Source organism: Ochotona curzoniae, unplaced genomic scaffold (assembly GCF_017591425.1).
Source record: "Ochotona curzoniae isolate NIBS_2020 unplaced genomic scaffold, NIBS_Ocur_1.0 scaffold_3208, whole genome shotgun sequence".
Lineage (NCBI taxonomy): Eukaryota > Metazoa > Chordata > Mammalia > Lagomorpha > Ochotonidae > Ochotona > Ochotona curzoniae.
Window position 1 is genome coordinate 29,202,691 of NW_024467106.1, and position 72,089 is coordinate 29,274,779.

At 47.2% G+C, this 72,089-nt stretch overlaps 1 long non-coding RNA gene across 1 annotated transcript; it reads left to right on the plus strand.

The window, feature by feature from the left end:
* Positions 1-15,054: 15,054 nt before the first annotated feature.
* Positions 15,055-41,487, plus strand: LOC121144912. The gene is made up of 5 exons (XR_005881929.1): positions 15,055-15,122; positions 20,512-20,516; positions 27,251-27,257; positions 36,472-36,476; positions 41,475-41,487. It is a non-coding gene; the product is annotated as an uncharacterized LOC121144912 (long non-coding RNA).
* The last annotated feature ends 30,602 nt before the right edge of the window (positions 41,488-72,089 follow it).

The following is a 72,089-nucleotide window of genomic DNA, read 5'->3' on the forward strand; positions in this document are numbered from 1 at the left end:
GCCTGTGCAGGCCCTGGCAGCGAGCTTGCTCCATTTGGGTGCAAAACTGCTGATGGAGAGTGTGAAAATGAGGTTCAGAAGAACCTTGTGCCCTGGATGGCTCCTCTGCTCCAAATGATGGCCCCTCCTAGCCATGGGCAGTCGCGCTCCTAGAGTACAATCCTGTATGTGTGCCAGGCCCCCCAGCCCACCTCCCAGATTCCAGGCTGCAGCTGGTAGGGGATCACACTGGAACAGCAAGGGCCTGAAGCCCAAAGCAGGGGCTCAGGAAGATGTGGGGGAGGTGGGAATGGAAGCTGTATCAGCTGTGTGGAGTCTTCATTTGGAGTTTGATGGGAAGATAGGTGGGGAGCTGCTGTTCCAGGGAGAGAAACGGCTCCAGAGTAGTGCCTTGGCCGGAAAGGGCTGCTGCATCTGGGAGCTAAGTCAGGCTTGGCTTGACAGCATGCTCGCACCCACAGGTTCTCTCCCGGCAGCCCAGAGAGGCAGCAACTCTGTACACAGACCTGTCTGGTGCCTGGTGCTGTGAGGACCCAGCAGTAACCCCTGGAAGCAGGCATGAGAAGGGAATCGAATTGGGTCTTTCCCTGTGTCCATGGGACTCTGCCTCCCTCCATCTGACCAAGGTGCCATCTGAGGGTGTTGGAGGTGGTGTGCCACTCTGGTCCCCCCAGGAGACTTCCCTGCCCTGCCCCCTTTTGCTAGGGAGTTTGGCCATGGACTCACTCTCTTCTCACTTCTGCAGTGTGGCAGCCAGGATGATGGAGCTTCCCTCTCAACTCTGGGCCCCAGGCAAGGCGACCCGGTGGCGGGGAGGTGGGGGGTGAGGGGTTAGGGGTGGGAGTGGTAGAGGGCAGCTTCCCTCTTCTTGATCAATGCCTGGAGTTTATGCACAAATTCTTTTTCTGGGAACCACCGAGTTTGGGCTCTCAAAGTGCTCCAACACAATACTCCTGCTCCAAAGGGGGGTGGGGGAAACTGAGGCTCAGCCAGGGCAGCAGCTTGCCTGAAGTCCTATAGCGAATGAGGGTGGAGCTGTGGCCAGAATGCCCGCCTCCTCAATCCCGGTCAGATTCTGCCCCTGCCTGTCACTTCCCCACCTTGGCAGATAACAGACCTACCCCACCAAGTATGGGAATGAGGTCACCCAAGCTGTAAAGTCTGCCAGAGCAGCAGTTTCCTTGCTGGTCAGAGGGGAAGAAAAAGCCATCCTGTAGAGTCATGCACATGGAGGAGCTTGGTAAATAGGGGCTGGCCTGGTGCTCAGCAGGCTAAGTCAGCATCTGCAAAGCTTGCATCCAATATTGGAGCACTAGTTCGAGCCCTGGCTGCTCTACTTCCTACTGTGTGTCCTTCTAGTGTACCTGGGAAGGCAGTGGCAGATGATGGCTCAAGTATTGGACCCCTGTCACCCACATGGGAGACCATAGTGAAGGTCCTGGCTTCTGACTTCGGCTTGGCTCAGCTCCCAACTGTTGTAGCTGTTGGAGTAATAAAAATAAATTTATTTTTAAAAAGCAAAATGTAGGGCCTGGCTTGGTAGCCTAGTGGCCAAAGTCCTTACCTTGCATGCCCCAGGATCCCCAGGATCCCAAATGGTTGCCAGTTCTAATCGCAGTAGCCCCACTTCCCCTCAGCTCTCTGCTTGTGCTCTGGGAAAGCAGAAGAGGACAGCCCAAAGCCTTGGGACCCTACATCCACATGGGAGACCCAGAGAAGGTTCCAGGTTCCTAGCTTCAGATCAGCTCAGCTTGGGGAGTGACTCAATGGACGAAAGTTCTTCCTCTCTCTTTCTTCCTCTCTGAATATCTGACTTTCCAATTAAAAAAAAAAAAAAAAGAACATCATAGGTGGCTGGGCCCTGTGTGTCCTTTTGCCTGCCCATTGTAAGGGTGAAGGGAAGTTATGGAGAAAGCCCAGGTCTTGGGTCCTGCTCATTGCTGCCAAAAGAAATGACTGCAGAGGGACTTACAGCACAAACTGCTTAGCAGACAGTTCTGCAGCCAGAAGTGCAAGCTGGGTTTTGCTGGGGTAAAATCAAAGCTGGGCCTCTTTCCTGAGGCTCTAGGGTGACACTGTTCTCATGCTTTTTCTAGCTGCTAAACCTGGACTTGTAACCCTTTCTACCTACAAAACCTGCTCTAGTCAAACAAGCCTTTCTAATGTTGCTAGTAGTGCAGCCTGGCTCCACCACACCAGACCCTCATGTGAACTGGTGGAAGCTGCAGCCCAACCTGGCCTGACTTGCATCCTGGCAGGTCAGGTGGCTCTCATACCAGCCAACGAGTGCTGTAAGCTGGTCCAGCCCAGCCGGCCCCCAGACAAAGCCCACATGTATGCTGACAGGTATTGTAGCCTGGCCTGGCTTAACAGGGCATTTCCTCAAATTCCCCTACCAGACCAGCTCCCAGCCCTAGATCTCATGTGTTAGTGGATGCTCATCCCATCCTGACATGGCCCGTCTCCAGTCCCGGCACTCACCATCAGGTACTACAGTTCTGTCCGACTGACCTATACCAGCTCTCACTGGTGAGTATTACAGCTCCAGTCCCACCCAGCCCCCTCCCAGACCCAGCTTTCACGTGGACTGGCAGGTGCCTATAACCTAGTCCAACCTGTCTCATACCCATTCTGGCTCTTGTTTTAGTAATTGCTGAGGCCTGGCTCAGTCTGGCTTGTTCCCAGCCTCTCTCCCACCCCCTCCTTCCAGGTCTTCTTGGCCATGTCTTTACCTTGCATTGAAAGCATCTGTTTCTGTCTGCGGTGCTCCCAATCAGAGCTGCTGTGCCTTGGGGGCTGAGGATGGAAAGCTGAGGTGCCTGCTGCTTGCTCTCCAAGCCACACTGCTGGGAGCATACCATTGCCCTCAGCCAGGCAGGAGGGCAGGGAGGAGAGGGAGCAGGTGTGGAGGGACCTGGGGTCAACAGGTGATAGTTCATGACTGTCGAGACTGCCAGAAACTGTGTTGCCTTCTTAAAAGATCACGGAGCACTGATGTCTTTAATGGGAAAGGTGAGGCCCTGACCACGCCCTGACTAATCATAGGGATCCTGTCTAGCTGCTGGCATCCCAGCTAGTGCTTCTCCCTCACTAGCATCTCAAAGTGACCGAAGCAAGGAGGTATTTGGGGAACCTGTGAAGGCTACATAAGCAGTTACTGAGATGACTAACTCCTTCCCAACATTTATCACAAATATAGCATTCTTAGACAACAAAGTCACATTCCCCAGTCATGCCAAATCTCCATTTTCCTGCTTCTCCTCCAGTTCCACTGGAGCCCTGGCAGCCCTCACTAATAGCAGGGCCTTCCCAGCGGTTGGGCACAGCAGCTGAAATACGTGTCACCATCTGCCACAATTCATACTGCTCTCAAATCCTCCTACTCCTGGGTCTAGACAGCAGGTGTATGGCGCGTGATAGGCAGTCTGTACATTAGCAACCACATGGATGTTGGACAGAGAGCGCCAAGTCGTATGTTCATGAAAGAATTTAATAAAAGTTGTTTCACCGTGTATTTTTAGGAGATTTATTCATTCATTTATTTGAAAGGCAAAATAACAGAGAGAAGAGAGAGACCTTCCATCCACTGATTTACTCCCCAAGTGCCTTCAGCAAGCAGAGCTCAGCAAGGCCAAACCTGAGAGCTGTTAACTCCATTCAGGTCTCCCACCTGTACCATCATCATAGGAGATCTGGAAGAGACTTCTGACTTCCGATCGGCTCAGCTCTGGTTGTTGTGACCATCTAGGGAGTGAACCAATCACCAGGAGAGCTCCGTCTCCTTCTCTTGAGTCTGACTTTCAAATAAAAAATAGACCTTTTTTTTTTTCCAAATCAGATAAAATGTAGCCTACTTAACTAATGTTGATATGCTTGAATTATAGTTTTCATTTCCTTTTAATTTGCTGAATAATCATGACTTCTATGAAAGAAAATAGCTTCTCTAAAAATGAGTGTGAAAATAATTTTTATTAATTGAAATCCATGCTTAATGTGTCTTTCTTGATAAGATATCTTACAACTCCATACATTGACATTTACGTTTTTTTTAAGATTTATTTTTATTGAAAAGTCAGTTTTGCAGAGAGGAGGAGAGACATAGAGGAATATCTTCCATCCATTGATTTACTTCCCAAGTGGCCACAATGACTAGAGCTGAGCTGATCCTGAGCCAGGAACCAGGAGCCTCTTCCAGGTCTCCCATGCGGGTGCAGGGTCCCAAGGCTTTGAGCTGTCCTCTGCTGCTTTTCCAGGCCACAGGCAGGGAGTTGGATGGGAAGTGGAGCTGTTCGGATTAGAACCATCACCCACATGGGATCCTGGTGCTTGCAAGGTAAAGACTTTAGCCACTAGGCTACCGTGCTGGGCCCTTACACTTGTTCTTTTAATCCTTTTGATTTTTTTTTCCCCATAAAAAGTCAGAGAGTAAATATTTTCAAGTTTTGTTGGGCACGCGGTCTTCATCTTGACCACTCATCCTCACCACAGTAACATAAAAGCAGGTGTGGGAAAAGTGTACGACCATAGGCATGGCCATGATTCAATCAAGCTTTATTTATTTATTTATTCTAAAAGACTTACTAATTTTATTGGAAAGGCGAATTTGCAGAGAGGAGGAGAGACAGAGAGAAAGATCTTCCATCTGATGATTCACTCCCCAAATGGCGACAACGGCTGAAACTGAGCTGATCTGAAGCCAGGAGCCAGGAGCCCTTTTTGTGTCTCCCACGTGGATACAGGAACCTAAGGCTTTGGGCCATCCTCTACTGCTTTCCCAGGACACAGGCAGGGAGCTGAATGGGAAGTGGAGCAGCTGAGACACAAACCAGCACCCATGAGGGATCCTGGCACTTGCAAGGGTAGGGTTAGCCAATTGAGCCATCGTGCCAGGCCCAATACAGTTCTTTTTGCAAAAGCAGGCAACTGGACTGCAGACTGTAGCTTGCCGCACACAGATTCGTGAGGAGCATGATAACATGGCTATTAAATTGTGCTGAGATGATGGAAAGAAATTGCATTGTAGGGGATAAATAATGACATAAAAAATGATATATATACCTTGGTTTTATTACTCAGACTGCCAGCTCACACTGACAGACTGCCCAGATACAGTTGGTCATAATTAAATGTAATTATCATGTATCCATTGATTCATTTTTAATCATAACAATTACAGTTGGCCATGTATTTTTGCCATTGTCATTTGGCAGGTGTGTTTGTCCAGGCTGGAAGATGAACATGGTGATTTAGTAGTCTGAGAGCATGAAGGATCACCTGTAGCCACATAAACAAAAGGTTGCTGGGCGTACCGCGTGGGCAATGGGGTGTGGGCACAGGGGATCCCTGTGGCAATTAGGCTTTCCTGCTTCTTCCTGTCTCCTCCCTTGAACTTGGACATGATGGTTGGGGCTGAGACCATAAGGAGGAGATTGGTGAATGGCAGAGATGCAGACCTATCACCTCTGGCCCCTCAAATCCAATCCAGCCAGAACCCCTCCCCGGCCAAGCCCAGCCCTGATCCCACAAACAAAATGAATCTGCTGGGCTGAAGTCACTGCGATTTGGGATTTCCATTACACATGGATGAACACAGATTCCTGCACATTAATTCCAAGGGAGGGAGGCGTTGAAGCTCTCATGCCACAGTTTTTCTCTCCCAGCTCCCATCACTCTCATGGATGGACTCATTCCATTCATTCATTCATTCATTCATCTGCCCAAGGAACACTCACAAGGAACCCGATCTGCGCCAGGGCCCAGGAGAGGGCTGCCCACTGGCTGGCTCTGGAGCCTGGCTCAGCAAAGTGGCTGCCCAACTCAGATTCCAATCTGTGGCACCTCGGGTCTTCAGAAGGAGAGGAGGCTGTGTGTGCTGTGTCTGAGAATGCCACATGCATTCGGAGGAGGCTATTTTCATTCAAAGGATATAGTCCTGTGGTACTTTTATGGCATCGTTTTTGGGCTGTAGCAAAACGCCCAGGCTGTTTTTTGCCTTGAATCCCCTCCTGCTTCTCAGCCTCGACCCACTGCTGGCTCTCCTGCCTCCTCACTGTTGTTACTCAACCGCAAAATTTATGGCCAAGGCAAATTGCCCATAATAAATGGACCCCTGAAAAAGATCTGTAAATCCGCCACTCTTTTCCCAGGAGAGATTTAATACAACTGAACTCAGATTAAAAACCCTCATTAAGAATTGAAACGAAAATTGATAGACGGTGTCTAATTCATAAAGAATACATGAGAAGCGATGATTCCTTTCTCTAGGGTATTTGGAAATATTTTTTACATGCATACTATTTGACCAACATCAAGTTGGTCTGCTGGATCTCAGGTTTACACCTCGTCTTTGTCCATGGCAATCACATCTGTGCATTTTGGGGGTTGGTTCCTGCACTTGGCAGATTTCCAAACGGCTTTGCCGGGGGTTGACATTCTTGGTCATTACCTTTCATTATCCTCTCACCACTGACCTGACGTGGCCGGAAATAATGAGGTTTGGTGGGGTTTCTTTTTGACAACTCTAGTGGCTTCAAATAAGCCTCTTTGACCCAATTTGAGAATGGTTGCAGACTTAAAGTGTGTTATCTCCTAGAGCATCAAATGGAAGCTCCGCTTCATTAGTTGCCACAAACAGAATCATTTATGCTGCAAGTGGGATAATCCAAACCACTTTAACGGTGCCTTTAACTCTTGCTTGGCTTATGTCTTTTTCAGTCTTTTGCTTCTTCACTAAGTGGGGAAAAAATAATAATACTCAGAAAGACCAAATAACTGACTTGTCACGTGTCCTGCTCAAAGCTTGCCTTCGCACATCACTCAGTATCCCTGTCTGGAAAAGGGAATCGCAGTCTCTAAGTCAGAAAGGCTTGAGGATTTCACTGAGACACATAAAGTGCTTACTACACCTGTTGGATGCTTCGACAAAACACGTGAGGCAACAAGAGAAGATGAGCATTTAGCTCACAGTTTTGGAGGTTTCACTCTGAGGCCTGCAGCCCCATGGTCTGACCTTTTGCAAGTACAACAGCAATAACCCCTGTATTCTGAAACGTGTCACCAATTCTCTCATCAGCCTGAAGTTAGCAGGGTATAAAGGTAAAATAATTTCCTTATCCAATCAATTGACCTCAAACGGATTCCATCAAATCTCTCTGGCCCATAATGACACATGGACCATTCACATGCCTCTTGGTCCACTTTCAGTTATTAAGCAGTACAGATCAACCTACTGCCAATGTAAACTTCACGTACAGCGTCTGCAGCACCAAGTCCAAGTCAAGTGTCAAGTATGTTTCCTTACCCGAAGCTGCCAAGAGAAGTTTAGTGATCACCCTCTTGCCCCTGCCCTGGGAGAGATTCAGAGACACATAGGTACCTGCGCAGGCCTAGCATCCTTTCCAGGGGCAGTGGCAGCAGTCAGAGGATAGCCAAATCACATGCAGACAGCAGTTGTCTAGAATAAGATGATACTGACCTTGGGCCAATCTGGCTAACATGTGTGCACATGTACACACCAGGCAGGCCATTCTAGGGAAGAAGCCGATCTCTAGTCCATGGAACCTGTAATTGGGAAGTGAATGGAATCTTCTGAAGCCTGGTTGCAAGCCTTGGCTGGACACGGCAGTGTTCATCACGTGCCTGGACTCGGGAGGACTGGAGAGACACTCCCTCCACTCCATGGGGCCACATTGGACCCACTTACCCTTATCAGGAAATGCATGGAAGGCGTGAGCTACTGACACACGCTATGTCTTGCGTGACCCCCTGATTCTACCCACAGGAAAGTCCAGAATGGGCAAATCAATAGCAACAAGAAGAAAATTCGTGGCTGTTTAGAGCAGAGGGAAGGAGAAAGGAGCATAGAAGGCCATAGCTACAGGTTGCAGGCTTTCTTTTCAGGGGAAGGATGTGGCATGTGAATTATATATCAAGGAAATTTTTTTTAAATAGGAGAGAAAGAGATGTGGCTTTGTCTAAATTACAGAATGTGTGAGAAAGGCCCAGTGCTGGACTCTATTGACCCTGTACCCAGCAGACCTGTAAGGACATGCGTGCATTCAGACGACCCATCTGTTTCATGATTCATGCAGCAGGTGCATGCAGGAGGCAGGAGGCACGTCCTGGTCTTTAGAAGAGAGAGGAAAGTTCTGGAGCACTGCGGGGGGCTGGGGCCTGAGGTATCCCCACTTCTCTTTGCCCCTCCAACAGGTCACTGCATGCTGCCTTCCCTTGGGAAACACTTCCTTATTTTGTTCAGCTCTGTTTCTATTTTTAAAAAAATAACTAAAACCCAAGCCTGTGAGTTTTTGTTTGACTACCCCGTGGGCAGCAAAATGAGTTTTCCCTAGAAGACTCTTTGAAATTGTACTCTCACTTGGATTTCTAATGTGCTGTGCTGCCACAGGGTCTCGGGACCACCAGGGCAGCTTGTGCTGCCCTCCCAGTGAACCCCAGAGACCCTCAGGGCTGGCATTGCTTTCTTGCCTGTGCTCCTGACTGGGACAAGGTCATGGTAAGCTGAACGAGCTGCCTAGTCCCACTTCCCTAGGGCTGGACACCTCTGTCCTAACTGAGCATTCACCATTGTGAATGTCCATTTGAAAAGAGGACCCTGTCACCCAGCAGGTGGAAGGCTGCTGCTGGAGGGAGGCTGTGAGGTGTTCATCTGCTCCTTAATGGGCTGGCGTTCATATCTATGGGTTCTATATCCATGAATTCAACAGACCATGGCTGGAAAATATTCAGACGAAAAAACCTTGCACCTGTACTGAGCATATATAGAGCATCCCTCTTGCCCTGATCCTCTAAGTGATACTGCAGGGTAACCATTTCCATGGCTTTCCATTGTATTAATTACCATGAGGAATCCAGGAATGCTTTTAAAGCATACAGGGGAGGCGTGTGTGTGGGTTGTATGCAAATGCAGCACCATTTGATGCCAGTGATTTAAGCACCAGCAGACCAAATCCCAAATTAGCTATGGAGGTAGGATAGCTTACTCTCACCCTACAAGGGGGTTGCCATGGAAGAAGCAGCTCCAGCAGCTGACTGGATATGGAAGGAGAGAAGGAAGAAGTGGCAAAAAAAAAAAAAAAAGAAAAAAGAAAAAGAAAGAGAAGAAGCATGGGATGTCTTGAGACACAGATCGCCAGGTCAGAGATCTATAGTATGGACTTCACAGGGGATTCCACTCAGGACCTCCTCCCCCACTGCTGTGTGGGATCTGTTACCAGAAGTGGCTGGAATCACTGAGGTTCGTTGGATGTATAAATACTGGGCTATTTCCAAGCTCACTGTTGAGGCTCCTGTGCTCCTTCCCACACACAGGAGCATGTCTCTCTAAGATAACAAGGAGCCTGCTGTGCATTCTGAAGGCCCCAGCCAAGTGGGAGAGTCCCTGCCTGCTCTTCTGGCACCTGCTATCAGCAGTTCCCATCCCTTGGGAGCCCTCAGAGGAAGCAGGCACTGTTCTGCCTGTTTCCCTCTTAGGTGGGCTGCATGCTGTCCCTTATTTGCCTGTGTTGAGTTCTTAACCCCTAGTGCTGCAGGAGATGACTATACTAGGAAGAAGGGAGCTTTTGAGAGCTTGGTGGTGAGTAAGCTCAACTCCAGTCTGATTTGTGTCCGTGTAATAAGAGATGACCAGGACAGACTGCTGGGCACGGTCATGGAAGGCAGCCATCTGTCTCCCAGCCACAGAGAGAGGACCCATAGGAATGCAATCCCACCATGACCTTGATCCAGGATGTGCAGCCCTCCAAGATGGGAAAATCCATTTCTAATGTTGCAGCTGTTGTGGCAAGAGGCCTCAGCAAAGCAGGGCAGCAGTCAGCCCTAATTGTGCTTTGAACTTCACCATCTTGCCAAGGTCTGGGACCCCCTGTTCTCACATTCAGGCCCCAAGAGTTGCAGCTTTGCCAACATCCAGTCAAGAAATGGGATCTAATCCTCCCCCTTCCCCATGTCCCCAGGCCTCTAGGAAGGATCCTTGGAACCCAACCTCCCTCCACAGCTACAGTTCCTGATTTAAAGCTCTGTCAGTTGCTCTCTGTCTCCTAGTGCCCTGGCCGAAGGTGCAGATGGGGGTGTGGGAAGGGGCTGGGATTCCATTCAGAAAGCTCTTGGTCAACCCAGAAATGGGTGCCCAGACCTCTCATCCTTTCTGGTTTGCGTTACCAAGTGGCTTTGATGATTAGTTTCATTTTTGGTTAACACTAGCCAACTTGGGCTGGCCCATAGTAACCAGATATCTGGCCAAATGCTGTAGATTCCAAAAAACAGGAGTGTCTTTTTGGAATGAGATTTACATTTAAGTCAGTGTACTTGTGGTAAAATCGATGATGATGGGAGGGTCCTGGTATAATCAGAAGGTGTGACTGTTCTGGAGACTGTGCCCTGAGTGCCAAGCCTGACAGCAGACAGCCAGGGGGTACCCAGCACTGCAACTCTGCCTGCCAGACTTGGGCTTGCCCAGCCTCCAAAAGCCTTGGAGCCAATCCCTTAAAATCTCTGTCTCTCTCTCTCTCTTTCTTACTCTTGCTCTCTCTCTCTCCCTTCCTCCATCCCCATCTAATTGATTCTGTTTCTCTGGAGAATCCCAACTAATCCAGGGGCTACAGCTCTCTGGCTTTGGGCCCCCATTTCTCACTCCAAGGCAATCAGAAAAGACCCACTCCATTCATGTCACAACTGAAACTGGATTCTAGTTTTTGGTATAAAGTTGGGCTAGTTTCAAAAATACACTTGTAAGCATTTCAGGACTTCTTCCAAAAAGTTACCTATTTCCTAAGGATTTAAAATAATCCGTCCATAAAACCCAATTACACTTCTGAATGCAGTTCTTTAATAACTTTCTCAATTTCTTGAGATCTAATATGCTTTGGGCACATTTGGCCAATTTGTATTTTCTTGTATTATCCATTCTAACCAGTTTTTTTTTTTTTCCATTTCTAATGCATTCTTTTCTCATTAAAAAATCTTACATGTCTTTATCCTAATTTTTCTTTTCTTTTTTCCTTTAGTTTTAAGTATCTATTTGAAAGACAGAGACAGAGATCTGTCAGCTACTGGCTACTGTCCAAGTATCCATAACAGCCAGGGCTGGGCTGGACTGAAGCCAGCAGCTTCACCAGGTCTCCCCCATGGATAGCAGGGACCCCATAGCCTGGGCCAGCATCTGCTGCCTTCCTGAGTTCATTAACAAGAAGACGGATTGGAAGTGAAGCAGCCAGGACTTAAACTGGTGCTCTGCTGTGGGATGCAGATATCCTAAGTGGCGGTAACTCTATCATTCCACAACACCTTCCCCTTTCTGCTTTCTTTATGTTTACATGTATCTTGGTATATAACTTACTCGCATCTATTTTTTAATGTTTATTGTATCACTTTAACCATCTTTTAGAATTTATTTTTTATTGGAAAGGCAGATTTACAGAAAAAAGGAAAGACAAAGAGAAAGATCTTATATCTGATGGTTCACTCGCCAAATGTCCACACAACTGGAGCTGAGCTAATCTGAAGCCAGGAGCCAGAAGCTTCTTCCTGGTCTCCCACATGGGTACAGAATTCCAAGGCTTTGGGCCATCCTCAACTGTATTCCCAGGCCACAAGCAGGAAGCTGGATGGAAAGTGAAACAGCCAGGGCACAAACTACCACCCATGTGAGATGCTGGTGCTTGTAAATAGAGAATTAGCCAGTTAAGCTATCACACCAGCCCCAGGTTTTAATTGTTTTTTAAGTGTATATTTATTTTAGTGGTGTTAATGACACTCTGTTGAGCAAGCATCACCATTGACACCTTTAAGCAGTCCCTCCTTATTCTCCCTCCTTCTAGCCCTCCTTCTGGAAACCTCTAGTCTAGCAGGTGAATTTCAATTTTTTTGATACCAAAATAAACTTTTCATTTTCCACTCACTTTTTGAAGTCCCCTTTTTACACCACATCTATCCTATTCAACTATCCCTACATGGACATTTAGGCATTTAGGCCACTTCTACCTTTAGGCCATTGTGAAGAACACAGTGGCCAATGCTGACATACACATGTAAGTCTCTGCTTGTGTTGCTTTGTATATTGCTCCGTGAGGGTGCTTGGCCAAGTTTATGAAAGATGGAATTAAAATGATGCACACTTTTCAGGAATATCCTTTGCTAGGAATAGAATTGCTGGCTCTCATTTGCTCTTTGCATTGCTATTTCACTTTCTTTGAATGTGTCTATTTGGGCGAAGTGCAAAATCTAAGAATTTTTGTCAGGAAGTAAAAGAATTCAGCCTATTTGCATTCACTGTAGCAAGATTTATTTGGTGTTATATGCATCATGTAACAATCGTCCGAGTGCTTGCTTGCTTCTGCCCGTGTTTGCTGATTGGTATGTGAACCATGAGCTCTTTTTGTTCTATCATCTGTAGGCTATATGTATATGTGCATACATATAGCACACATGCTATGTAATTCTATTCCACACATTATACATTTATATGTATATTTGCATATGATAAACACTGTCTAAAATTTCACAAGCGGCTCTTTTCATTTTTTTTCTCTACCCATGTTTTTAATGAATATTAGTTCAAAGGAAATCAGTACTTCCCAAGTCTTTTTTTTGCCACTTTTTGGTGACCTTTTAAAAAAAGATTCATTTATTTTTATTTGAAAGGCAAATTTACAGAGGAGAGATAAAGAGAAGATCTTCCATCCACTGATTCATTCCCTAAATGGCTGCTACAGCTAGAGCTGAGCTGATCCGAAGCTGGGAGCCAGGGGCTTCTTCCTGATCTCGCAAGTTGGTACAGGGTCCAAAGGACTTGGGTCATCCTTGACTGCTTTCCCAGGCCACAAGCAGGGAGCTGGGTGGGAAGGGGAGTAGCTGGGATACAAGCCAGTACCCATATGGGGTGCTGGCACCATGGGATGTAAGCAGGATTAGCCAGCCGAGCCAATGCATTGGTCCCATGGTAAATATTTCATCTTTTAAAGTTCTGTACAATTTTTACAATTTCCCCGATTTTTCTGTTTAATTGCATGTTCTCACTGTCCTTTCATATCATGTGTTCCCCAGGCCTTGTTTTGTGCCGGAGTCCAGCTCTAGCCGAGTTCAGAGCTCGGGAAGGGTACGTGAAGTCGGCGATAAAGAAAGACACAGACGGGCCCAGCGCGGTGGTGCAGTGGTTAAGGTCCTCGCTTTGCACGCCCGGGATCCCATATGGGTGCCGGTTCTAAGGTTCTAATCCTGGCAGCCCCGCTTCCCATCCAGCTCCCTGCCTGTGGCCCGGGAAAGCAGTCGAGGACGGCCCAAAGCTTTGGGACCCTGCACCTGCGTGGGAGACCCGGAAGAGGCTCCTGGCTTCGGATTGGCATGGCATCGACCGTTGCGCTCACTTGGGGAGTGAATCATTGGGTGGAAGATCTTCCTCTCTGTCTCTCCTCTCTGTATATCCGCCTTTCCAATACAAATAAAATAAAATAAAATAAATCTTTAAAAAAAAATAACATTAAAAAAAGACACAGACACAGACACTTGGTGTGTTCTCACAACAGCGCAAGAAAAAGCTGTCCTTTTTATTTACTCAAAACCCCTCTCAAGCTTCTACACAAGCAACTAATTGTTCTAGTTTTTACTTCAAGACTAGGGAGGCATGTACAGACATTTGGTCACTCCGTCTGCACTTCAGGTGCTAAGCAGGTGCCCCTTTCTTGGAACTTCAAATACTATTTGTAGCTTGGTTGGACATCAAATGATTGAATCCTAACTTTTTATTCTTCTGAACATGCAGACATCCTACAGAAGGCTCAAGGGCAGCAAGAGGTTGGAGCCAGGGCAGGTGTGGTGGCACCGTGGCCTAAACCACCATTTGGGGATGCTGGCATCCTGAGTGCCCACACCAACTTCTGATCCAGCTCTCTACCAAGGTACGTGCGAAGCAGCAGAGGATGGTGCAGATTTTGAGTTCCTGCCACCTGTGTGAGAGACCAGGATGGAGTGCTGGCTCCTGGCTTTGGCCTGGCCCATCCTCTGCCTATTGTGGTCCTCTGACGAGTAAGCTGACAGATGAAGGATAACTTCATTTCTCTCTCTCTCATCATTCTACTTTTTCAAATAAATAAATCTTAAAATTAAGGAAAAAAAAAAAAAGCAGGCTGCAGCCAGTCTGATTTCTCTTCCTTTGAAGGTTCCTTCTTTATTCTGTGCCTTTCCTTGAGGGACTTGAACACTCCTTATTCTTCAAACGTTGCAGGGAGGTGTCAGGGAGAGGTCTGACTGCCTGGCCCACACCATGCTGTGTGCTCAGGAGCAGGCGGGTACCCTCTGATGTCTGCCAGGATGGCCTCTCTGGTCTCCCACTCAGAAATGCTGAGTGTCGTAGGCATAGATGGGAAAATCCACAACATAATTAAAGCAATTTATGAAAAACCCAACGCCAGTATCATACGATTGGGAGAAAAGCTAAGACCCTTCCCTGAGATTCTGGAAAGACAAGGGTGACGCTGTTCACATGTATTCAACTTAGTCTAGAGGTACTGAGAGGCATAAGACAAGAAAAGAAATCAAAAGGCATAGTATAGGAAACGAAGAAGTCAAGCTTTCATAATATGCGATGGACATAAACGATACATAGGAAAAAAGGAGTAATACAGAAATGTAGAAATTATACGAGAGTTTGGAGAGTGGCAGGGTACAAAATTAACAAACGAAAACTTTAACACCCATAGTGTATGCAAATAACACAAGATGGAAGAAGAAGATTAACACCAGGATAATTAAAATTGCAGGAGAAAAGTAAGAAGTATTCTGTGAATAATTAACCAAAAGCGTAGGAGACTATTCGAAGAAAACTACAAACTATTAAAAAAAGGAAATGAAAAGACCTCAAAAGATGGAAAAATCCCGTGTCTGGAAGGCAAAATCAATATCATTAAAATGTTATATTCAACAAGCAATATACTTTTCAACGCAATTCCATTTCAAATTGCCCAAAAATTTTCAGGAATGGATACAAATGATTAAAAAAGTTCATTGGAAAACAAAAACCACGAATAGCTGAAATCTGAAAAAAATAAGAGGTTAGAGGGGGAATCACAATCCGGACCTCTGACATACTATAGAGCAAGTGTTATCAAAACGTGTATGCACAAGACAGAAAGGAAGATCAAAGGAATAGATTAGAAGCACAAAAGGGACCCACAAATTACGCCAATTAATTCTTTGAAAAAGAACAATGATAGCTAAGAAGGGGAGGTCTTTAGTAAATGTTGTTGGGCAATGGTGATGCCTGTAGAAAAAAAGGATGACAACATCTATATCATAGAATCCCAATTACATGGATAAAAGACCAAACCTAATAGGAAACCTTAAATCTTGAAAGATATGTAGGAAATACACTGCAAGATAGGAGTAGGGAGCAAGGGATTCCGAATTTTAAGAAGGACACAAAGCAATAGCGTTGAGAAAACAGAATAAAAAATGGGGAATATCAAATGAAGAAGTTCTGTACAGAAGGGAACAATCAACAAAGTAAAAGAAACCCACGTGTGGGAGAAGTTCTTTGCACACGATATAGGGATAGGGGGCTAATTCAGGAGATACTAAGAACTAAAAAAAAAAACCAAAACAACAAAGCCAACTCAAGAATGGGAAAGGAAATGGGCAAAATATCACAAAGGAACAAGTCCAAATGGAAAACAAACATATGAAATATGTTTTCAGTCAAGCAATAAGGGAAAAGAATCCAAATTAAAAAACGATGAGGTACCACTAACCCTAGTAGATTGGCCTTAAAACAAGAACACAACGAGTTGTGGCGAGGATTGAGGGGCAAAGGGAACTATCCACTGATGGTGGAGCTAGCTGCAAATTGGTACAGCTTTTTGGATATCAGTCTGGGAGACCACTCAAACAATCGAATCTGCAAGCATATGACAGCAATAGCAATCTAGGAATATATCAAAAACACTGATACGGACAAACACATGCATCTATGTTATGCAGCACAATCAGTATTGCAAAAACATGGGGAAGGCTACGAATGCCCATCAATAGAAGTGGATAAGGAACGTTTTGTTTATTTTCCATGGAATTATCAGTATTAAAAAAAAACAAAATTTGCAGTTCTTTGTGGTACTAAATGGGCAACTGGAAACTAAAATGCTAAGGGAATTGGCGCGAATCCAAAAGTTAGATAACATGTTTGCCTTGATTTAACCTGTAATTTATTGTTTGGTTGTTGTTATTTTTTGAACGTGTCATGATGCTGTTCAACCAGATGTTTCGAAAGAATGGAATTGCATTTATTGTTAAATATTGTTTACCTATTACTATGTCAATTATTTCCTAAATTGTATATTGATATGAGGCCTTGTTGGGGCTTTTAACCGACGGAACTTTATTGTTAGACTATCTTCAGACCTAGAAGGTTCAGGAGGCCACTGAACTATTGGACAATAAGACGCTGAAACCTTTTGGTAGGCATGTTGTTTGCAAAGAATGATCTCACTGAATTGAACTATGGTTATGCAGCAAGGTGGAGAATACTGGGGGTAGGGATATGGGAGGGGTGGGGGGAATCCCCAGGCTATAAAACTGGTAAACATAATACAGTGTAAAGGCACAATAAAAAAAAAAAAAAAAAGAAATGCTGAGTGTCGGCTTGGCGCCGCTTTGTTCTCTGGTCTCTGTCAACCTTCCTCCTGCCTTTTTAATTTCTTTATCTTCTTCTCTGCATTTTTGATGAGATTTCTCAACCTTGACCTCTCCTGATTGAATATTTTCCAGCGCCAATTTTGTGCTTTTAATCTTGCCAAGGGATTAATGGTGGATTTCCATTCAGTGATTACATTTTTAGTTTCTCTTACGCTGTTTCCTTTTCTCATCAACTCCCTTTTCATTTCATCTCTCTTTAAGAAATCTCACATGGTAGTTTTATGGAGACTGCCCGTCCCTCTTCTCCCTGCAGCATCCTACTCATGTGTCCTTGGAGCCCCGTCCCCTGACATAAGGAGCGGGATGTGGAGTAGGACTTCCACTCCAGACCCAAAATGGATGCAAAGACCCATAAAATGCAGAGGAGGAAATATGCACCCATGTTCTAGTTCAAGGGACACGGCACATGAGGCTCCCTGGTTGGTCCTGGGAAGCCCACTTCTTAGGGGTTTTGGGCCACCCGGGTGGGGGAATGTGAGAAGGCAGTTGAGTCTGCCACCCAATAGAGGAGGGGCAAGACGCAGTCCCCAGCTTGTTGAGTCACCCAGAAACAGCTAGAGGCAGATCTTGGAGCCAAGAAATCTTCTCTGGGAGCAAAACAAAAAACAAAAAGAAAAAACAAAAACTATTGGGCTTAACCTGAGCAACATCTTCCCCCAAGGGTACGCCACCTTTTCACCCGCAGCAGAGCCCTCCCCCAGTTAGTTACCTGCTCCAGACAGCTTCCTAGGAACAAAGACAAGTGAATAAGTCCCCCCGGATCAGCCTAATTGGCAAACAACTCAGGCTCCTGTGCCTCAAGGGGGTCACAGGCCTGGTGGGCACTGCCAGGAGCAGAGGGGGAAAAAAACTGAACAGTTCAGCCATGGCAACAGCTCCCGGATGGTAAAGGATTCAAAGGTGTCGCCTGTGGGAGTGTGCAGACCCTCCAGGGTACAGCAAGTCCTGATTTCTTCTAATTGCTGAACCAGACACCCAAATAGAATTCTGAGTTTGAGCCTCCCATAGGCAGATGAGTTCTTTCTAGTTCCGGGGCCTATCGAGCACCCCCTTCGCCTTTGCTGCCCTGTGCCAGGGTCTCCCAAAGTGACTTTCTCAAGATGTTATTTCTGTAAAATTGTAATAGGTGTTTCTGAAAACAGGGTTCCAGTTCAAAGAAATGTAAGATGTACACAGTAAACAGAGCGGCAGGTTTCCCTCCTGCAGGACGCCTGGGCACATTGCTCGCTAACTGCCAATTATTCAGCCAATCATTCTGTCTTGCCCAAGTGTCTGTGGTATGTCGTGTCTCGTGGAAACAACGCTGTGTCTGCTAGAAGCTCACAGAGGAGCGGCTTACATCTTAGCTCTCAGCAGCTGCAGCACCTACCATTGGACGGGAAACTGGTCAGGAAAGCAAGCTCTGCAGCCAGGCTTCCAGACTTGCTGAATCAAAGTCTGCAGCTTAACATGCTCCACAGGTGAAGCTTGTGTACCTTGAAGACTTACATCCTTGGCGGGTGGCGTGATGTGTTCCCAGGGGGATCCAAAGCAAACAGGGAGCAGGGTGGTCCTGGAAATCTGGGCCCTTTGGTTGTGAGAGCCAACTGTAACACAGCTGAGTGGCAGGGATGGAGAAAGACCTACCATACTCTCTTCAGCGTGGACATACGAAAGCTCTAGCCACAAGGACAGGAGAACACAGCTTTATTCCATCATCATTTGTTGAGGCAGGGTTTAACTTTAAAAATATATATCATTTATTTCTTGTTTGAGAGGCAGAGTTACAGAGAGAGAGAGAGAGAGAGAGAGAGAGAGAAAGAGAGATATCTTGATATCTTCAGTCCACTGACTTGTTTCCCCCAGATAACTGCTGGATGGGGCCACGCTGAAGCAATGAGCCAGGAACTCTATCCAGGTCTCCCCACATGGGTGGCAGGGACTTGAATCATCACCTACTGCCTCCAAGGATGCCCATTAGGAGGAAACTCTGAAGTGGAGTAGCTGGGATTCGAACCAGCACCCTGGTATGGGATGAGACTGTCCCAAACAGCTCCTGCTTCCACCCCATCTCACACAGATGGGGTTGCAGAACCTTCCTCCTTAGTTGCAAGGTGTCCTAGTATCACCCCTTCTTTTTAATTATTTGTTTCTTTTATTGGAAAAGTAAACTTACAAAGAAAAGGAGAGACAGAGAGAAATATCTTTGTCTTCTGGCCAACTCCCCAAGTGACCACAGTGGCCAGAGCTGAGCCTATCCAAGCCAGGAGCTTCTTCTGAGTCTCCCATGCAGGTGCAGGATCCCAAGGCTTTGGGCCATTCTCTACTGCTTTCCCAGGACACAAGCAGGGAGCAGGACAGGAAGTGGAGCAGCAAGGACAGGAACCAGTGCCCATATGGAATTATGGCACATGCAAGGCAAGGATTCAGCCACTGAGTCACTGCTCTGGATCGAGAAACCACCCCTTCTAGCCTCCTCAGTATTCAGAAGCAGAGATTGAAGCTCAGAGAGGGATAGAAATTTGCCCAAGTCCATCCAGCAAGCCAGAGGCCAAGCTGAACTTGAACTCTAACACTAAAGCCAGAGCTCCTTCTGGACCCTAAAAGATGGTCTAATTCTCCACTGAGGCTACTGTGGAACCTTTCAGGCAAAGCCAGCACAGGGACCCCATGAGACAGTGCTACAAAAGTCCGTGAGTCCAATAAGATGCTAGACTCTATGCTTGGTATATGCTTGCAATGAAAGAATCTCAACTAAACTTGAACTGTGGCAACACAGCAAGGTGTAGGAATCCACCATGGGGGGAGAGTTGGGGGAGGGGTGAGGGGAATCCTAGTGCCTAAAAAACTGTGTCACATAATACAATGTAATAGAAAAAAAAAGTCCGTGAGTCCCCAGTGACATGCTGATGTAGACAGGAGAGACCAGAGGGTGTGCTGTGCAGCATGGAATAATCCCCGACCCCAACAAACTTCCCCTCCCCAAGCAGCCACTGCCCCAGATGCTGGGAAGCTCAAAGCAGATGGAACCAGGCCAGGAAGTCAGAATGCCAGTACCTCCTTTTGTTAAAAAAAAAAAAAAAATGAAGTTCCTCTCAGTCATCCCAGAAAATATCATCTCATTCTCTATTCCTGTTTGGCCCCTCACCAGATCTGTTCTCTTTGTCTGGGGTCCAGATCCATAGCAGGCACTAGGATACCAAGTGAAGTTAGAGTTGGGGCAGCCCCCTCCATCCTTCCCAAGCCTACCATGGCTCCCCAATGTGGGAGAGGCAGAGGGCACTCAGGAGGGAGGACTTAGGCCCTGGCCAGCAGAATTTCCTGGGCGAGAGGCTAGCATGTGGCATAGTAGGTTGAGCCTTCACTTGTGATACCAGCATCCCATAGGGATACCAGTTGTGTCCCAGATGCTACACTTCCAATCCAGTTCCCTTTGTATGGCCTGGGAAAGCAGCAGAGGATGGCCCACATGCTAGGGCCCCTGCACTCACATGGGAGACCTGAAAGAAGATGTTGGCTTTGGATCAGCTCAGCTCTAATTTTCATAGCCGTTTGGGAAGTGAACCAACAGATAAAAGACTTCTCTCTCTGGTGCCCTTTGTAACTTTGTCTTTCAAAGAAAAAATTTTTTAAATTCCTGGACAAGCCAGAAAGGTTGAAGTGGCTAATCCTGTGTAGATGGGAGAGAAGCATTCCAAGTGGGAAGGCAATTGCATAGGCCTGGGGTGGGAGGCAAGTGCGATCTGATCAGGAACTGCTGGGCCAGGCGTACTCTGAGCACAGCTGAGCGTGGCCTCAAGTCAGCTGCATCCCAAGCTGCCAGACACACAGCAGAACCTGTCATATCTCAGTACCAGAGACCCAGGGAGAAGCTGCTGCAGCTCTCCAGAGTCACTGCGCCAGCAAAGCCATGTGAGTACTAAAGTTTCGGGGCCCCTAACTCAGTATTGGGCTGAGATCAAGTCCTACCTCCTGGCTTGCGAAGTTGCCTGTTTCATCCCGAATAGGAGAGAAGTGTGTTGCTAAGGACACAGAACTGGAGGTGGGGGGCGGGAGTGGGCAGCTCCATAGTTGCAACTCCAGGAGGATACCTTTAGAGCCTACCTGTCTGCGCAATGAGGAGCAGGATAGGGCACTGCCACCGAGATCTGGAACATGCAGCTGCAGCTCCTGTGTAATTGCAAGTGTGTACTTGGCCAGAAGAGAGGAGGTGGTATTCACTGCCCCATGCATGCTTCAGTTGACAAAGAATGTCACCTTTGCTGTAAAAATCAATGCTGATAAGAAAAAGGCTCCAGCGTGTGACACAAGTCTTAGCTTAGGGATATACAAGCATCAATGAATAGTACTATAGTTCCGTCTTTCCATCATCCCCAATCCTAAGCCAACAGGAGGCCAGTCGAAGCATTGCTGTGCTGCTTGTGCTATAAGGAGGGTGTCAGCCCTTGGATCTGTGATGCTTGTGACTCTATAGCCGAAATCTGGCCTGGCAAACTACCTGCAGTTTGCACACCAAGTTGGACCCATGGCTGGTCCTGCATGGCTCATTAGCTAAGAGATGCTTTTGCATTTTCAGAGAGCTGTAAGTAAAGAGGGGTAGAGGAAGGAAAGAAAGCCATGCGGGAAGCCCGTGATGTGGGCTGGATGCACCTGTGTGGTCTAGGAGACCAGAAAGCCTGTTGCAGGAGAAGGTGGTCAGACCCTGCTCTAGATCACTCTGGCTGAGTACCTGCCCCATGCCAGTTCATAGAACTTTCTGGGACTGTTTGTGATAAATAAGATTTTCCAGCACTGTATAATAGTTGTCAAATTCTTTCTCCTCTGCTATACTCCATGCTCCAGGAAGCCACGCTTAGCAATGCATCCCTAGGCTCCCTCCGCCCATGCATGGCAGGTCTTCAGGAACCTATTTGCTGTATAAGGGAGGGATGCCTGAGCTCCTCATGTCTTCCAATCCCTGTGCAGGGCCCCTTGAACTGAATACCACTTAGGCCCCACGTAGACCGTGCCAGATGCTTATTTCATCCATGAGCTGACACAGAGTACTTCACTCAGACTCTCATGTTAGAGGGAGCCCCAGTCTGGCCCTGCCCACCCACAAGGAACTCATGGCCCAGTAAGAAAGATCAACCCCAGACATGACACAGGCACAATTCCCTTAGGGAAGGCATAGCAAGGGTACTGCAGACACAAAAGGAAAGGGGCATGCTGCATGTACAGGATTCACACTGGCCTGACAGATAGGCACCGCTGCGTAGGACAAGCCACAGAAGGGAACACGCTCTCATACATCTAACAGACAGGAACTAGCAACCGGCAAGCTGTTAATGAAAGCTACGTGATATCTTTTTGCCACTATTCAGTGAAATCAACTTGACAATAAATGCAAACATCATACAAATTGTGCAAACATTATGATGCAGTCATGCCACTGCTAAGCACTGGTCCAAAAGAAAATGGCTCAAAATGAGGGAAGGGTCATAGGCTAGAGGACTCAGAAGTTAGAGGTCATAGAGAGGGTGGCCATGATGGGGATTGCTAAGAGGCAAGCTCTAAAACCTGGCTGTGGACTTATCTCCCTGGAGTCCTTTCCCACCCATTTGAAAGCACAGCAGCCCTGAGGGAGTGTCACTTCACCTCCACCAGAGGAGCCCACATCTAAGGGAGAAGAGTCGGCCTCTGTTTGGATGGCTGCTTTGGAAAGCTTGGGGACATCAGTGGGAGCTTTCTGCCATGCAGACAGGAAATGCAGAGGATGCTGATGGGAACAGGAAATGATGACCTAAAACTATGATTTTGTTTTCGAGGTGCCTGGGCTGGGGCCAGCCATACCCTCAGTCTTGGTGCTGTGGGATGACCCGGTATCCTCTGCACAAATTCTCCTTTCCACTGGAGCCTTGCAGGGTGGGTTGCTGCCCCCACAGTCATTGCTGTTATAGGCACTCCCCAACTTACAATGTCCTGACTGGCATTTCTTCTTTTGATGTAAGAGTGATACACAACAGTGATATACAATTGATACAATTCACATTTTGGATTTTTTTCGCCCAGTATTTATTTTATTTATTTGAAATGCAGAGTTACAAAAAGAAAAAGAGAGTTTCCTTTTTTTTGGTTCACTCCCTAAATGGCTACAACAATTAGATCTGGGCCAGGCCAAAAAATAGAATTTTATGCAAGAACTTGGGCCATCTTCCACTGCTTTCTCAGGCACAGTAGCATGGAGCTGGATCAGAAGTGGAACAGTGAGGACATAAACCAGCACCCATCTGGAAAGCCTGTGTTGCAGAAGGTGGTTTAATCCATTATGTTACAACGCAGGCTCAGACTTGGAATTATGATGTTTTTCCAAGCTAACAACCACTGGTGCAGGAGAACCTGCAGCTCCCAGCAGCCCAGTGAGCACAAGGAAAAACACCAAATTCTCTATCGCAGACTGTGTTGCTTATATGACATGATCCATAGGCTGAGCATATTACACACATTTTCAACTTAACAATGTTTTCAAATTACAATGGGTTTATCAAGATGTAACTCCAGGGCTGGCATTGGGACATGGCAGGTGAAGCTGTTACTTCTGATACTAGCATCTCACACTGGAGCACCTGTTCAAGGCTTGACTACTCTGTTTCCAATCCAGCTTCCAATTTCTCTGAGAGGTGGCAGCAGATATCCACTGCCACTCATGTGGTAGACCAGGATGGAGTTCCAGGCCACTAAGTTTGGCCTGGCTCAGACTGGGCTGTTGTTGCCATTTGGGTAATAAACCATTGAATAGAAGGTCTCTCTCCGTCTCTCTTTTTCTCCCTATCATTCAGCCTTTCAAATAAATAAATCAATATTTCTAGCTGTATTGTGAGTCAAGAATATCTGTATATGATATAATTCTGTTTCCACTGCTTGACCTGGGCCTCATTCTCTTTGTCTTTCCCTCTCTTTCTCAGCCATTGCCAATATCCAATATGCCAAAGGTGGCAGAGTAAGCTAACCATATCACAGGTGAAAGCATTTATTGGTTTTAACACCCAGGTTTCCATAGCCACCCATCATGTGATACAACAATTCCACTGCTAGTTGTCTTTAAGAAACCCTCCCACATGCCCGTGGAGACATATCTGAGAGTGTTCATAGCAGCATTATTCATGAGAACAAAATGCCAGAAGCAAACTAAATGCCCCACAGCAAGAGAATAGATAAATAATATGTGGCTGCTCACACATGAAACATTATACAGCAGGAAAAATGAATGCATTAAGCTCCAGGCAAGGATGTTGGGTGAATTTTGGAAGCAATGCTGAGTGGAAAATGATTCAAGGAGGCAGAGGGGCTTTGTGCAAGTACAAGTACACAGCAGGTGGCCTTAGGAATGTGTATAATCTTTGAAGCTATCAACATAGGAGGAAGTGACAAGCAGCAAAGTCCGAGCTGCGCCTTCCTTCATGGCAGGCAAGGGGATGGAACAGGGACGATGAACCCAACCCAGGGAAGATCTGATGCCAACAAAGTGCTGGGCTTGCACGTGCTGATTTTACTGGCTTGCATAAATATGAACTGTGGGAAATAGGAAGAATAGTTGAGATGGAACATTTTTCATGATTTCTGCATTATGACTCCCCCTGCTTCCCTGTCAATTCACCTTCCCATAATGCACGTGGATTCATTCAGGACCAAGAAAGAGGAGACATCATAGCATTCACGTGGAAGTTCAGTTCCACGTGGAGGTGCCATGAAATTCCCAGAAAACCTTACACATTAATCCCCACCTTATTTGCATATTCAATGAGGGGACCACTCCCCATTTCATAGAACGAACTGGGAATGAGGGAGCAAGCAGTCCCTTTTGCTTTCTGGGCTTCTGACTCACGCTTAGGATCTTTCTCGGGCCTCCTGCCAGCATGTCTCCTCTGGCCCACTCAGGACAGGAATCTCTCCATGTGGGTGGCCCAGATCCACATGTGAATGCATGCTCACACTCTTATAAATCAGTCCTGCTCTCACTGGCACACTGTGTTTATGCCTCTGAGTTGAATACTTATCCCTGTGGGGGCAAGAGCTTGGAATAAAGAGCGAGACACTTAGGCTGCAGCAAATGTACTACTCTTATTTTATTTAGATAAAATATTTCACAGTATCTTGAAATATCCAATCAAAAACTAGTTTATGCAAAGAAATGATCTTCTCAGGAGGTCCCTGTGGGACAGCAGCTGAGGGCTGGTAGAGGGTGGAAGATGCCTCACTGGTCCCTTCCTTGCTGCTGCCCCATGCAGGTCTCCCACCTGTGCGCTGGCCACTCCTGCCAGAAGCATGGCCTGTGAGTCTGAATCAGTCTCTACTTCTCTCCTAACCTCCTGTGTGTCCTTGGTCCAGCCCCTGGCCTCAGTATCCCTGTTGTATGGCAGCAGAGCAGGAAGCAGGTGGTCAGAGCCAGTGATCTCTGACAGCCTTAGTTTGAGTGACATTATTGAGTAGGGTCTTGACAGGCAGGGTCGGCTAGGAGCTCTATGGTCCTGCTGGCCGCAGTCAGAGGACTTCAAGGGCCTTGCCCTGGCTCAACCCCTCAGAGCACAGAGCCCCATGCCTCCCCCTCCCTTGACCACACACAATCCCCTTGTCTCAAAACACCCCTGCCAGGAATGTCCTCAGTTACCTCCTGGCTGTCAAATCCCCATGTCATCCTTGAGATGCCAGAGAGTTGTCTTATTCCCCAGTGGAAGATTAAAGATCGGAAGGCCAGACTTGAGCCCCACAGGCTGGGTCCTCGTTGGCTCCCCTGAAGCTTTGGTGTAGGGGTGCTGTAGTCCCCCTTGACAGCCGGGAGAATCAGCCAAGCAGGACACCAGGCTGTTCCACAGGACTTCTGTGCCTGAACATCTTAGTTGTTCTATCATTGAACTCTTCTTCACCACTGTGGCACCAGCATCCTATATGGGCACTGGTTTGAGACCTAGCTGCTCCACTTCCCATCCAGCTGCCTGCTAATGCACCTGGAAAAGCAGCAGAGGATGGCCCCCAGTGCTTAGATCCCTGTACCCACATGGGAGACTACCACGGAATCCCATGCTCCTGGAATTGGTCTGGCTCAGCCCTGATCATTGCAGCCCTTTGGGGGAGTGAATCAGCAAATGGAAAATCTTTCTGACTCTGACTCTCCCCAACTCTACCTTTTCTTTCTGTAACTCTGCCTTTCAAATGATAATTCACAAGCAAAAAGGGTGGCAGAGGGACACTACCACAGACAGAGGAGAAGACTGTGGGACCCCTGGGGCAGGGGTGGGAAGGATATAGCCAGAGATCTGCAAATGCTAGAGCCACCAGAGCTGAGAGATGATACAGCCATACCCTGCATGTTGTGGGACCTGCTGGGGCACCCTGCAGGATCATGATGGAGTTATTTGAACTTCTGGCTTCCCAAACTGCACAAGAGTCTCTTTCAGTCACTCTAAGCCACTCAGTTTCAGGCCAGCTGTCGGGGACAGCCATAGGAGCTGAATAAACCCAGACGACTGAGAACCCACAAGCTCTGACAGCCTTCTGAGCCCACTAAGAGGGCTGAGCAATTAGGTCCTCCTTGTTTTAGTTGCAGAGTAAGAAAAATAAATTAGGAAAATGAATGAGCAACTGAATCAACGCTAGGTCATGAAAAGAGCACGGGTGACTAGCTAAAGACCTTGGCCGTCACCCTGCTGATCCTAGGACACAGTAGAAGGGGTCAATGAGGGAAGTGACTTGAACAGTTTTGTGTGTGTAATACAACTTAGATCTGTAAAGAAAATGTGAGAGCCTACAATATCCTATGGCAGGAGACAGCAAGAAGTTGTTGCCATCATTCCAGAAAGAGGTGTGGGCAGATGAGAGCCTGGCAACCCAAGCAAAGAGACCCCTGCAGACACCACTAAGTGCTGGTAGAGAACAGAGAGGAACAGAGCTCTCATAGGATGCAGGAGGAAGGTGAGCAGGTGATGTTCCAAAGAAGCATTCAGGCTCCCACCTGTTGGGATGGAATTTACCATAAGGAAAGAGAGACATTGGAGCACACCTCCTTGGGTATAGACTGAAACAGCCAAACCACCCACTTGAAGAAGGAACACTGGAATCTCAATAGGAACAGCACAACTGTGGTTATTACAGTGATCCATGAGAGTTGCTCACACACTCATCCTGGGCTCTCCTTTGTCAAACGGGCAGCTGTCCTCCACAGAGATCCTTGGGGGATCCCTGCAGGTGACATGCATGCATCTGTGTGACTTTTCCAGAAGAAGTGACCTGGACAAGAGAAAGGAGCCTCAATCTAGACAGCAGTCCTGGCTCGGACCCAGGCGGTTGGCTGAGATTTTGAGATTTTGAGCAACCACAAGCAACAGAACTCCATCCTCCCATTTCCTGTGCAATGGGAGATAGGCAAGATACTCCAGGGGAAAATGAGCTAGAAGATTCTCTCTGGTATGCCCACCTTCCCATGATGCAGTGTATCTCTGGTGTAAGCTGAGCTCACTGTACAAGTGAAATGAGGCTCTAGAAAACCTCATGTGCAATACACCTCGCCCAAACTCCACCTGTCTGTGGATCCGATTAGGGTAGTGGTACCTGCCCTATAAAGTGTTGGCTAGGGGAGCTGTCCCTCAAGCTCATTCCTTCTGCCTTCTCCTCACTCACTCACTCAGGGCTCTCTGGCCCTCTCATAGCAGGTGTCTCTCTTCAAGGAGATGCCCACACTCACACGTGGATGGATTCTCACTCTCACTTTAAATAAATCCTGGAATCATCCATGTACCTTACTTATGTAGAAAATTCTTATCACATGCGGGGACAAGGACTTGGAATAAAAAACTGGAAAACACATTCCTGCCACATTTGGGCTCGTGTGGGCTCTGACCACAGTCCACACATGCACACAGGTAGATGCTGCTTTCCAAACAGAGACACATGATCTGGGCTGCTCGACCCCAGGGGTGAGAAGCACAGCTGTTCCTCCTGGAGTCAGTGGCCTTTGAGAACAAGCCCAATCCTGGCCTCCTTGGTGGTGCTGGCTGACACTGGGAGGGATCAGCAGAGGGCTGGGCACACTGAGGAGTCCACACAAAGACAAAGTACCTTCTGCATCTTGCATCAGTTAGAGTCCTGAGTCTTGCACGTATGTGGAGGCTCTTGGCCCTCCCACTCCTGGAAGTAATGTGTGCAGTAAGCAGAAGCAAGGGCCTGGGACACTGAGAGGAGGTGCTTGCTACCCCTGACCTTCTCACCTGTGGAATAGGCACACTTGTTGGAAGGGAGGACTGAGTCAAATTGTGCATGTCAGGTTCTGAGCCATACCCTGCATGTTGTGGGAACTAAGGAATGCTAGCTGCCAGGAACAGTGATGGTAGCTGGAGCCCCACAGTGTCAGGACAGCAGGGTGGGCTGGAAGGACAGTGGCCACATATCCCACCTTGGCCCTCAGAATCCCTCTGGGCTTAGGGGTTGGTGGGCAGGCCTAGTGGAATCCCTCAGGGCTGACCCTGGAAGGCAGCAAAGCCCGGGGTCATTCAGCTCATGCATGGACCAACCCATCACATATGTAACCTGAGTGTCAGAGAAGCAAAGCAGGAGCCCAGTGGGTCAACCAGGTCAGGAATGCCCTGTGGCACCCTGAACCCCTCCCCGGACAAAGGGTTGGGCTTAGGGAAGTCTCAGATACCTTGTTCATCTGTTCTCCTCAGTGCCTGGCACAGTGCCACCCCCAGCGCCAGACCCAGCATCATTTCTGCTGTGTAAAGACAGACACAGGCACTCTAGCCAAGGTTCTCTGCTCACCTCTGCACGTAACAGCTTCTCAGGTTTCAAAAATGTTAACAGTGAAATCCAATGACCCTGGTAGAAAAATTGAAACTGAGGCACAAACCTGAAGAGGGCCCAGCCAAAGGCCCGGGGTTGTATGGTTTCCTTAGATCCAGGCTTCCTGCTCTGCTCTGCTGGGACAGCTTGACCTGCTGAGGCTGCAAGGCTACGGCCAAAGCCTGGGCCAGGTGCTGCTGGGTGGCCTGAGCTGGAGGTCAGGGTATAAAAGAAGAGATAGGAGGGGGTTAGGAGGAGAGCACGGCGAGGGTGAAGAGCAGGTAGGGTCAGGATTTTCAGACCCCACCCCTACAGGGAACAGAGTACAAATGCACAGCCAAGCTGCCCCCAAGATTTATGCACCTGGACATTCATCATAGTGTTATTTATAATATTGAAAAATCGGAAACTGCCTAGAAAACACCTAGAAACAGGTGAATAAATTATGCCATAACCTTTCAAAAGAGTACAAAGCAGCTACTGGAGTTCTTTGTAGACAATGAAATGGCACGTTAGAATCAAGGCAGAATATACACCACTAAACAAAGCAGGCATGCACAGCATGCACGAGAATATTACAAACAGTTATTTCTGGGGAGACTGGTTGGAGTGGTTAACAGAGGGGTTTTTTTGTTCTGAATATTTATCTGTTTTTTTCCCTGATTTTCCATAGTGAATGCATACCGCCTTTAGAATCAGAAGGTAGAGGGAGGGGCTGGCGGTGCCCTGAGCAGGGCCTGATAGAAGGCTCTGCAGGAGCCAGCCTACCTCCCACATCCCTCAGTTCAGCGAGCATCCACTCCACATCTTGTTTCAGGTTCCTGCACTGGATCATCTCAGCTTAAAGGCATACAGACACCATTTTTAATCCATCTTTGAGCAAGTTAACAGGCTCCCTCATAATTGCGGAACCGACCCTTAAAACATTCAGAAAGTGTCTTAATACATATTTTGCATTTAGGAAAACAATTTAAATATGCAAACTTGAAAATGCCCAAAGATGCTCAACGTGTCTTTTGTGCCCCATGGATTGCCCTTCATGGTTGTAGACAGAATTGTGCCAGCTCTTCTCCCAGAAACTTTAACAACTGTCTTTTCTTTCATCTGTGGTCATGCTTGGGGTCCCTGGTGCACTGCATGACTTTGGACCTAACCCCTCTGTGCTCCAGCATCTCCGTCTGTTCCGCTTCCATTTTCACACCCCTCGTCTCCATGAGGGCAGTCAGCTACTTCAGCCTGCTGTCCATTGCTCAGAAAACAATTGTACAGATGGGACAAATTACACAGAAGTGAGATTCCTTTTGGCTCGAGGCACTGGTCCAAGGTCAAGAGCTTGCAGCTATGAAGGCAGAGGCGAGGCATCATGCAGCTAGAAATAGGACGTGCACCTGACACACAGTCAGACTGGCTGTTATGACAGATCCACACTCCAGACAACCCATTAGACCGTTGATCCATTAATCATGGGAATGGATTAATCCATTCACAAGGGCAGCATCCTAATCACCTCTTAAAAGGCCCACCTGGGCCTACCTCTTAACATCTCCTGGCAGGAACTAAATCTCAATCTTAGTATTCAAGCTACAGCAGCAACTGACAGGTCAAAGACAGGCAGGTTTTGACAAACATAACCCTTGGTGGGACCCTTACATGGTACCCACCCACCTCTACACATGGGGTTGGTTGATTTCTGCATCCAGACTTGCAGCATTTCCTAGAAAACAGTGGCATTGTTCAGGGGCATCCTAAATGTGCAAATCATTCTGATCTAAATCTTGATGGGCTCCCAGTGCCTCATTAAATGCCTGAGCCCTCAAGGCTCTGAATCACAGTTCTTCTTCACACGTAGCCCTTCAGGGGTGGAGTTCTGATTACCCCATAAATTACAGAGCATCGGAAGGTGTCTGCGGGCCCTTCATCTTGCAGTCCAGTCAACATTTTTATGGAATGTGGATCCCGCAGGCTCCCACTCTCCCCCACCCCATGCCCCTTGGTTACCAAGAAGGACCCAGCAAGCACAGTGTCCTCCTTGGAGCCCCTGCTCAGTCTCAGCCAATATCCCTGCCTCCTCCCAGGAATGCATTTAATTCTCCCAAACGGAAATTTCTACTTTCTCAGCTTTCCCACCAAATAAAGCCAAGGTGGCTTTGGAACCTGCAGCCTGAGAGAAACCAAGCAAACTATTTTCCAGACACTTGCTCCTCTCAGGAGTTCACAGGGGGCAGAGGCTGTTAGAAACCCTATTCCTGGGCTGGACCCCAAATAGTAGACAGCCAAGCAGAAGGTCAGAGGAGTTAAATGTGAGGCATAGTAGGTCAGACAATGGTTAAGGTGCCCAAATCGATTCTAGCTGGCTGCTAATGCAGACCTTGGGTGGCAGTGTGTTGGTGCTAGTTGGCTCGAGGCATTGGTCCAAGGAAGACCTACATGGAAGACCTGGATGGATTCCCTGCTCTGGATTGGGGGCCCAATCCTTGTCACTATAGACCTTTAAGGAACTAACCAGAGGCCAGGAGCTCTCTCTGTTTCTACATCACAACATTCTGCCACTTATTTAAATCAATAAAAATATATAAGGCGGGCAAAGGAAGGCCAGTGTCCTCTTAGCACACATGCAGACTCTACATCCCATCTCCTGGCTCAGGGATGCCTGCCTTTTGTTCTCAGCCTTAGGATGCCTCCCCCTCACCTATTGCCTAATGTCTAGATTTGGGCTCCCTCGGGTACGGACCAGGAGACCAGGATTTGGGGATATTTATTTGGGAGGGGACCCCAGGCAAATACTGTTGGAGAGTAGGAAGCAGGGCAGGAAAGGGAAGGCAGCCAAGTCAAGGCACTGGGGACCTCTAGGAGCCAGTGTCACGCACTGGCCTGCAGGTCCTTTGTCTGCCACTCACCAGGGTCCCAGAGCTGGGGACGCACACACCAAGCTCAGCCTGTCATGGGTCAGGAGAGCTGGGAGGATGCTTTTGATTCTCCAGCACACAAAGGCCTGCCATAGACATGGACAGACAGTCCTTGGGCAAGGCAATGGCTGAGGCTTGAAAGGCTGGCATTCATCACAGTGGTGAAAAGGGTCATGTGCTATGCCTAGCCACTCACTGGGCAGGCAGTTTACCTCCTCCGGAAGCTACTCAGGTCATGCCACATCTTGATCAGAGCTAGACTGGCTAGGTCCCCTTTTGTGACATCACCTCCTTAGGAGGAGGTAAAAGATGCAGAGTGACTAGAAGTCTGCCTAGAAGTGAGTTTCCCCTGCAGCTGAAGGCTGCAGAGACAGGCTTGCTGAAGGCTCCCCTGGGGCTGCCAGTTGTTTTGCATCCAGCGCCTCCATTGGTGATGCTGGAGCGATGCCATCAGTCTCTAGGGAGACTGGGAGAAGCCTGCATGCTCTGGCTGGTCCCCAAAGCTCCCAGGTGATGGTATCTTGCCTGCTAATGCCCCCTTTATCAGTCCCCTCCTCACTCTCCTACAGGCATTGATGAGACCAGCTTTGCCTCAGGCCTGCCTCTGGGGAACCTAACAACAATCATAGGCACTGCGCAGAAATGTAGAGGCGAAGTATGCTCATTTTCCACAGAAGTCTAAGTAGCAAGGCTGAACAGCACAGCAGTGTTAGTTCCAAGGTAGATCGAAGGTGATGCTGCTCCAGGAGCAGGCACCATGGAACAGCTTCCACTACGTCCTACACAGCCACCATCGGTCTCCTGGCTGCTCCACATTCCATTCAGCTTCCTGTTGGTCTCCTGAAAGGGCAGCCTTCCAAAGATGGCTTGAGTGCTTGGGCCCCTGCTGCCCATGTGGGAGATCTAGAAGAAGCTCCTGACTCCTGGTTTCAGCCTAGCTCAGCTCTGGCCTTTACAGCCATTTGAGGAAGAAACTTGCATATGGAAGATCTCTCTCTGTCATTCTACTCTGCTTTTCAAATAAATGGTGAATCTTTTAAAATATAGATACAGTTCCAAGAAAAACCACAGTAGAACTACATTCAAAATTTCATGTAAAAAAACATCATTTTGTGATAGTGTGTTGGTCTCCAACGCCTGCTGAATCAACACACATACATGTCTTCCACCAGCTCTGGAGGGTCATGCATCTGATATGAGTCTCAGGAGGTGACAGTCACGGTGTGGGCAGGGCTGGCTCCATTCAAATCTCCAGGGAGCCTGTGCCACCTTGCCTCCTCTGGCAGCTAGAGACTGAGGGCACTTCTTAGTATGTAACCCCTCCCTGAGTCAGAGCAGACAGATTAATGAGCTGGGACCACTGAAGAGTCCTGGAAGTAGACCTGCAAGTTGCTTGACAGTAAACTGTATAACTGCAATAGCTGAGACCTGTGGAAATATCCAAAGTTCAATGACAGCATACAAACAGATCCAGTTATAGGTAGAAGCTGGCTTAAGAGAAGTGTGGTAGATACAGTAAGCGAGACAAGGGAATGATTCCTCAAAGTGCAGTCCGATTGACTAACAATGTGAGGACAAATGGTTTCCTGACAATGTAACACAACACACAGGTAGGTCAAAGAGCGAGATGTTCAAGAGTTCAACCAGTAAAGTATTCGAAGGAAATATAGGTTGAAAATAGTGAGGTCAGTGCATGGTTTATTGGGTTCTAGTTTGGGCTGTTCCACTTCTTTTTTTTTTTTTTAAGATTTCTTTTTTTTATTATTATTTTTATTGGAAAGACATACATACAGAGAGGAGAGACAGAGAGGAAGGACTTCCGTCTGATGATTCACTCCCCAAGTGAGTGCAACAACCGATCTATGCTGATCCGAAGCCAGGAGCCTCTTCCGGGTCTCCCACACGGGTGCAGGATCCCAAAGCCCTGGGCCGTCCTCGACTGCCACCCCCCCCCCGCCCCTGGGCCACAAACAGGGAGCTAGATGGGAAGCAGGGCTGCTGGGACTAGAACCAGCACCCATCCCGGGCGTGCAAGGCGAGGACCTTAACCACTGCACCACGTGCTGGGCCCGCTGCTCCACTGCTAATCCAGCTCTCCGCTGATGGCCTAAGAAAGTGGTCAACAATGGTTCAAGTTCTTGGGCCCCTGCACCCACGTGGGAGACCCAGAAGAAGCTCCTGGCTTCAAATTGGCTCAGGCCAGGCCACTGTGTCCATTTGGGGTGTGAACCAACAGAAGGAAGATGTCTCTGTGTATCTCCTGTAACTCAAATAAACAAATAAATCTCTTTTAAAAATCATAAGCAAAATGATTAATGAATTCAGCCACATAAAACTTCATGTCACTATGTCAAACGCACCATGCTATAACATGAGCAGCCAGTAAGGACAGGAAACATATACAACCTCCTCAGTCATCAGGGAAATGGAAATTATCATTAGTATGCAAGTGCAACAACTCACAAGGATGTCTAAAGTTTAAAAACACACAGCACCACATGTTGGCAAGGATATGGAAAACTAGAACTTCATACACCACTGGTTACAGCATAAAATGGCACAATCACAGTATGGCGGTGTTGAAAAATGTTCAACAGATTCTTGCCACATAACCCAGAATTTTCATTCTTGAAACATCATCCATCCAAGGACTTATATGCAAGTATTCCTTGGAGTGTTATTCATGAGAGCTAAATATGAGACACAACTCGGATATCAACGCGTAGGAGAATGAGTATGCAAACCATGCCGTGTCCACGCATCAGAATATCACCACACAGTGAAGAGGCAGCGCATGTCAGCAGAAATTATAAGTCTCACCCATGACCCTGAGTAAAAGAAACCAGGCCTGCAAAAGCCCGTTCTTCATTCCTCCATGTACATGAAATGCTAGAGCAAGCGAGGCTGTTTCATGGGGGCAGAAATCTCAGCAGTGGGTGCCTCTGGCAGAGCAGCGGGGATAGGAGGATCATCTGGGAGAGGGGCATCGGACATTTCCAGGATGTGAGAGATGTGGATTACACAAGAACATGCATGTGTCAAAACACATCCAACTTATGTGTAAGGTAAGGCTCTGTGCAGTTCAATAATAACAAGTGGAAAGTAAACAAAATTGACAACTGAGAAATTATATTTGTAGAAAACACAACAAAGCCGTACAACTTTCATGTGTAAAGATGATTTGGGAACCAATAAATAAGAAACATCTAAAGTTTCAAAAACTGAAGATGAACAGTTAACTCCCTAATAGAGAAGTGCATACACACACATACACACACATACTTACAGGCATACCCCCTCCCACAGACATGAAAACAACAACCAATGGTACCGATACATACCACACGTACATATACACACGTAGCTAGCTATATATATATATATATATATATATATATATATATATTCATTCCCATATGAAAAGTATTAAAGAAATATCTCTTTAAATGAACGTTGGAAACAAAAGAATACAAATGAAAGTACTAAAACTAGATATCAAATCCATTTACAGATGCCATTTAACAACAATCAAGGCCAGACGGTTGTCTGGGGATCAAAAGAGATAGTGCTCAGAGACTGGTCATCTGGAACCAGACAGAGTCCTCCCTCTGCCCAGCCTTTGCCCTACTCCTCAGTGGTGCCCAGCACCCTGGCCAGCATCCTAGAGGGCAGCAGCAGCTGTTCTGCTTGCTGGTGGGGCACCCCCAGCCCAGCAGGTCCTTCCTGATGCCCGAGGGCACTCATCCTAATTGCCTGGGCTCTGCCATCACCACCACCTGGGTCCCCTTCAGCCCCTTTTCCCCATCACACCACCTTCATCTTTTCAATCACTCCCTCTGCCACATTCGCTTCTGAGGATGGACCCTGATAATCTGATATCAGTCAATAACTTCCCAGAAGGTCACAGGGCCTGAGGAAACACTTATTTCCCAGATAAGACAACATCTCATGTCCTTTATAGAAGAAGGTGATGTGCTATCAGTCAAATGAACAAGTGAGAGGAATCAGCTATTCTCAGGACAAAGAATAGTTTATATTCAAACATATACTAAAATATGCAACTCCCTTGGTGATAAAACAATACAAATGAAACGAAGGCCCCATCCTTTACCTATAAATTAGCAAAAGTTCATTCTATTCACATCTGAAGGCAGTGAGAGTCGAATAGAATAACAGTGTTGGTATATGAGGATTGTAGTATCCCTTCGAGAAAGCAATCTGACAATATGTATTGAGTCGTAAAAATGTCCACGCCGTTGACCCAGCAATTCATCTTCAAGAACCGGTGCATTACAGAGGGAAGTCTAAAAGGAAAAGACAGCATCCTGGACAAAGATATTCACAGTTGTTCAGCAGCCGTATAAATAACTCACCAGAAGATAGTTAAGTAAATTAGGGCACGGGCGTGAAAGGAAATCTTCTGTCGGCATTAAAGAAGCATGACTCAATAGAAGTGGAAAAAGCAGCTCATGGAAGAATCCCTCGGCCACCCTCGTGATTAAGGAAATGCGATTAACACAGTAGGGAAACGTCATTTTCTAGCCTCCGGATGGGCAAGGATTAATTTTGTTAATGTTTTACTGACAAAACGGGGTTATACCTATTGACTCATCCTGGGAGCGTAAGTGTGATGACCTTTGCTGAGTGTGTGTAAACTATCCCAGCGTACAAAAAATTCTGGGTGGGAACTAATGTAATAAACACCTGTATTGCCCAGCCAAGTTCTGCAACTCTCATTTAGCAGAGCAATTCCAGCCTCTTCCCCCACACTTTCAAAAATAGCTACTTCTAACTCCCCATCATGCTATTCCTGAGAATGCCATGTACAAGAATAGTTCCACCTAGGCACACGAGTGAATGCATACTGAGATACTTGGAAGTATTATTTTTAATAGCAATAGGTTGGAAAACAGAAAGGCCACGTGGTGCAGAAGGAGTTGGACCAGCCCTGCTCTGTGCCCACACAGCACACCAGCCTGCTCTGGAGAGGAAATGAGCTCACCCTCTACATATGCTGCGAAGGAGGAAGCTCCAAGATCCAGCAGGGAGTGGAAAAAGGCAAGGTGCAGAACAACAGGCACAGTGTGATCGCACTTGCCTGTTTAAAAATGTATGCCTACGTACACTTGTATATTCATTAAAACTTTCTGGAAGAATTCCCAAGGAAACGATAAGAAATAGTTACACTAGGAAGGATGGCGGAAAGTTGAGAGGGTTGGGGGAGATGACAGCCAATGGCTTTTCATCTTTTATTCACATCTCAATATCTGGAGTTTGCTTTCACTGTATACATGTCTTACTTTTGTGATTTGGGAATGAAAAATTTAAAAGGCAAGTGTGGATGCAACATTGCAAATGGGAAAGCTGGAGGATGTTACAGGAAGTAACTAAAAAACCAAAACAAGATGCACTGTGTGTTCTACATGGCATGTGTCATTGTACTCAGGATCTGTGGGAAACACAGGCAATCCTGCCTCGTCCTTGACAATGGCCTTGCCTGGCTCCCTTCCCCTTTCCCCAATTTCAGTTGTTCCTGAAAGCATTAACAGATAATCAGGCATCTCTTTATTAAGACAAAAGAAAAACACAACTCAGCCACTCCTGACTTCCCCCACCTGGCTGATTTTGTGACACCACAGGCACCTGCCCACTTTTACATCACTGGCCCTTTTATCAGACTCTTGTTATCTTTGTGAAATGTCTTCTCCTGGGTCTTGGGTTGACCTGAACCCTTCATGAATTTCCTAATCCTTGGGAGGTTCTCCCTGGCCAGTCTCCTGCCCTGTCTGGACAGGCTGAGCCTTCACCCTCTACTCTCCTCGCTCTCTGCTTCCCCTAGGGATCTCATCCATGCTCACTCTCCCAGCTACAGCCTCACCACTTGTGTGGGGAAGATGCCCTGCCACAGGGAGGAAATGGCACTATTTCTCTGAGAATTGGCCCTCTCCCCATTCCACTTGGCCACACAAGAACTGCCAGTGACGTCGACTGCCCTGCCCTGGTCTCAGGACCTCACACCCAAAGCAGGCCAATCAGAATGCCCCCGGGACTTGGCAGCTGGCAGCCGTTAAGCCTCTTCCTACTGCAGATATGTCGCGTGTCAAGGTAGAAGAGCTGAGGTGCAGAATGAGGTTGGAGAGCCGATGAACTGAGATGTGGAAGGACAGACAGACTCTGTCTGGCACCACGGAACATTACTGAATCCCTAATGTCAGAACCAGCCAGTCTCTGTACTTTCCACTTCTATGAAACATTGAGTTGTTTTTTTAGACTTGAGCCAATTTAAGTTGGGATGACATCTCTTATAAGTAGATACGGAGTTGTGTATCACTGTATGATGGGGAGAGTTCTGACAGTCATGTCACCAGGCCATCTTGTCCTTGCACAGATGTGTTAGAGTGTACTTGGCACAAGTCAGTCACTCCACAAGGCCTCTAGATGCACCCAAGACAAAGGTAAAGGTGAGGTGTCTCAGCTGCTCCTGCTGTAACGTGACACCTTGTTTTACAATAAACTTTTTTTATGTAAGTAAGGAGAATACAGGCTGAAATGTTGAGAGAAAGCACGATGTGGTAAATACATGAATGGAACTGTTCATTATGGTCAGCAAGGATGCTGTTTCACGCATAGCTGCATGCACATAGCTGATTGTATGCACGATACTTCTGCACACTTGGCAGGGTGTTAGGTTTCTTGACATCAGTGTCACCACAAACATGTCAGTAATATGTTGTGCTGTGATGTTGTGATGACTACCCTGTCACTAGGCCATAGGAATTTCCTGGCTCCATTATGGTCTATGAGACAATCATCAAACAAGGGATCTTGTCCATTATTAACTGAAACATGTGACTCTACTCTTGGATGTGTATTTTTGACCTAGACCCTCAACACACCATGAACCTATCTCCACTCCCAACCCACCATGAACCTCAGTCTCATTACATCTGGAGGGCTACTACTGTGGCACTGCAGGCTAATTGCCAGCTGTAATACCAACATCTCTTTTCAAGGTACTGGTTCAAGTCCCAGCTGCTTGGTTTCTGATCCAGCTTCCTGCAAATGTGCCTTGGAGAGCAGCAGAAGATGGCCCAAGAAGGGTTCCTACTACCCCTATGAAAGAACAGGATGGAGTTCCTAGCTGCTGAGTTGGGTCTGAGTCAGATCTGGATGTTATGACCATTTGGGGAGTAAAGCAGCATATAAAAGATGCCTCTCTCTACTCCTCTTTCTCTGCCATTCTACCTTTCAAACGATAATAAATCTTTAAAAAAAGAATGAACACATTCCTGCAAGAAAAGCATCAATGTAAAAAGAATCCAACCCTCATCTTCCCCTATTACAACAGACTTGCTCCCTGCCTTACTTCTCCTCCCAGCCTCACTGGCTGCTAGATCCCACCAACTGTACATTCTTCCAGGAGAGGCATTGGGCACGGCAGTAAGTCACTGGTTAGGATGTTCACATCCCATATCAGAGACTCCACTCCCAACTCCAGCTTCTTGTTTTTTTGGGTTTTTTTTTTTAAGATTTATTTATTTCTTGGAAAGTCAGATATACAGAGAGGAGGAGAGACAGAGAGGAAGATCTTCCATCCGATGATTCACTCCCCAAGTGAGCGCAATGGCCAATGCTATGCTGATCTGAAGCCAGGATCCAGGAACTTCCTCCAGGTCTCCCACAGGGGTGCAGGGTCCCAAAGCCTTGGGCTGTCCTCGACTGCTTTCCCAGGCCACAAGCAGGGAGCTGGATGGGAAGTGGAGCTGCCGGGATTAGAACCGGTGCCCATATGGGATCCTGGCAGGTTCAAGGCAAGGACTTTAGCCTCTAGGCCACGCTGCCAGGCCCAACTCCAGCTTCTTGTTAATGCACTCCCTAAAAGGTAGTGAGGATGGATCAAGTACTTTGTTCCCGGCTAGCCACAAAGGAGGCCTAGAATGAATTCCTAACTCTTGTATTTCCCCTGGCCTAGCCCTGGCTGTTACCGATATTTGGGAGAGTGAACCAGTAAACAGTCTATCTCTCTGTGTTCTCGTTCTTTCTCCCCCCCCCTTCTCCCTGTCTCTCCCCCCTCTCTCTCCCTCTTTCTTCCCCCTCTTCCTCTGTCTCCCTCCCTTCTCTCCCTCTCTCTCCCCCTCTCCCTCTCTCTCCCCCTCTCCCTCTCTCTCTCTCTCCCTCTCTTTCTCTCTTCCCCCCTCTCTCTACCTCCCTCTCCCTCCCCTCTCTCTCTCCCTCTCTAATTCTATTTGCCTCTTAAATAAAGTAAGAATGTTTTTAAGAGACATAATAGCTTTTCCACCTCATCTGAGATTTTTCTAGTGCCTAAAATATCACCTGATATGAGACCCAGCAAACTAAGATAAAACAGCTTTTCCACAAAGATGGAGCATGGGCTTAATAAGAGCTGCGCAGTGATGTCTCCTACATGTTTTCTGAAAGGTGAGACACACCCCTCGAGTCCCAACCCCAACCCCAAAGGTCCAGGACCTTCATGGACACATGCAGATGAGTTTCACTTGCCTTGAACATTAAGTATTTCAATTCGTGGCAGTCCTAACACTATCATCAGAAGGAAAAAAAAAAAAAACCTCCAATCCACCTTACCACTCCTCAGGAAACCCTCTGTGGCTCCCCATTGCTGAAAGTCTCCAAGCCTCACCACCCTCCCACCCCCAAACACCTGCCATTGCCTTGTATACCATGTGATTCCCACCCCTGGGGTCCCACTCATGTTCTTTTCTGGTCCTTCTACTTCCAGCTCATGCCTGCTGCTCCCATCCAGCATCAAACTCCACTCCATCCCTGAGCACTTGATTTCACCCTCTCTCCAGAGCAAAAGCACATGTTTGCATCTCTGAGGCCTCTGGGAGGGGGCTTTCAGCTTCTTGGAGCGGCTTCACCTGTCATCCCCTCAGTGAGGTTGTCAGGTCTACCAGAAACTGGGTAATGTCCCCTCCCGCCCAGCTCCCATAGCAAGAGTCCCCCTTGGCTACATCACCTTCCCCCATCCTTGCAGCTCCAACCTCCTCTTCCTAAATCTCAGTCATCTTGGACTATAACACTAGAAGGACACTTGACTCCTGTGCCTGATAGCTTCAGGCCCCCAGAACCCCTCACCTTCAGGAGCTTGAGTCTGCGCATCTCAGCCAGGGAGGAGCAGAGCCGCTGCTGTGCAAGGGGGGCAAGGGCTGGAGGTGGGGACAGGACTCCTCCTCTGGAGGCTGCAGGGATCAGGGTTGCACTCAGAGAGCTCCTCCTACTCCCACCTCCATCCCCCAACTACTGTCAGCCCCTTCCCAGGTCAGTAAGGTGCTCGGACCTCGCTCTTGGAAACCATCCAGCAGCTGGGAGAAGAATCAGGGCTGACAAGGAGGAAGGACCTGGGGAAGCAGAATTGTCAAGGCCCAACGGATAGCATCACAAGAAAGCATGGACTACAGGGTTAGGAAAAAGCCAGAAAGCCCCTGCTCTCAGTGAGGCTGCAGCAGCTAGGCAGCTGGAGGAAGAGTCCCCTGGAATCCCTGAGTCCTATCCTTCAACATTTGATCACTCCCACAAGCTCACCCATCCCCAGACCTTTGCTCATACAGGGCCTCTCCTAAGCCTATGGCCATTTCCTTGTACCTACAAGGTCCTGTCTGCATTCTGCCCAGTGTGATGCACTGTCTCCACAAAGATGTTGCTGAAGGATTGCAGGCTCTGACTCTTAACAAAGATGGTTTCATTCTGGGGAGGGTGTTTAGCACCGAGATTAAGACAACACTTGGACTGGCAGCATCCTGGTTCTGACTCGACTCCTGATTCTAGCTTCCTGCTAATGTGCACCATGCGAGGCAGCAGGTAATGGTTTCCATTACTCATGAGGGAGACTTGATTTGAGCCTGAAGCTCCTGGCTTTGGCCTGGCCCAACCCCACCTGTTTTGAGATCTCTCTGTCTTGATCTCCCTGCCTTAAAAATAGATAAAAATGATTAAAAAAAAAAAAACTTAAAAGGGAGGATTTTATTCTAGGGAACATCCAAGCATGCATGTGTGGGAAGTGTAGCCCATCCTGACCCTAAGGCTGTGAGGGCAACATAGAAGGGAGGAAGGAAATAACACCTGTAGACCCACTGTGTGCTATGTCTGAGTCAGATTTCTCCCACCTTTGCTGTGGCAGCTGTGAGGCTTTGAAGATAAGGTTCATCTTTTAATATTTTTAAAAGATACATCCAACTGAAAGACATTGAAATGGAAAGACAGAGAGAGAAGAGAGGGAGATCATTTATCTGCTGATTCACTCCCCCAAAAGGGTACAGAAGCCAGGATTTGGCCAGGCCAAAGCCAGAAGCCAGGAGCTCCATCTTTATCACCCATGTGGATGGCACCGGCTCTCCTATTTGATCCATATTCCACTGCCTTTCCAGGCGTGTTGGCAGGGAGCTAGATAGGAAGTGGAGCAGCCAGGACACAGTATAGGATCCCAGCTCTTGCAGACAGATGATTGTGGAGCCACCACACTGGCTCCTTTTCCAAAATCTTTGAGAACAATCCAGGAAGAGCCCTTTGTGGTTCCCGCCCACAGAGCCCCTGGGAGAGAGGCCCGAGGGTCTGGTCCTTCTATGTCCTCCTCCCCGAAGGACTCGGGTACTCTCCTGGGCATGGCTGTCCCCTGCTTGAAACCTCCCCAGGAGGAAGGGGGTGGGGCTAGCTTGCTACAAAGGATGGGGCACTCTGAAGGAAAAGCCCAGTGAGTTATCAGAATTACACCAGCCTTTCCCCTTTGCTCAGAGAAGTTGTCTGCATCCTGGCCCACTAAGCCACACAAAACAGAGAACAATTATACTAAAAACAGTCATTTCCATAATACTGTTGAAGTCCACAGGTTTATCCCTGCTTTTCATTCTGTAGCTACTTGCTCTTGTACACTTGAAAAAAAATTTTAAATATGTCTCCTCCCAGGGATCTCCCCTCCTGACCAAGGCAAGGCTATGAGCTGGGGGACCCTACAGAGTGGTCAGCACTGTCCCCTGCGGGACACAGTGAGAGAAAGAAACTGACAGAGAGGTGGGCAAAGGTGGCAGATGGAAGGCAAGGCTGGGTTGGATAACAGGGACATGAGAGGGGCATTCCCAGGATGAAGGGATCGGAGAAAGCCCAGGATCTTTCTTATAACCCACCTTTCCCTTAGCCTAAGCTTGCTTAAGTTGTTTCTATGGCAACCAAAAGCATCCTGAGGGAACCAAGCACCTTCTGAGTTTTTTTCCTCTGCTGCCAGGAAACTTAAAGTTAAGTTTGGGAGACTTCCTGTAGGAAGAGACCCAAACGTACCCTCCCATCCACGTCAGCCACTGCATTGGTGCCAATCTCAGAGAACACTGTGAAAACCCCAGAAGGCCCCATCTTAACCCACAGCAGTTGGTGTGTCCTCCATGGTGCTGGAAGCTCCAGTCTGACCAAGTTCCACCCCCAGAGGGTGTCTCGCGCCTACTGTTCAGAGTTACTTACTTCTCCCCGACCAGGAAAAAGTCATCCAGATTGCCTGGCCTGTGCAGGGAGATGACCAGACTGGAAACCTGGCATGGGTTCTCTTCCTGGCTTGGAGGAAGCTGGGATCAGGACAGGAGCCAAGAGTTGCTCCAAAGTTGATTGGATGATGGCATCTTGTGGTTGTCTCCTTAGGCCCACATCCCTAATAAGCTGAGACAGAGGAGACAAGAAGAGATAAGGTGAGTGGTTAGAGGGCAGGGAGGAGAGTCTGAAACCTGAAAATTCATTACCGCTCTAACCTCACCTGCCCTGCACCCATCCCTCACCCCCACGCCCCTCCCTCATCCCTACTTCACTCCCACTGCTGTCTCAGAAGCCTCAGGCCTCAGAACCAGCTCTGGCCCAGCTTGCCTGGCTATTGTGATATGGCCCCAGCCCAAGTCCCAGCTGGAAAGTGATGGGGAGGGTGACTTCCAAGGACCCCCTTCAGCTCAGCTATGGGAGGGGCTCCTGCCAGGTGGAAAGGGGGAGAAACAAGGAAAACCCAGGGTGCAAGTAGGGGGCAGAGTGTCCCCAGGCAATAACAGCCAATGGCAGCCTGGGTCCCCTGCAGCCTCAGGGAACAGCCCAGACCAGTGCTGACTGTCCTACCAGGTGGGGTCCTATAAGGCCAGCACAGGGTTCTGAGAAGTTACTACATTAGCCCTGAGGGTTTTAGAACTGTTTTTACTGCTGCCAGTCCATCCTGGCAGGCCTACTGCCCCAGAGTATCTATAGATGCCTCAGGCTTCACTCTTAGTATTTAATTAGTAGCACTAATTTATTTGAGAGTCACAGAGAGGTAGACATAGAGAGCTCCCAACTGCTGGTTCACTCCCCAGATGTTAAAAATGCCCGTGCTGGAAAGGTCTGAGCCAATCAGGAGCAAGAAACTCAATCCAGGTTTCCCACATGAGTGGCAGGGGCTCGGTTATTTGGCCATCATCATCGTGCAGTCAGCAGGACCACAACGGGCCAAGAAGACACACTTGCACCGGGGAATCAGGCAATTCTCACAGTGCGACATGATCTGTTGGAATGTTCGCATCCACAGCACAGATGATCTCCTGCTGAGCTCCATGCCAGCAGCTCCACAGCAGCCTGACGCAGGCATCTCCTGCCCAACAGTGCAGGGGGCAGGGCTCCCCCTGACCTTGTGTCCACCTCAGCTGCCTTTACTTTCTCCAGGGTGCAAACTCATGTCACATTCCTTGGTCAGGGGGGCACCACATCCTCACCCTCTCTTCCTATTCTTCCCTTGAATATCCCCAGACACAGAGGCTAAGTCAGGCCCATAGACTGAATGCATTATATGTGTGTTATGGGATACTATGTCCCTGGCTTTGCTGTGACATTGGCACAATGACACAGCAAGAGAGAGAGAGATCTGACATCTACTGATTCATTCCCCAAATGTCTGCAACAATCAGGGCTGGGTCAGGCCAAAGCCAGGAGCTATGAACTTTATCCAGGCCTCTTACATGGAGGGCAGGGACCCAGGCACCTGGGCTTAAATCTGCTACCTCCCAAGGTGCAGTATAGGATCAGGAATCAAGTGGAGGACTTGATCTTGGGCTCGCCAACTGCAGGTTGAATCTACTGCTCCACTCCCAACTATCAAGTCAAAAAGAACAAAAATTCAATTAAAAAATCGACCAGACTAAATTTTCAGCAGACACATTTAGAAGTTTTTTCTAAGTGTTCAGGAACAAGTATCTGCATGATGAAAAGCAGGAATAAATACGTGAACTTCAACAGCGTGGGAAATCGGGCCATTCTGTGCAAGCGTAGGGGGCGTCACTTCTGAATATTTTACCTTTTCTGAAACCAGAATGGATGGAAATGATATAGTTATGACTGTAAACATGTGCTAACCAATCTTGCTAGCATTTTAATTTTCAAGTATTCATAAGAGTGATATGTGCTAAAAAAAAAGGTCTAAAACATCTTTGCTTTTTTAAAATGTTCTTTTAAAGGCTTATTTATCTATTTGCAAAACAGAACTACAGTGAGAGGGAGACAAGGAGACAGCAAGCAGGAGAGAGATCGATTCTCCATCTGCTGGATTACTCCCCAAGTGGCTGCAACAGCTGCTGCTGTGCCAGCCTGAAGCCAGGAGCTTCTCCCATGTCTCCCACACGGATGCAGGGGCCCAAGCATTTGAGCCATTCTCCTCTACTGCTTTTCCATGTGCACTAGCAGGGAGCTGACTCAGAAATGGAGCAGCCAAGACTTCAACCTGTGCCCATGTGGAATGTCGGCATATGTTACAGGCAGAGGTTTAGCCTATTATGCCAAAGCACTGGCTCTTAAAATATCTTGTCTAATTATAATTTTTAAAGAAGAGAGAATAAGGCCCTTTCAACCACTGCCTAGACACTGGCTGATTTTCTAAAGCAAGGCCATCAATTGACCACAAAGCCTTTCTTAGCTTCCCACTAATCAATTCAATGGAGTATAGCTAGACATTCAGTTATTTTTCATTTTATTAATATAATGATCACTATGATTCATATATAATAGCATAATTAAGATTGAATTTGCCTCATGCAAATTGTATGTTTCACCCTACATTTAGAATGGCTCACTTGGGTTGAGGTCTGTTGGATGGTGCAGACACAATGATCTTGTCCTTGGAGAAAGTCCTTTAGGACAGCGTTGCGCTGGCAGAGGAACTTCTGTCTGGGTTGCTGATACTACGGATCAGGCCCCGGACTCGAAAGGGTTAACTGTTAACTTACAGAGGGAGGATAAGCTGCCAGGGATTCTTGTCTTGCAAAGATTTCTGTCTGGCAGAAGAGATAATCCTGAAGGTGGCAGGCTGATTTATTTCCTATAGGACATTAAGTATCCCACTTTACCATCTTACCCCAGCTCCGTATTTGCACAATTTTCTCAGCTCCCCTTTGAGCCAGTTCTGTCATCTCATGGAGTCCCTCACCAGTGAGTTAAACGCATCTACCCCAACCCCACCCTCCAGACACCTGAGGGAGAGTCCTGCTCTGACTCCTCTGAAATTTATGCTTTGGCATTACATGATGCTCAGGAAGCAGAGCCAAGGGGCAGAGAGTACTGGCACATCATTTTGGGCAGGCAGATCAGGGAGAGCATTCTGAGGAGGTGCCACCTTCAAGTGCCAAGATGGAGCGACAGGAAGGAGCAGGCTGCAGGGCCACCTGTGGGGTTCACATTTCCTATGGGAGCACAACAGGTGTAGAGGCAAGTGTGGGGCTGGACACACTTGTTCAGTGTTTGAACAGAGCCAGGAGCTGGTGTGCAAGGAGCAGTGTGATGGGGGATGAGGTAGCACAGAAGGCAAGGCCAGTGGTCCCAAGTTCAGAGTGCAGATTGCATCTCACAATCCTTCACCAAGGGGAAGAGCTGAAGAACGCTCCTCGCTGGTGGGTCCTGCTGAGGCTCACACTGGTGACCGGTGACCGAGGCTCAGCCCTTGGCACCTGCAGTGACACAACATCAAAGAAGCCTGCAGAAGGATGTGCCCACACTGGGCTCTCCCACAGTCCTAACCAGGGTTGTTCCAGCTGCTATCTGAAACTTCTCATGAGAGATTCTGAAAACAAAGGAACCATTTCCTACAGAAGAAGGTTTTTGTAGATCTTCCAGAAGGTTCTGGAAACAGACATGGGAATAGGACTGGGTAAACCTAATAAGGAAGTAGAGGGAAGAAGTGGAGCCAAAAAGATGAAGAGACTAGGTGAGAGTGGGCAGAAGGTATCAAAAGGGTCCACCCTCACAGGGTAAACTCCAACTTTGCTCTTTATGACCTCTGCATGACCTTGAACCAACCGTGATCCCTCCCTGCCATGCAATCCCTTCACTATGAACATGAGCTAACCCATGGGAAGACCCTGGTACAAGGAAGTGTTCTGTGAAGGCACTGCTGCTGTCCTGCTCAAGGGTGGCCCCAGGCCCTGGGCTGCTTCTCACTTAGGTGTGGAAGCTGAGGAAGTTGATGCTGGGGAAGCAGGGGGCAGAACAGCGGTCAGTAGAGGCCTGGGCAGGAAGCAGGGAGAAAGGACAGATGGAGCTGAGCGACCGGTATGGAAATACAGTTTCATGCAAGGAAAAAGTTACAGGGTTTTGTGCAGCAGAGAGGGATACAGCACTTCATCATATAGTTTATAAAGCACTGCAAGAGACAAGTGGAAGATTCCAGACACAAAGAAATGATCCCTGGGTAAGGAGGAGAAGATGCTAATGACTTTTTTTTTATCATTACCCAGTGGATACACATATCAAATTATCACCCTGCAAAGATGCACAATTATTATGTGTTAATTAATCTTTTTTTTTTTTTTGCAATTTTGGTATTAAACAGGACCCTGGGAGTGCAGGGAGATGATAATAAGTCAGGGGTGCTGAGGTCACCTTGGACGGAGGTAGGGAGAGAGAAAGTGTGTCCTGAATTGAGCATTGCCAGTAAGACAAGATGTGCCTGGGATCCACCTGTCAGAATAACCTGCCAGTCTGCGCTCCATACACCCATCTCCCAACTCCAGACCTATGCCCTGGGCTCACTCCCGCCCATGCCTTCCAAATAAAGTCCCACCCCAAGCCTCCAGGAAGCCCTCCAGGCTGCCAGGGCTTTCTGTTCTTCATCAGTCCTGAAGAACCAGCACAGTCAGCATACTTCTGCAGGGCTACCATCGGCCAGGGCAGGGACCCGCGTGCTCAGCCACAGTTGTCCTCTGGGGTTCATCGGGGACTTTCTCCAGAAGTTTTGTCTGACCCCAGGATGCCTATCTTGGCTTTCACAATAAGGAAGCAAGGAGGGAAAGACTGAAAAGACCTGGGTCTGGCCATCCATGTAGAACCCAGGCAATTCCAACCTTTTCTGGTGCCCGGACTGCAGGGAAACCTTCCAGGTAGCCTTCAAGGCAGCTGGTTCCCCTAAAGAGCTCTTGTTCCCCAAAGTCATGGTCAGGGGTGCTCCTTTGGCTTCATAGAACTGCAAAGTTGCAGAAACGCTGGGGATTTGGCAGAGGCTCTGCTCACAGGGAGAGGTAGGGCTAAAGGCGAGAGGGACAACGACCATGACCTTCGTCTGCCCAGGTGGCCCTTGCTCCATGGGAGTCCACAGTGGCCCACATCCATGCACTCCCCGGAATGACCCACAGAGCTTGGCAACTTGCCCAGCCATCACAGGAGAAAGGTCAGGCAGCTAACTCTGCTCTTCTCCACCTCACCCCTGCACAGCTCATCTACTTCATCAGCCATGCCACCTCTCCTTCCTCCCAAGACCTGAGACAACCTTTGTGGTGACATCCACTTCCATTCCCCATGCGCCCTCCACCTCGAGAGGACTCACCTTCTGACCCTTTCTGGGTGGCCTTCCTCCTACTTGTCTCTGAGTCCCTGTTAGTCTCTTTGCAGTTTTTTTTCCTCCCAGTGAGCATATGCAGAAGAACCATAGACAAATAGAGATCTCCTGTTAACAATAGCTGACACTGGGCCAGGTCAAAGTCAGGAGCCGGAAATGTCATCCATGGCAAAGCCCTAAGTGCTTAAGCTAGCACCTGCTACCTGCCAGGGTGCATATAAGCAGGAAGTTGGAATCAGCAATGAAGTTGGGCCTTGAACTCAGGCATTCTAGTCTGGAATGTGGGATCCCAAGCAACATATTAACCCTAGGACAATTGCCCTCCCTGTCTGTCTTTGCTCATTATTCTTTCTTTCTGTTGTTCTGTGTCTTTCTTTGTCCCTGCCTCCCTATCTGATTCTTTCTCTCCCCACCCCCACTCTCTCCATCAGTGACTTTCCTCCTGGGATTTCAAAGAGAGCTGTCAGTTTCCAGATCCTTGTCAGCTAGCTCTGGGGAACTCATGAATTAAAGTCTCTAGGAATGAGCCCTATGTTCACAAATTCCTACATACAGCCTGCTGAAAGATACCAAGAACCCAAACCCAGGGCGGGGCGGGAGCGGGGGGAGGGCTCTTCCTTCACTCCCCTGGGTGAGCTGCGGCTTTAGTTTCTGCACCTGTGAGATGGAGGGACACACTGATCCCCATTACCAGCCTCTGCAAGGACTGAGAAGCTCCAAGTCTCCTGTTCAGTTGGCAGGAGTCCTAGTTGGGCATCACCCACCACTTGCTTTTGTGGGTGCTTGCAGGAAATTCCATCTAAGTTTCTTGTGCCAGCAGGTGCTTCTGTGCTCAGATCTGGCATGGATACCGGCTTCTTCCCGCTCTTTCCTTTACAGATCTGAATTTGCATGAGGTTTGGCACGCCTATGGTGGGAAGAGGGGAGGGGACTCCTCAAGTAACCCCACTGGGGAAGGAGGCAAAGCTTGAGATCCAGAGAGAAGGGATTCCCCGAGACAACAGGCAGGTACCGGCCAACAGCCCTGGCTGAGCACCCGACTACTTCAGACCCTTACTCTGCCTCTTCCACGACGGGAAACGAGTGTGTGAGTCTGCTCTGCTGAGTGAAAGCTCAGTGGGGTTGCAGGAATCACTGCCACGCATGTTTCTTGGAATGAGGAGCTCAAGGAAAGCTTCCTGAAAAAGGAGCCTGGTGGATGAGTAGCATTTCCCTAGACAGAGGGAGAGGTCTGCCCCCGGCAGGGGAGATCCAATGAACCTAAGAACAGAGTGGCCAGACATAGAACAGTTGGGTTGGGAGCAGACCATGGAGGGGCAGGGGTTCCTGAAAAGGATGCTAAGGGGACCACCGGTTCCTAGGGGCCCTGGTGAGTTGGTGAAGGTTTCTCTAGGCTTTATGCTTCAGAGAGATACCAGTGGTCATTAGAGGTAGAGGCTCTCTATGAAGACAGAGCTCTGACAGCCATGAAAGACACCTGCACTGCCACACATGCTGGGACTGAGAGGTCAGGGAGGCAGCCAAGTAGGATGAGTCTGAGATAGGAAGTGAGGTCTGGATAGGACTGGGTGAAGAAGCTCACCTTGGAAGATGAGTCTGCGGAGGGAGGGAGATGGGGGCAGGAAGGACATTCTAGAAACCCTTGAGTGAACCCTGGATTTGGATGAGATTACAAGTGATCAGTCACCATGCATCCATGCATCCATGCTGACAGGAGCCTTCGAGACCTATGAAACTCCTCATCCGCTCTGTGAATAGAAAAAGCAGGGTCCAAGAAACATAAATGAGCTGGCCAGGTCCCCTCACAAAGCCATGGAACAACCTGGTCTGGAATCAGGAGCTCAGACCTCCCCATTCTTGCTCTTCCCCAACATTTGGACAGGTTAGTGTGTGGCCAAGAAAGGCACCTGGAATCCCAACTCTTAGCAGGGCTGGGTCCAAGGGCAGGGCAGGGATCAGAGGGAGGCAGGGAGCTGGAGTATACCATAGCTGGCCCTCTGGGAGGACAAACTAGGATGGGGCAAGGAGAGTGGGAAGAGGTATGGATAAGGAAGTTTTGAAAGAAGGATTAGCAGAATCCAGGCCATGATGAAAGAAGTAAAATGCTGGGTGTGGAGAGCCTCTGGCACTGTTGGGCCCGTGTGAGACATCAGTGAGCAAGGCTGGGTGGAGGGGACTCCAAAGTGGAGAGGCTGCCAAGATGGTGGAAGACAGAGAGGCCTGCTCTGGGGTGAACGGGCTGAGCTTAAGGCGTTGGCGGGACCCCAGGGACTAATATTCTGAAGCATGTACTCTATCACTGGCACAGAATTATCCGTGACATCTTATCTGGGCCTCACAAGAACACCTTGCGAAGACACTCAAGTGGTCTGAGTACATTCCCCAAGTTTTTCTGTGTCAAGAAGTGGGGCCTTGCAGAGCTCATTAGGTTTGGATGAGGTGTCAGCAGGATGGAGCCCCCATGATTGGCTCCCCATGCAGAGAGGACATGGATGTGCACATGTGTTCTCTGTGTCTCACCATGTGACTCCCAGCCTGTGCTACGTGCCAGGCACCTCTGCTTGAGGTCCTAGCTCCAGAAACCTACTCAACCTGTGGCTTGCATTGTTAGCAATAGGAAATGGGCTAACACAATACTATACTATCCTTATCCTCAATGGGGGCAGAAGAGAAAAATCAAGAATCTATTTAAATAAATCTTGCCAAGGTCTGCAGCTTCTAAATGTGCAAGCCAGATCTGCCGGACTCCAGAGCCCACTTTGCTTGACAGCAGAGGAGAGAGAGAAGTGAGCGCAAGACTCACCCTTGAGCAAGATAATCGGGAGAGAAGCAGCAGTGGATGGAGCCTTCAAACCCAGAAGCCGCAGTCACAGAGCACCGAACCAATGTCAAGGTGGGACTTGAAGTCAATTCACAGTGTCCTGCTGTGGAGAAGGTGAGCTGAGCACAGAAGAAACTTGGGTCACAAGAAATCCCAGTATTTGTAAGTGTTCGGGCTGCCCATGAAGACTTCCGGGTCAGTGAGCACCAGAACTGCGGGGATGAGCTCTGCTTGGGGTGAGGTCAGACCCACTAAGTCTCCTTGTGACACCTGATGGAACACACCCTGACCTGAGAGAAACAGGTATGTTGAAATCAACTTTACATTCCAATGAACACTATTGAGAAAGTGCAGACAAGCCTAGAAGTGAGAGAACGTTTTTACCAATCATGGGAAGAGTCTACAAATCAAGAATACTTAATGAACTTGAAAATCAACCACAGGGGCAGGCATTTGGCCCAGCAGGTAAGATGCCACGCGGGGTGCAGCCCACACCAGTGTTCCTTGGTTCAAGTTCAAGCTCTGGTTCTGATTCCAGCTTCCTGCTTAATGCCCATCCTGGGAAGGCAGCTGATGATGTCCCAGGTGTTTGGATCCCTGCTGCCCACACGGCAGACTTGGATTGAGTTTCAAGCTTCTGGTGTTCGCCTGCACTAGCCCCAGATCTTGTCCACATTTAGAGGATTAAACCAGCAAATGGGAGTGCTCTCTCTCTCTCTCTATATATATATATACCTAGAAAATAAAATAAAAATAAATATGTTTTTAAAAGAAATATTCCAATGACAAAACAGGCAAAGGATTTTTAAAAATTTTCAAGAAACACATGGTAAGTAACTCAACACTATTGATCATTAGGGAAATGCACATCAAACCACAGTGAAATATTACTCCACACTCAGTAGGGTGACTACAATCAAAAAGAGAGACCGTAACAAGTGTTGCTGAGGATGTGGAGAAAGGAGAACTCTTGCATATTGCTCCAGGAAAGGTCAAACACAGCAGCCACGTTGGAAAAGTGGTAGGTCCCCAAAGTGTTAAATATAATTACTGTAAGACTGACACATTTCACTCCTTGGGATATACCCCAAAAAAGGTCAGAATAAGGAGTACTCAGAAAGCTCACAGACAATGCATGTTATTAGAAAACTACACATGAATTTCAAAATATTTTTGTACCAAAATAAATTCATTTTTTAAGGATTTATTGATATACTTAAAAGAATTACATAGAGGGAAAGAGAGCTTGTGTGTGAGAGAGAGAGAGATCATCCATCCACTGCTTCATGTGCCAGATGGCTACAATAGCCAGGGTTGGGCCAGGCTGAAGCCAGGAGCCAGGAGCTTCATCTGGATCTCCCAAATGGGAGTCAGGGGCCAAAATGCTTTGGCATCTTCTACTTCCTTTTCCAGGCCATCAGCAGGGAGCTGGATGGGAAGTGGAGCAGCCAGGACATGAATTGCCACAATGCAAGCCTCTAACATATCAATTCCGATTTCCGTGACCTTTCTGAGGTCTGCTCATATGGGCAAACAGAAACCTTTACACAAGTGCTAGTAGCATTATTCATAATAGCCTAGTAGAAACAATGCAAATGTCCATCAGCTGATGCCTGGATAAGCAGGAAGTGATGGATCATACATAGTTCAGTAGGGCTCAGTCATAAAAAGGAATGGAGTCCTGACCCATGCTACCAAACAAATGAACTTTGCAAACATATTGTTAAATCCAAGAAGCCAGTCTCAAAAGGCAGTACAGCATGTCACTCCATGAAAGGTCCCAAACTGGCAAATCCATACAGACAGAAGATAGACTGGGAGCCTGAGGGAAGAGTGGAAAGTAATGGTCTCCCCAAGACACTGTTGAATTTACCTGGACAATAAGATGCTGGACTCTATGCTTGGTATACGCTTGCAATGAAAGAATCTTGACTGAATTTGAAATGTAATACAGCAACAAGGTGGAGGAATCCACCATGGGGGGAGGGTACGGGGAGAGGCTGGGGGAGTCCCAGAGCCTATGAAACTGTGTCACATAATGCAATGTAATTAATAAATATATATTATATATTTTAAAAAGTCATTAAATGAAATCATATTTTTAAAAAAAGAGAGAGAGAAGATCCCAATACAATGGCCTAGTGGCTAAATCCTCACCTTGCATTCATCAAGATCCCACTGAGCACCAGTTCATGACCCAGCTGCTCTACTTCCCATCCAGCTCCCTCCTTCTGGTCTGGGAAAGCAGTGGAGGATGGCCCAACACCTTTGGGCCCTATTCCCACATAGGAGACCCAGAAGAAGCTTCTGGCTCCTGGGTTTGGATTGGCTCAGCTCTGGCCATTGCAGCTAGTTGGGAAGTAAACCAGCAGACAGAAGATATTTTCTCTGTATATCTGCCTTTCCAATAATAAATAAATGAATAAATACATTTTTTTTTAAAAAAAGGAGGGGGTAGAATGTTCCAGACCGAATACTGAAGGGTTATTTAATCCCTCAAGGAACACGGAGAGCCCATTTAGATGACTAGAGGGAAAAACAGATGATTGCCCGTTGCTAGATTGGTGTGAAGTCATGACTCTGAGGGGTAGCTTACCCGTTGCTTTCTACCGTCTCAGCTATGTTAATAATAGCTCAATTAACAGAGAAATGACTGGAAGGTTGTTGTTTGAAGCTTCCGCAGTGGCTGCCTCCAGAAGACAGTATCTTTTGTGCTTTAAAATGTATCCTCTGTGTCTTTATATATCATTTACATTTTCCATATGCGTATTTGTCAACTTCGTAACCAACAAGGTTCATAAAGCCGCTTTGTCTAAAAAAAATTAGAAATGTTGAAAAAATGTTGACAGGTGGTTTTAAAACATTCTTTCTACTTACATGAAACCCATGTCATTCCCCTAGTTCTCCCCAGGGGGAAGATACCACCCAATTAGCCAACCCTGATTCCCTCATTTTCTGAGCACTGACTGAGGCCCTGCATGCGCTGAGCTGTGGGAGGGAGAAGGACATTTAGGGCACTGTGCTGCCAGCCAGGGCCCTTTGATGTCCTGCAGGAGCTCAGATGTGTAAATAAAGCCAGAGCAGGACCAGCTGCAACATATAGCTGCTATGATTCACCAGGAAGCTATGATTTGCCACTGAGGGATTTTAAAGACAGGAGCACTTTCCAGCTCAGCCTGGAGACTGCGTGGCAAACACAGATTCTGTTCATTCTGTGGAAGACAGGAGGGAGAGACAGAGCAAGGGCCAGGTGAGGCATCTCTGAGTCTGGCTCACCTCCCTAAGCGGGGTCCACCTTCCAGCCCTCTCCACCTCATTTTCACATTGCAGTGTTCTTGGCACATCCTCTGTTCCTTCATTGCCCAGTCCGCTCTGAGACTGAAGTTGGCTTCCAGAAAGTTCCTTGACCCAGCAGATATATTGAAAGTCTCTGTCTGGACTGTGTTATGCGCTGAGTCCATCTTGGTCATCACTCTCTGCTCCCTGCATGGAAATGATCTGCTTTTCCTCCTGAATGTGAGCTGAACTGAAGAAAGGCTAGGAGCCCAGCAGGAAGTGCTGATTTCAGTAGCCACTGAAGGGGGCTGTGGCCAGGGGGCTCATGGAAGGCCAGTTGCTACAGCTCTGTCTGTCCAGCACACTTCTGTGGTCTGCTCTCCTGGCCACGGTGGGTGCAGTGACGTCAGTTCAGTTACTCTTGGTTCCCACAATTTGGATTTGGTAATGCTCCAGGGACTTGAATTTGCAGTTCCAGGGCTGCATGTGACCCAAGTCAGGCCATTCACAGTGGAGAGGAAGTATACTTTTCTTCATGCAAGGTCAGGCTGACTGTAGTCACACACCTTGTAGAGCTTCAAACACTTGTTTGTGACAGAGAAGGCAACCAGTTCACATATCAAGCAGTAGTGGATGGATGGCAGTTGCCAATGCTTGGGAAGTCCTGGCTTCAGCCTCTGAGAGCCCCAGGGCTGGACCGGTTCAATTCTGTGAACTGCATGGTATCTTTCAGTAAAGACCTCTGTGGGTACAAGCTCATCATCTTGAGTTTCTGTCACCTACAAACCAAAACAACCCAGTTCAGGGTTGGGGTTCTGGGGTAAGGATCAGGCTAGAGAGGATTCTAGGTGCCACGGGAGCATGGTTAGGACTTGTATTGCAGGTGCAATCATGAGCCGGGAGAGCTAAGAGAGCTAAGTCTTGAGTCAGGGGCAGGCAAGATGGGAGGCTAGCTGGAAAAGCAAAATAAAACCAGCCCCATCTATCACAGAGGTCAAGGAGAAACAAGATTTAATAAAACCCTGGTTTGGTAATGCAGGGAAGAGCCACAGGGCTTGTGATGAATGGGAAAGTAAAGGAGAAAGGTGGACACGCCAAATAAATAGGCATTTCTGGAAGTCTGCAAACAGCTCTCTATGCCAGCATTAGTCACGGATACAAATGGGATCTCAGGGGTTTTATAAACAAGCAAGCCGTTGCCAACACTCACATCTGGCAGATGAAACATCCATCACGTGTAAATACACCACACAGCATCGATTACCCTAATCAATTTCAGGCATCTATCATTTTCCAGGGCTGCAACCTAGGACAGGGAAAGCACAAAGAAAGAAAATGTCATGATAGTTCGGCAGCTACGGCTCAGAGGAAAACACTGAAGAACTCCATGGTGGATCTCGAGGCAAAAGCAAGGAAGCTGCCGACTTGTTTTCCCTGAGATTTCCTTCTAAAACCAGATCAAGAAGTCATCTTTTGGGAGGGAAGAAGACTGATAATGAGAAAGGCCTGGACTAGGAAGCTGGATCTGGAAATTTTTTTAAAAGAATTATTTATTTATTGGAAAGTCAGATTTACAGAGAGGAGGAGAGACGGAGAGGAAGATCTTCCATCCGATGATTCACTCCCCAAGTGAGCGCAATGGCCGATGCTATGCCGATCCAAAGCCAGGAACTTCCTCCGGGTCTCCCACAGGGGTGCCAGGTCCCAAAGCCTTGGGCTGTCCTTGACTGCTTTCCCAGGCCACAAGCAAGGAGCTGGATGGGAAGTGGAGCTGCTGGGATTAGAACCGGCGCCCATATGGGATCCTGAGGCATTCAAGGTGAGGACTTTGGCCACTAGGCCACGCTGCCGGGCCCCTGGATCTGGAATTTGATTCCTCAAGGAAACACCTGCTTAGAAATAGGCCAGTGAAAGGCAATGAAAAGACAGGGAAGAACTGAGGTCTTGCCTAGTGGGTGGGAAGAAGATGTGAAAAGGTTTGGCTTGTTTGTTTGAAACGCATGAATTTGAGTGACAAAGAAGCAGAGAGCTCCCATCTTCTGGTTTTCTCCCCCAAAGCCCTGACAGCTAGAGCTATGCTCTAGCTGAGAGCCAGAAATTCCATCTGGGTCTCATGAGGGTAGCAAGGTCCCCAGCACTTGAGCTGTCACCTATTATCTGCCATGGCCTGCACTAACAGGAGCAGAGCCAGAACTTACACCAGACACCCCATCTTAAGGCTGGGGTTGGAGTGGGAGGTGAGAGAGCAGCTGGGGGACAGAAGGGGTAAGCCAAGGCCCCTCATCAAGGCGGGAGACAGAGACGGGCACATCATGAGGTAGGAGCCGCAGAATACTGAGCGAGGACCAGGCACTGCCCTGGTCTCCTTTGGTCTCTCAGAACAGTCCTGAAGGGTTGCTATTCATGGCCCCAAATTTACAATAACAGAAATGAAATCAGAGAGATGCAGCAGCCCACCCAGGAGTTGGGACAAGAAAGCTGGTATCCTCCTCAAGGTGAAACACAACCTCCTTGCAACCATTAGCTTCACCCTCAGGGAGGAGCTGAGATCCGGAGATTGCCCAACGTACTGATCCACCTGCCCTTGCCACCTCACCCCGCTTGAGCGCCTTCAAGGTTGGATGTAAACACAGCCATCAATGGCTCCTTCCCACTGCCCTAAAAAGTTGAACCTGTTAAAGGAGCCTGCTTTGCCTTTTTCCATCATGCTGCGCAGCAACCAGCACAGGAAGACATATCCATTGTTAAACAGAAAGCTGCAGTGGGTGTGTTTTTAAAGGGGCCTCGGGAAAGGCATGGAAGAGGATAGGGGTTGGACATGGGCTTCTCTGGGTTCTGAACATTCCCCGCTTCTGTCCAGGATGAACCTTGGCACCATTAAGAAGAATTCTTCCAAAGTCTCCTAAAACGTCCAGCCTGCCGCGGTTAATTTCCAAAGTCATCTCCTCGAAGGCTCCCAAATCCCCAGTTCATGCTCAGACATATAAATTGCATTAGCAAAGAAGGGAGCTCTGCAGCTGGTGCCGTGAGCTCTGAGAAGTGGGGCTGCTGGGCTCATGTACAGAGCACTCAGGGCTGGCACCTCTCTAGCAAAATCCGGATAGGAAGCAATGGATGATAGAGTCTCAGGAGTGTGGGTGCTGGCGCTCCTTGTCTGCCAGCAAGCACAGTGAGTCTCTTCCTGTCCACTGCCCAAGGGCTCCTGCTGATTTTCTCCCTTCCATGCTTCCGGTTGGTTGTGTATTAATAGTCCAACAAGCACAATGTTTTTCAACTCATCCAGGTTTATCTTGGCTTCTGCTCCATGTTGGGCCCTGAAGATCCAGACATGAGTTAAAAATAGTCCCTGCTCCCCAAGTTCTCAGTCTAGGGGAGACAAAACATGGTGAATGGTATCAAGGACCTAGGAGAAGGGCTGGGGACTGGCTAGGAACAGTCAAACCTACATTCAAGTCCCAGGTCCTGCATTGGCTAGCTGTGTGGGGTATTTGAATGTGAGCCTGTGTTCCCTCATCTGAAAGTTAATGAGCTGGTATGGGAAAGGAAAGACAGAGTACCCAGCAGAGAAAGGGTGTGAAGACTTCCTGGAGGTGGTGGTATCCATCTGTGAGGCTACATCACAAAGTTCACGGAAGAATAACCTGAAAGATGAGCCTATTCGGATGCAAGAAAGTTGGAAATCCAAGCCTAAGAGTTGACGTGAAATTGGCACGATGAAAGAAACTGCACACGGAATTCCAAAACTAGCTGCAGCAAAGCAAGCTGACCTTTTGATTCCATTTCCATGAACTTCTTAAAAGTCATTTTTAGAGAGACTTATTTGAAAGTCAGGGTTACATACAGAGAGGAAAGAGGGAGACAGTGAAAGAAAAATCTTCCATGTGCTAGTTCACTCCCGAAATGGTCACAACAACCAGGGCTAGACCAGGCTGAAGCCAGGAGTCTAGAACCTCTTGTAGGATCTTGCATGTGGGTGCAGGGCCCAAGTACTTATGCCATTTTCTGCTGTTTTTCCAGATGCATTATTAGGGAGCTAGATCAGAAGGGGGACATATATATATTCCAGTTGGTTGTGTATTAATATTCCAACAGGGCCTGGCACGATGGCCTAGTAGCTAAAGTCCTCACCCTGAATGCACCGGGATCCCATATGGGTGCCAATTCTAATCCTGGCAGATCCACTTCCCATTCAGCTCCCTGCTTGTGGCCTGGGAAAGCAGTCAAGGATGGCCCAAAGCCTTGGGTTCCTATACCCGTGTGGGAGACCTGGAGGTTCCTGGCTCCTGGCTTCGAATCGGTGCATCACCAGCTGTTGTGGTCAGTTAGGGAGTGAATCATCAGACGGAAGATCTTCCTCTCTATCTCTTCTCCTCTATGTATATCTAACTTTCCAATAAAAATAAATCTTAAAAAAATATTCCAACAAACACAGATATATATATAACAACATTATTCATAAACACACACACACACACACACATATAACCATATTATAGACCATGTATACAACCACAGCATTTACATGGGATGCTAGCATTGCAGGTGATGACTTTACCTGCTATTCCACCATGCCAGCCTCTCCATGAACTTTTTAAAGTGCCTTCATATATAGTAGGTGTAAATCTACCATAAATGTGTGTTTTGACATAAAAGCTAGGAAATGCGATTGCTACTGATTCAGGAAGGGACTCAAGGGAAGGATGAGGAGAAAGTACAGGGAGTTTGGGGGGCAATAGAGCTGTCCTGTATGATACAATAATGGCAGCTCCAGGTCCTACCTCAGCCAAAGTCCACTTAAGGGACAGCACAAGTGGTCTTATAAGCAAAATGAATGAATTCAGAACCATTCACACTGTGTGAGGCGAGACAATGGCCCAGCAGCCTTCCAGAAAGGCTGAATCAACCCGGCTCTCCCCCGCTGTCTGTGAAGTCCTGTTTGGGATGGCTTCTCCAAAGAACTTTCCACATGTTCCTGAGATGATGAAAGTAGACTCCCCCCGCCCCCCATCCCTGCAGACACCAGGCAGAGTGGGGACACTGGCTCCCAAGCTTATCCTGGGATAAGCAGGGTCAGGGTCTCGGGTGGCTCCTCTCCGTCCAGCTGCAAATATCTGGAGCCATGGAGGTACACAGGGCTCAAGACGGTGAAGACTCGAGCCTCCCTGACATCCGCTCACACATTCCAGCCCTTCCACGGGGGACGCCCCTCCTCACGTTTTCATTCTGTGCCCCTTCTGGCCTGCCTGCATCTCTACCTCTGCTGGGGAAGGTTAGTCACATCCTTAATAGGGAGGGAAACAAAGCATCTGTAAAAACAAAAACCAACAAGAAGGCATTGTCCCCTTCTCCAGCCAAATGACAAAGATTTATGGAAGAAAAAAAATGCTGGCAAGTGTGCAGCAAGATAGAGGGATTCCTGACTTTCTAGAGAGAATCATTGGCTTAGCTGCCCCAAACCAGAGATTGCATGTCCTCTGACCCGTCTAAAGATGCTCATTTTATCATCGATCCGAACAGCAGCTGTTAGGACTTGATGTGGTTTGCATTGCCCCCTTCCCCCACCCCTCACCCCCCCACACACACAGGGCTTAGTGCTGCTGACTGTCATCCTCATGGTGAGGCTGCTTTTTCAAGTATTAAAATATATATATATATGTCACCCCTTGACCTTGCATTTCCAGAATCTTGAACTAAACTAAACCTTTTCTTTATAACTTGCCCTGTTGATGGGGCTGTGCTACTGGCAATAAAACAGGCTACTGCAAGCAGCACATTTGGGAACTGCCAGAGACTGATGAGATAGTTATACAAATTCAAAGAACAGAACCTTGAGCAGCCATTTCATAACTGGGGAAAGTCCCTTGGCATGTGAGGTGAAAGAGGGTTAAGATAAGCACTGATGTCCTCCAAGGACCCAGCTCAGCACCAGCTCTGGCTCCTCACCCCAACCTGCTGCTCATATAGACCCCGCAAGGCAGCAGGGACAGTTCCAGGAGTTTGTGTCCTGCCCCACTGTGTGGCAGAGCTGAACTGAGCACCCAGCTCCTGGCTCCCAGCCCTGACAGCTGCACACTGGGGGGCTAAGCCAGCAAATGGGATCATACTCTTTGTCTCTTTCTCTCAAATTTTTAAAAACTGAAAAGTGAGAGTTCTGCCAAATTGCATGTACACATTGCTTCCAAGGTTATTAAACACGGTAAGAGGCATAAAGATACTCTCTAGACTTTTGAAGAGAGTTCCTCTGAGGGCCCAGCATGATGGCCTACTGGCTAAATCCTCACCTTGCATGCACTGGGATTCCATATGGGTACCGGTTCTAATCCCAGCTGCTCCACTTCCCATTCAGCTCCCTGCTTGTGGCCTGGGAAAGCAGTCAAGGATGGCCCAAAGCCTTGGGACCCTGCACCTGTGTGGGAGACCTGGAAGAAGCTCCTGGCTCCTGGCTCCTGACTTCGGATCAGCTCAGTACTGGCAGTGGTGGCCACTTTGGGGAGTGGAACAGCAAACAGAAAATCTTTCCTCTCTGTCTCTCCTCCTTTCTGTAAACTTGTCTTTCCAATACAAATAAATAAATTTTTACAAGGGGAGAGAGTTCCTCTGACTTAAGCATAATTATTCTTTTCATTCTTTTATACATGTTTCAAATTTTCTTTTAGGGTCATATATTTTTTAAATTGGTTATATATACATGTATATATATATAATAAAAACCCTATTTTTAAGGCTCAGCTTAAATTACAGTTTTTCTCGGAAACCCTCCCATATGGACATGACAAGCATTACCAAGATGTGGCCATTAACACGACACATTCCCGTAACTGTCAGCTTTGATCATTGAACATTCAGCCTTTGCCCCTCCTGTGTGTCACTCAGCTCAGCCTGCTTCACTTGCACGGTCACTTAATCAAGTGGCTGTCCCTCCTGCTGCCCTCTCTCCAACAGGGACCAGAGCCTGGAGACCAGGTCCAGACCCGAGGACAATGAATGTTTATTGGATTTGTTGAATCTGATCAATCAGATTGTGCAGAAAGAAATTCCAGCTGTGTGCAGAAGAACCTGGGTCAGTAGAGCTCATATCCTCAGACAAAAGAATGCCAAGATGAGCATCACGATCTCTGCTTCCCATCAGGCCCACAAGATCAGGCTCAGCCAGCCTCTCTGCCTGCATCAGCACCAACTACCCTCAGCCCTTGCTTACCACATCTCACTCACACTTGCTTTCATGCTTGTTCTCTGGGTTGTGCCCACCTCCTGCCAACCTCAGGGCCTTCACATCTGTTCCCTTTCTCCAGGCATGGTCTCCCTTCAGCTGGCCAAGTCCTTGCTGATCTGTAATAGGCTGCTCACATCACTCCCAGCAGCTCTTCCTTCTCACCCACGACCACCATTGCCATTCTGCATTTGGGTGAATTTTTGTCCAGTGCCCATCTTCACTCTAATCCTCGCAGAAAGTCAGGTCTGTATTCCTTAGAGTTGTTTTCCACTACTTGGCACAATCATAGATCAATGAACAAAAAGATCTGATTCCCCGCTCCACACCCCCCCCACCACCATTTTCTTCCTTCCTTCTCCAAGGCCCAGGGCTGATCCAGTCACCGACATTCAGGCAGGTGACTTGGCATCTCCCTTGGAGAGCCAGCCATGGTCCAAAGAAGTGAAGCCTGGAGCCCCAGCCCCATGGAGTTCCAACGTTGATTTGGGTAGATGCAAGTGAAGATAGTCCTTTATCTGTCTTGCTGTGATTTAAAGGTGTCCTCCAAAATTCATGTGTTAAAACCGCACTTGCTCAGTGCAGTGGAGCTGAAGGTGCTTCAGTCACAAGGTGCTTTCCTCACGAGCAGCTTCATGCCTTTATCTAAACAGTGAGTCTGGCTCTCTTAGCCTTCACTTGCCTCCTTTCCTCTCTCCCATTTGATCCTTTCCACTTTCTGCCATGAGTCAAAGCAGCACAATGCCCTCCCCGGAAGCCAAGTGCGTGCCAATGCCAAGTTCTTAGACTTCTCAGTCTCTGGAATAATGACCCTAACTCTTAAAGATTTATTTGAAAGACAGAGTTATAGAGAAAGTGGGAGAGACAGAGAGAAAGATCTTCCATCTACTAGTTCGTTCCCCAGACAGTCACTCAATGGCTGGAACTGCACCAAGTTAGACAGAAACTTTGTCTGGGTCTCCCCTGTCACTACAGAGAGCCAAGCATTTGGGCCATCTTTTGCTGCTTTCCCAAATGCACCAGAAGTGATACAGATGAGACTCGAAGCAGTGGCCACATGAGATGCTGGCATTGCAAGCAACAGCTTAACTGCCCTGAACCTCCGTTCTTTATAAATTACCCAAACTCTGGTATTGTGTGACAGCAACAGAAACAGGCTAAGATGCTGAGAGTCATCATCAAGGCAGAGGATCCAGAGCTACTTCTTGCTTGGATTCAGCTTGGTACCAGGACAGTAACTCCTTATGTTTGTATTCATACACATGGCCTTCTCCAAAACTCTTTCATGTCTCTCTCTCTTTCCTCTCCTTCTCTCTCTCTCTCCCCCTCCCTGTTCTGTCTTCCTTTCCCTCCCTCCCTCTTCCTCTTCTCTTTCTCTCAGACAAGCAATAGATTAACCCCATATCACACATCAGAAAGCAGCAGTCCTGAGGACCACGTCACCTTGAAGCAACACTACAACTCTGACAAGGGGAGAAGCTGGGGGCAATGACAGAATCAGATGGCCTCACATGCCTCTGGTTGGAACCAGCTCGTGGTTTGTACCTCCCGATCACATGGTCTGGATTTAGTGACTCCATGTTCTTTTTCCAGTTCCTCTGCCTTAAGCCTGACTCTGATGAAAGCAAACACAGAGCCTCCATCCACAGCCCCAGTGAAGCAAGCAAGAGCAGGATGTGGAGCCGAGATGGATTTTTGTTGCAGTTAGGACCAGGCATGACTCCCACTGGGAAGAAACATATACGAGCACTTTCTGAATGGGAATTGTTTGAGTTGTGAGAGGGAAAGGTACAGAACACAACTACAAGAATCTGATGTGCAGTCCACTGAGGACAGAGAAGAACCTTGGGGGAAAAAAATGGGTGTGGATTTCGGGTTCCCAGTCCCATTTTCATGTTCCAACTTGAGAAAGTCATTGGGCCTCTCTGGGATTTAATTTCTGATTTCAGAGCAGAGAGGAAAGGAGTCAAGAGATTGTGCACAGGCTTCCCAATTTATTCTGACTCCCAAACTCCTATGAGACAATTTACACACACACACACACACACACACACACACACACACACACACCTTAAAAGCTTTCTATGTATACTGCTAAGAAATCTGAAGAAAGTAAGACCTCGTGATTTCAGATGCCCCAAAATACAAGGGCTCAGGAGGTCATCTCCCTGAGTTCTAATCCAAAGAGCCACACATGGAATGTAGGACCTTGGGCAAGATACTGAAACATATTTAGGACAAAAATGATACCTGTGCAATGTCATTGTAGTGTTCCATTCACCAAAGGGTTAACACAAGCAGAGCCTGGACTAGGACCTGGCACTTGGTAAACACTCATTAAATGTGACTCATAATGATGAGAACCTGGTATCCTCCAGTCTATTGATGAAATGTAATAATAACCAAAGCTGTCCCTTGGCCAAAAGGTTTAAAACTATAATTATTTTGGCTATAAATTAAGAGCTATAATCTCTTGGAATGTCGATCTTTCTGGGGCACTGCAGGTCTTGCCATGTGTCATTACAGTGTGCCTTCTCTCCTGTCTCGGGCTCAGTGAGAATGGCAACCCCTCAAGGGTGGAGATCTCTGTCGTTCAGGTTAATTTTTGGACCCTGAATTCTACTCCATTGACCCACATTTCTATATTCTATAAACTTGAGCAGTCAGGACCCAACAGTATCAATGGCCGTGATTTTCCCATAAGTTTTGAAATTAAGACGTGGTTTCTCCAACTTTGTTCTTCTTTTCCAGGACAGTTTGGAGTATTTTGAACAGCTTGCATTTCTATATGATTTTTAGAATTAGCTGGTCAATTTCTAACAGGAAGCCAGCTGGCATTTTGAGATGAGTATAAGAATTCGAAGATCGCTTTGGGGAGTGTGTCTGTACTAACAATAGTAAGTCTTCTAAGCATAGATGTCTTTGCATTCTTTTTGTATTTTTTTCTAAGTGATTATTTTTCTTGATGTTAGTGTGAAAGAAATTATTTCTCAATTTAAATCTTGTATTCTTTCATGCAAACATATAGAAATGCAATAGAATTTTATATATTGATCTCGTATCTTGTAACTTCATGAACCCATTTACTATTTTTAATAGTTTTTTGTTGATGCCTTAAGATTTTCTGTATACTAGATTATGCCTAAATTCTTTTTATTTTTTAAAGATTTATTTATTTTTATTGGAAAGGCATATTTATAGAGAGGAGGAGAGACAGAGAGGAAGATTTTCTGTCCATTGATTCACTCTGCAAGTGGCTGCAATGGCTGGAGCTGGGCCATTTTGAAGCCAGTAGCCAGGAGCTTCTTCTGGATCTACCACATGGGTGCAGGGTCCCAAGGCTTTGGGCCATCCTTGACTGTTTTCCCAGGGCACAAGCAGGGAGCTGGATGGGAAGTGGGGCCACTGGGATTATAACAGGCGCCCATACGGGATTCCAGCATGTTCAAGGAGAGGACTTTAGCTGCTAAGCTATTGTGCCAGGCCAATCATGCCTACTTTCAGGCAAATAGAACTGGCTTTACTTTGTTCTTTTCTAATTTGCATGTTTCTATTTTCCTTACCTAATGTCCCTGGCTATTGTGTTGAAAGAAATGGCAAGCACAGGTATTCATTTCTGGTTCCTCATACCAGTAGAAAGCTTTCCATCTTTTTCTATTGCACATCATAATACCATGGGTTATTCATAACACCCTTATCAAGATGAGAAAACTATTTTCATTTCTTAATTTCACCAATTTTTTTTATCATGGACAGGTGTTCAATGCTTTTTTGCATCTAATGAGAAGGCCATATGATTTTTACACTTCATGTATTAACATAGTACACATAGTGACTTTTTAATACTGTACCAATCCTGCCTTCTCCTGGAATAAATCTCATTAGCTCAATGGTATGATCTTTCCATATTGTTAGATTCATTTTTTTCTGGTATTTTGTTGAGGATTTTTGCACCTATAGTCATGAGAGATATTATTCTGTTGTTCAGTTTTACTTGAAAGGCAGAGTGATAGAGAGAGAAAGGGAGAGACAGAGAGAAGTTTCATCTATTTGGTTCACTCCCCAGATGTTCATGATGGCTAGAGCTGGGCCAGGTCAAAGCCAGGAACCTGGACTTTCATTCAGCTCTCGTACATGGGTGGCAGGGATTCAAGTCCATCCTCCACTGCTTTCCCAGGCACACGAGCAGAGGGCTGGAAGGGAAGCGGAGCTGCGAGGAATCTGACCTGTGCTCTGATCTGGGACACCAAGGCATGGCAAGAGGCAGTTTAGCCTGCTGCTGTGCAACAATGCCAGTCAGCCCAGTCATGCTTTCTGGGTGGGATGTTTGTCTGATTTAAGTGTCATGGTACTACTGGCCTCAAAGAACAAACTGGGACTCATTCTCATTTTGAGGAAGAGTTTGTGAAATATTAGAATGAATTCTTTAAACATCTGGAATAATTCATCAATAGAAACCCCTGGATTTTTATTTTAAATGGAAGATTTTAAAATCCAATTTTTTGTGTGTTAGAAACTGCCTATTTTCTCTTTGTTCTAGAGTCAGTTTCAATTGTTGGGTGTCATTTTAGAAATGTTGACATTTTAGATATCTAATTTTTTTAGCACTGGTGTATGTCTTCGAAAGATCACTGTGGCTGCTCCATGAAGAACAGGTTACAACAAGGCGAAAGCTCCCTGTCAGGGAGCCACTGTGACATCAAGGACCACGTAAGTGAGGAGCAGGTGAGTTCAGGAGATATATTGGGGATAGAAACCAGCAGGTTGTAAGGACTAGCTATGATCCTAGGAAAAATCAGGAGACGACCCATAGTTTTGTTTTGAGTAAGTACATGTTTCAGCTCTTCCATGCAAACGAAAGGACATGGGGAGAAATTGCTTCATGAGAGAGAATAGAGAGTTTGCTTTGTCCATGCCAAGCTGGAGACACCTGCTAGATCCTTAAGAAGAGGCATGAGAGGGGAGACACACAGGTCTGGGGCCTGGAGGAAGTGTGGGTCAGGGATGCCAGTCTGGGCAGTGATCAGCAAAGAGGTGTTTATTTAAAGATACAGCTCTGGCTAAGATCACCTAAAGGGACCAGGCAGACAGAGGAAAGATCAGCCCAGACCTGAGAATTGATGTGCTGTCAGGAAAGGAGGCTCAGACTGACCATTAGACAGGAAGAAACCCAGGGCTGTGTGGTGTCTGAACGTCCAAAAGACAAAGCCATTCCAGTGAGACAGGGAGTGACTGTCCACAATACATTGTTAGCCAAGATGGAATGAGAGGAGAACAGAAATATCAGCAGCCTCTCTGAGACAGGAAAGGCGCTAGATTAGAAAAGATGACTTTGAACTGCAAAACACAACTGTTGAATATTCAATCTCCACAGAGCCTGGGTCTCTGTGATTTGGAAAACAAACAGAAAGGTTCCTCCAGGAACTGAAAGAAGAAGAGACAAATTAAAAGTGACTCAAATGATGAATCCAGATATTACCAGGAATAGCAAAGACAAAGAACACAGCAGATGGAGAAGTGATAATCAAAGAAAAATGACAATAAAATGTCTCAGAACTGAACAGACCCTGCAGTTTGTAGATCAAAAGAGCTTATGGTCTACCAGGCAAAATTAAATGAATGAGAAGCATTCTTTGATGTAATCTGGTGACATTTTTCAGCCAGTCAGTATAGATTTCCTAAGCTGCAGCTGTGTGCTACAGATGAAGAAAACTTTCGCAGGCTGATCAGAGCAGGAGGAAAGGGAATTTACTTAAGGGAATTTAAAAAATCAAATTTCATCAGAGTTCTCTGAAATAGTCAAGAGGAAAATGACATAACAACTGAAGAATTTGATGGAAAAGATTATAACGCAAAATAATCTATATCCAACCTTGTTATTACTCATGTTCAAATACAAGGTTCAAATGATTTTTGAGGTAAAGCTAAACTTGCACTCTGAGAAAAATTCTTGGCACTGAATACATTAATTTTTAAATAACAGAAACATGTTGTTTTAAAAATAACTTCCCAAATAAGTATCACATATAGAGCCTCAAGTAATAAATATATCACTTCTATGATATTTAGATAGTTCATGGCATTTAAGTTGAAATGTTCCATAATTTGTTTCACAAATCTGACACAGCATTCTACCATATCTTGTATTTTTAAAATATCATTTGCTTAGAGTTGTTTTTATTATTTTTACTTTATTTGAGAGTTCCCCCCATCCACTGTTTTATGCTCCAAATGTCTGCTACAACCAGAGCTGTTCAAGCCAGGAGACTAAAACTACATCCAGTCTCCCACGTGGACGACGGGGACACAAGCACCTGCACCATCATCTGCTGCCTCCAGGAGATGTGTTAGCAGGAAGCTGGACTGAGAGTGAAGTAGCTGGGACCTCACACAGCATACCAACACAGGATCTCAGCTTCCTAAGAAGTGATTTAAGATGCTGAATCAAACATCCCCCTCAAGTGTTATAATATTTTTACTCACAAATATTTACTGTGCACATAGAAGTAAAATATAAATCTATTTGCATTGAATATTGGCAAATCAATTCAAGCAATGCATCGGAAGAAAACAATTTCATGATGACAACGAAGCTGATTTGGTATTAGAATATCTGTTATTAGGATAATATTTTAATATGAGATAAACATATGATCATCTTGAAAAATGTCCTAGAAGAATGTAATTTCTAAAAACTACCATCTTCTCTGGTACACGCAAGATCTGTGGCTGGGAACTGGCCTAGCTGGGAAGCTAAGGGGACGTCCCATATGGGTTGGGGTTCCCACTGGTGAGTGTGAGGGCTGGAATGGGGGCAGTGATCTATTCTGGTCATGACTACAGTCTCCCTCAGCATGGGTGTAGACTGGGTCTGGGGATCACCAAGTGGGGCAGATTCTAGCAACCCTTGGTACGTGTGAGAACCAAAGTGGGAATAGAACAGGCTGGGCTGGATCTTGGTTCCCAGTGAACCACATGAGAGCTATGTCTGGGGGTGGACCAGGTATGGCTCTGGGCTGTAACTCTCAAGAGTAACAACCAGAATGGGTGTGGGCCAGCTGAGCAATGACCCTGTGCCTGCCAGAGCTAGAGGTGGACTAAGTTAATCTGGGTCAAGGACCCACTGGTGTGCACAAGATCTGCCACTGGGAGGAGATCTGACAGAGTAGCTTGGGGAACTTTGTGAGGATGCAGTCCCTGTAGGTGAGTGGAAGAACCAAGGCAAGGAGCAGCCCAAATCATGCCAGGATACCGTACCCATCAGCATACATGTGAGTCAGGCCTGGGGCTGGACCTGGCTGGGCCAGTTCATAGCATACACTGGCAGATCTGAGAAATAGGATGGGGTGCAGGACAGGTCAGGTTAGACTCCAACTTCAGCTAGTCCACATTAGGACCAGGACTGGGCTCTGGCTGGGCTGGGCTGGGCTGGGTTATGCTGCATTTCCCACCAGCAGGAGCTGGAAATGGAAACAGACTGGACTGAGCCAGGCTGCAACACCTGCTGGTGGATGCCAAGGTGAGGTAAGGCATGCCAGTCTGGGTGCAGTGGAGGCCAGGTCTGTGACCCCTGGGGATGGGCAGGGGGTGTGGGTTTGGTAGGGCCTGGGTTGTATGGCCTGGGTCCTTGGGCCTGTCTGTGCAGTGGGTGCCAGGTTCGTGAGCCCTGAGGGTAGGCAGTCTGGTGGGGCCCAGGTCACGAGGCCCAAGCCCATGGGTCCACCTGCAAGAATTGATTCTCCTCAGTGGAAAAGATGGAGTAGTGGATGGCAGGCCCTGATGCACATGGAGGATATGGCAGCCCATTTGGGGCATGCAGATGACATCTGATACCATAGTAGAGGAAAGAGAACAGAAAAAATTAGACAACTACCCCAGCCAAATGGTGACAGCAAAAATCTGGGCAAATACAGACCTGTAAGGTGGACTTTCGTCAGCCAATGGACATTGGAAGGGATTCTTCATCCTTGGATCAGCGAGATCAACAGCATTTCTGAATGATCGCATCTTCCTGGGCAGAACCCTCGGAGCATGAGCCACATCAGGACCCTGGCTTGATATTGGGTGGCCTTTCCCCATTTCCGGGTACTGAGGCGGTTTCAGAGGCTGACCATGGCTCATCTCCTTATCTCCTCCCTTCCCCCAGAAACAGAAGGACGAACTAGAAAATTTGGAAACAATGATCGTACCCATTTTTCCCTAACCCTCAATCCTTCCCACCCTGATCAACTATGTAAACGTCATCAAAAATAAATTTAAAAAACAAAAAATCTTTAGCAAGATAAAAAATATGCAATTTCATTGACACCCACTGAGCATAAAAATTCTAGGCACTGATCTCTTAAAATCAGATGAGGAAGATAATTCATATTACCTCCTGGTCTGGTATTGGCTAGAAGCACCTAGGTAATGTATCAATAAAGAGAATTTTTAAAAATCTAAGAACTTATCTCTAGATTATTAACAAACTTTGGTACAATCATACAATGGAGAAAAAACCTATCACAAATTATATGGAAGATATAATGTGTATGAAGGTAATCTCTAAAAGTTCATGAAAATGTAATTTAAAAATATTCTGATGAGAAAAATCTGAAAGCTACAAATATTTTCTTATAGTATGGACTTTGCAAGAGTTTCTTGAAGATCCTCTTGTGTATGGTTTTCAAAATGTTTTGATAAACTATCTTTCAATCCCATTTTCCCATAACATTTTTAATAACTCTCATGAAAAAGATAAAAAAAACGGCTAGTATAGATTATAGTATTGGGGCAGAGAAACCAAAATTTGGGGAGCAGAATGTTCTGTTAATGGAGACAATGGATTGGTCTATTTTTTTTTTTTTTTTAAAGATTTGTTACTCATTTACTTGAAACAGTTATTTACATATATACATAGAGAGACAAGAAGATCTTCCACCCCAAATAGCTACAACAGCCAGAGCTGGGCTGGTCCAAAGCCAGGAGCATCTTCCAGGTCCCCCATTTTTGGTGCAGGGGCTCAAGCACTTGGGTCATCTTTCGCTGCTTTCCCAGGTGCACTGGCAGGAAGCTGGCTCAGCAGAGGCGCATCCATGTCCATGTGGGATGATCATGTCATAGACAGTGGCTTTATCTGTTGTGTCTCAGTACTGTTCCTGATTGGCCAATTCTTAGTATCAAAAATAAGCAAGAATATCTGATGAGTGAGAAATTCTCAAGATATTACAGTGGTGATGGAAACCAAAAGGATTCCTTTAGAAAACCGGTCCCTTACAATGTTCAAGCCTTCAAAATTCCACAGCTATTTGAGAGAACCAAATTACATGGGAAATGGAAGGATTCTGTCTGGTCTAGCTCTACCACCAGCCCCAAAATGTGACCACAGGAAAGTTCTCTTTCTTTCTGGGCTTCTGTTTCCCTACCTGTGCAAGCAGGGAGACCACTGTAGACCTGGTCATTTCTAAAAGCCTCCCTAACCTTCCAAGTTCTAAGGTCTCACAGGTAATACCCCACAAAAGCTCACCCCTGTCATCTAGAATGGCTTGTACAGTGGTCCTGCTGCAGTCCGGTCCCCTGGTGCTGGGTAACACTTGACATTCTCAGAGAGGATCTAGTCCTCAGGAATCTGGTGTCCAGGCCTGCTGGCTCTTCCACCTGCTGTGCTGCTAGCCTGCCTAGGACATCCTCTGACTCAGCATCAGAGATTGATGGCAAAGCCATGCTTACAGACTCCTATCCTAAGATGTTGAAACTCAAGTTCATTTGGTGATAAATAGGGCTCTGTGGGAGCCACAAATGGCAGGCTGTCCATAGCTCCACTATGTGCCAGGGCTTGGCCAGTGGATTGGTGCTTGCTTTTCTTCTATCCATGGCTCGAGTTAGACCAGGCAGGGTCGATGATGCCTCCTGGCTTCCCAACTGGCTCAGGAGCGTCCATAGCCCCAGCCCCTTCTCAGGGTCCTCAGGAGAGATGCTGACTGCTGAGTGGAAGCCAGGAACAGTCCAGTTCCTTATCACCGGCTGGAAGCCGCTCACTACCCTCAAAAGGCAAAGCTATTAGTTTTCATGTTGGGGAAACTCTGCCTTGTAAAACCTCACTTTTTTCAGGCAAAGTTAGGCCCAAACTCTTAAGGAAGGAGATGGAGCAATTCTTTCTACAGGTGCACATAAAATGGACGGTATCTCTGCTCAAACTGTAGGGTCAGGCAGATAAGCCTGGTCCAAATGCTTGGTCAAATTATGCAAACTCTGTTGCAAAATGCAAAATTAACTTTTTCCTTATGTTCTCAGCATGGTATCTGGTACAGAGTATGTACTTAAGAAATAGTAGTTGATTTTTCTTTCACTTTGAGACTTCCTGCCTTACACAACACACACACACACACACACACACACACACACACACACACACACACACTCTTCCCAACAAATACTTCAGCAGCCTAGATTAACAAAGACTTAGATCATCAAGTAGATAATGACACCAGCCTGCTCCCTTTCCACATGAGACTCCTCCATACAGGCATTTATCACAGCAGTTAATACACTGTTTGAGAC